Source organism: Lampris incognitus, chromosome 20 (genome assembly GCF_029633865.1).
Source record: "Lampris incognitus isolate fLamInc1 chromosome 20, fLamInc1.hap2, whole genome shotgun sequence".
NCBI classification, from domain to species: Eukaryota; Metazoa; Chordata; class Actinopteri; order Lampriformes; family Lampridae; genus Lampris; species Lampris incognitus.
Window position 1 is genome coordinate 18,793,005 of NC_079230.1, and position 71,034 is coordinate 18,864,038.

The 71,034-nt window shown below is 43.5% G+C and overlaps 4 protein-coding genes and 1 non-coding gene across 6 annotated transcripts; 3 read left to right on the plus strand and 2 right to left on the minus strand.

Annotated features, from left to right (window-relative positions):
• The first annotated feature begins 5,809 nt into the window (after positions 1-5,809).
• Positions 5,810-16,027, plus strand: LOC130130556 (ADAMTS-like protein 1). Its single transcript, XM_056300263.1, has 6 exons — positions 5,810-6,080; positions 7,737-7,857; positions 9,614-9,818; positions 10,945-11,054; positions 11,341-11,561; positions 14,190-16,027. Exons 1-6 carry the CDS (start codon positions 5,879-5,881, stop codon positions 14,297-14,299), a joined length of 969 nt encoding a protein of 322 aa, XP_056156238.1. The 5' UTR covers positions 5,810-5,878; the 3' UTR covers positions 14,300-16,027.
• Positions 16,028-19,909: 3,882 nt separating this feature from the next.
• Positions 19,910-28,900, plus strand: LOC130130708 (NLR family CARD domain-containing protein 3-like). 2 transcript variants are annotated; one of them, XM_056300492.1, is made up of 6 exons: positions 19,910-20,581; positions 21,568-23,290; positions 23,585-23,668; positions 25,004-25,087; positions 27,293-27,370; positions 27,898-28,900. In XM_056300492.1, the coding sequence occupies exons 1-6, from the start codon at positions 20,275-20,277 to the stop codon at positions 28,220-28,222; spliced, it is 2,601 nt and encodes an 866-aa protein (XP_056156467.1). In that variant the 5' UTR covers positions 19,910-20,274; the 3' UTR covers positions 28,223-28,900. The 2 variants fall into 2 exon arrangements, with proteins under 2 accessions (XP_056156467.1, XP_056156468.1); XM_056300493.1 differs by lacking the exon at positions 27,293-27,370.
• A 70-nt stretch (positions 28,901-28,970) lies between these two features.
• Positions 28,971-29,044, minus strand: trnai-aau (transfer RNA isoleucine (anticodon AAU)). The gene has a single exon. It is a non-coding gene; the product is annotated as a tRNA-Ile (tRNA).
• Positions 29,045-29,691: 647 nt separating this feature from the next.
• larp7 (La ribonucleoprotein 7, transcriptional regulator) lies at positions 29,692-41,516 on the plus strand. Its single transcript, XM_056300501.1, has 13 exons — positions 29,692-29,809; positions 31,046-31,275; positions 31,920-32,020; positions 33,504-33,587; positions 34,180-34,344; positions 34,477-34,576; positions 35,956-36,273; positions 37,483-37,645; positions 38,360-38,502; positions 39,028-39,143; positions 39,924-40,083; positions 40,318-40,409; positions 40,866-41,516. Exons 2-13 carry the CDS (start codon positions 31,068-31,070, stop codon positions 40,941-40,943), a joined length of 1,728 nt encoding a protein of 575 aa, XP_056156476.1. The 5' UTR covers positions 29,692-29,809; positions 31,046-31,067; the 3' UTR covers positions 40,944-41,516.
• A 1,616-nt stretch (positions 41,517-43,132) lies between these two features.
• On the minus strand, positions 43,133-44,927 carry LOC130130473 (uncharacterized). Its single transcript, XM_056300183.1, has 5 exons — positions 44,916-44,927; positions 44,272-44,553; positions 44,133-44,163; positions 43,573-43,721; positions 43,133-43,399 (listed from the first exon to the last, which is right to left on the minus strand). Exons 1-5 carry the CDS (start codon positions 44,925-44,927, stop codon positions 43,133-43,135), a joined length of 741 nt encoding a protein of 246 aa, XP_056156158.1.
• Between the last annotated feature and the right edge of the window lie 26,107 nt (positions 44,928-71,034).

The following is a 71,034-nucleotide window of genomic DNA, read 5'->3' on the forward strand; positions in this document are numbered from 1 at the left end:
TTGACTGGGACGGGAGATTTCATGGTGATTTTCTTGCACGCAGCTGTGTGAATCATTCGTCATTTTAACCAATTCTCACAATTTGGTTTCCTCCCACAGGTCAAAGTCATGGATGTCCGATGACCTGGAGATTATAAACAGCCCGTAGATTGGAACTGTGTGTGTGTGTGTGTGTGTGTGTGTGTGTGTGTGTGTGTGTGTGTGTGTGTGTGTGTGTGTGTGTGTGTGTGTGTGTGTGTGTGTGTGTGTGTGTGTGTGTGTGTGCATGTGTGTGTGTGTGCATGTGTGTGTGCGTGAGCCTTGTGATAGACTATGTCTCCCCTTCTTTTCACCTATATCCTGCTGGGACAGGATCCAGTCCCCGACAACCTTTTAATCAGATTAAAAGGAGAATGAATGATTGAATTAATTTATGTCACACCTCAGTGTGTTTCAAGCTTCATGATACTATTATTTGGATGTCATAGAGAATGCATGAGCAAATGGCTCACACTTATTGCATTTGCCATGTGAATGGAGCGCGTTGGAATTTACACATTAATGGAACTGCAGGGGTTTCCTCTCAGGGGGCATTTCAATATTAATCATTGAATTATTGGTGCATCACCTCAACTGCTGACACCCAGATCATACTAATACGTTGGTATACAACCAAGACCTATGTAAATCTGTGGTTATGGAGACGGATGCAAGCAGATTTTAAACAACATATTAAATCCACAGGTGGGAAATGGGAGACTGGAGTTCATGTTCCGCCACCTGCGGTGTTGGTCTTATGACCCGCACAGTTGTTTGCACCCACTGCCCCTTTCGGGATAGCAACCGGACAGAGACTGTGAGGGATGAGGAGTGTCGGACCCCCAAGCCCAGTCCAGTTCAAGCCTGCAACCGCTTTGATTGTCCCCCAATGTGGGACCCAAGTGAATGGGGAAAGGTAAAAGCAACCTGGATTAGCTAAGTGAAATTTAAAATCTCTCCCCCTTTGTGCATAGTTAACCTTCAGAATTGGCAATTTTGCATCGTTTGCACGAGTGACATTAATATGGGGGATGATAGGGATGTCTGGGTAGCATGGCGGTCTGTTCCGTTGCCTACCAACACAGGGATCACTGGTTCGAATCTCCGTGTTACCTCCGGCTTGGTCGACCTTCCCTACAGACAGAATTGGCCGTGTCTGTGGGTGGGAAGCCGGATGTGGGTATCTGTCCTGGTCATTGCACTAACACCTCCTCTGGTCGGTCGGGGCACCTGTTCAGGGGGGAGGGGGAACTGGGGGGAATAGCGTGATCCTCCCATGCTCTACGTCCCCCTGGTGAAACCCCTCACTGTCAGGTGAAAAGAAGTGGCTGGCGACTCCACATGTATCGGAGGAAGCATGTGGTAGTCTGCAGCCCTCCATGGATTGGCAGAGGGGGTGGAGCGGCAACCAGGACGGCTTGGACGAGTGGGGTAATTGGCCAAAATATAATTGGGGGAAAAAGGGGGGGAAATTCCCAAAAAATAAAATAAAATATGGGGGATGATAGATTCCTCATCTGAGGATAATTGAGGGATATCTAAGAATTTAGTTAAATGATCCACCAATCAAATTGCGGCATTTTGCAAATACAGCATCAGTATATTTTTGTTTTTTTAATTGTCAATGTGATCCATCAATGGATGCCAACAACCACTGGGCTTTCTGTCTATGCAGTGCTCCCGTAGCTGTGCCAGTGGGATCCAAAGGAGGGCGGTCCTGTGTAAACAGCGTTTGGCGGATGGCAGCATCCTGGAACTGCCTGAAACCTTTTGCCCATCTATGACCCTCCCAACCCAGCAGCCTTGTGCCAAGGAAGAGTGCCCGCCTCAATGGGTTTCAACCAACTGGTCTCAGGTGACTTCATTTCCAACCACCTATACACTGTTCTACCCACCCCGCTGTGACACTGTGTGATGTACATGTATAATACATGATGTGATGTGCTATAACATGTGAAATTACTCTTTTTGCTAATGTTTGCTGTCCAGTGTTCGGTGACCTGTGGAGAGGGAATCCACAGGCGACAGGTCACCTGCAGCAGGCAAGGGGAGGACGGGCAACATCAACCAATAGACCCCAAAGCTTGTGCCCCAGTGCCCCGGCCCAACACCATCCAGACATGTTCCACCAGACCCTGCAAGAGTAAGAGACTTTATTTTTGGGGAAAAACTGATTTTGCCAATTCACTCTGCCGAGAGAGTTACACGGGTTTAATGTGAAACATGCAAAACATTCTGTGGCCAGCTAATTCTCTAAAAGGGAAAAACTCAGGAGCAAACCAGGAAGTAAAGGCTGTAGTTTTCACCTTCACAGACTGTCCACCAGAAACATCACTGGCGGACACTTTTCCACACAATTTTGGTGGCCTTGTGGAGACACACAGCCTGCCCAGTATTATGGCTGCTAGTGGAGTGCTATCCCTACAATATTTATTGAATTAGTGTTGAAAATCATGATTGAATCATGATTGAAAGTCTGGTCAGTTTAAAGTCGAAAAATGTCTCATGAAAGTAAGCAACAATGGTAGATCTTTTAAAATTATTAAAACTGGGCAGCATAGTGGTCCAGTTGTTAGCCCTGTTGCCTCACAGCAGAAGATCTTGGGTTCGAACCCCAGGCCGTCCCAGGTCCTTTCTGTGTGGAGTTTGCATGTTCTCCCCATGTCTGCGTGGGTTTCCTCCGGGCGCTCCGGTTTCCTCCCACCCATCAAAAGACATGCATGTTAGGGTTAATACTCCTGTCTGTGCCCCTGACCAAGGCAATGGAAAGTAATAACTGGAGTTGGTCCCCGAGTGCTGCATGGCAGCTGCCCACTGCTCCTAGCTACACAGCTAGGATGGGTTAAATGCAGAGGGTGAATTTCGTTGTATGTATGTATGTATGTACGATGACAAATTCTATTCTGTTCTATTCTAAAAGGTGGCCTTTGTTTACTTTCAACATGCTGATATGCTGGGTTCTAACCATTAACCTATAATATTGATTTACACCACAGACACCATCAAACTGGAAGTTGTCAAACCAGACCCGACCATCCTGGCTCAGAGGAAGGTTTACATCCAGTGGAGGAAGGGCAAAAAGCTACAATTTGTGGTAGGAGGCTATGCTTATCTACTTCCCTGGACGTCTGTGATCCTTCGCTGCCCGACCCGCCGCTTCCGAAAAGGCCACATACAGTGGCTGAAAGAGGGGAGGCCTTTGGTCAGCCTGCCGCATCTCTCCATAACTTCCCTCGGCTATGTCAAGATTCAACAGCTCCGCGCGTCTGATGCTGGGGTCTACACATGTGTTGCAGGCCAAGCCCAGGAGAATTTTGTCCTCAAAATCATTGGCAGCAAGCAGAAGCTGTCTGTGCCAGACATAGGAGAGTCTTGGCTCATCGCAGACAGACGGCAGAAGGCCAGCCAACCAGATGTGGCCTCCACTGGGGAGACGTTTCGGGAGCTACGTCTCTCCCTCAACCGTTATGACAACATCGTTCAGAGCTTACTGGACCTCAAAGCCTCAGTCCAAGATGAAAAAGACATTTTGGGCGTGTCACCCTCCAACGAAAAGAACAGATCAACCCCGGGAGAGGAGAAGGCAACCTCTGAACTTTCCAGCCCCCTCATACTGATTGCCGACACCCACAGGCTGGACGAGCTTATCCACAACCTCTCAGTCAGCCTTGAAGGACCACAGTGGGAGCAACTCATCACCCAGTTGCTGAGTGAACTCACTACGGCACAAGGTGAAACAAATGAGTCGACTCTCCACCCTCCGGAAACAGCAGAATCTTCCACTCAAGTGCCCCTCCTTTACAAACCCAATATTAAAGCCCATGCAACCAGGCCGCAAAGTCCGGTGGTCATCCCGCAACCCAGAAAGGTCGATCCGACTTTGTTGTCTTACGTGATGGTCCAAGTGGGAATGCCAGTAGTGCTGCAGAGACAGGTGGCTGGTTTGGAGCTGAGGTGTGAGGCGCTGGGGTATCCAGAGTCGACCCTCACCTGGACTAAAAATGGGAGGGAGGTGCACTATAACGGCAGGTAAGGACTGCCTCTCTCTCACAATTTGTTGGGATGGCATCCATAAAACAAACAGCACCCGGTTGTTTTTTCCTGGATTCCAGATATTCCTATAGATACTTACATATTCTGAAGGCAAACAAATGCAATGAAGCTGCTTTAATACCTTTTTCCCAAAAAAAAAAAAAATACAGGTCTAGGGGCATCCGGGTGGCATGGCGGTCTATTCCGTTGCCTACCAACATGGGGATCTCCGGTTCGAACCCCATGTTACCTCTGGTTTGGTCAGGCGTCCCTACAGACACAACTGGCCGTGTCTGCAGGTGATGTGGGTATGCATGATGTGGGTATGTGTCCTGGTCACTGCACTTGCACCTCCTCTGGTCGGTCAAGGCGCCTGTTCAGGGGGGAGGTGGAGGGGAGGGGAATAGCGTGATCCTCCCACATGCTACGTCCCCCCTGGTGAAACTCCTCACTCATTGTCAGGTGAAAAGAAGCGGCTGGCGACTCCACATGTGTCGGAGGAGGCATGTGGTAGTCTGTAGCCCTCCCCAGATCAGCAGAAGGGATGGAGCAGCGACCGAGATGGCTCGGAAGAGTGGGGTAATTGGCCGGTTACAACTGGGGAGAAAAGGGGGGGGGATAGAAAATACAGGTCTAGAGGTGTTAACACAAGGCCAGACACCACCGGTATAAACTGAAAAGCAGTATATTTCAAGACACGAGTTGACCATTTGTGATTTATTCTGGCCTTTAAATTCTTATATACTGTTTTCTCGATATCTCGGGCCGCTTTTACACATCGGACGGAGCAGCTGCAGATCGACCCTGTACCAAAATCTGTTCTTCTATGGTGGCCATGTTCGTAGACTCGACTGTTTGCACGACCCACCATGTGGAGTTAACTTCGATTCGGCATGAATAGTTTCTACACACGTGGCGTGCAGTTTTCACAAAAATACACAAAGAACAATGATAAGCATATGCAATTTGTGCTTTCTTTTGGTTACTGGCTGTTTATTGCCGATATTAGCAACAACATAAATTTAACAGTGATCCTCCATAAAAGACCCTTTTCCAGTGAGATTGTTTTTGTCACTGAATTATCTAAACGAAAACAGATGATTAATCACTTCAGGTCGTTATGCATAAGAGCGATATATCCCTAGACGCACACTCAACGCCCGCTTTAAATGACCAGCTGGCACTCTCCATGTAAAATCTGTCCCACGGCCGTTCTGTGTGCCATGTAAACCCGGTTCTGGACATCCTTTGTGATTTTTGGTAAGAGCAAACCATCAAGACAAATGCCTTGCAACGCAAACTTTATTAAGGATCAATAAAGGTTGGGGCATCCGGGTAGCGTGGTGGTCTATTCCGTTGCCTACTAACACAGGGATTGCCAGTTCGAATCCCCATGTTACCTCTGGCTTGGTTTGGCGTCCCTACAGACACAATTGGCCGTGTCTGCAGGTGGGAAGCTGGATGTGGGTATGTGTCCTGGTCGCTGCACTAGTGCCTCCTCTGGTCGGTCGGGGCACCTTTTTGGGGGGAGGGGGAACTGGGGGGAATAGCGTGATCCTCCCACGCGCTACGTCCCCCTGGTGGAACTCCTCACTGTCAGGTGAAAAGAAGCAGCTGGTGACTCCACATTCATCAGAGGAGGCATGTGGTAGACTGCAGCCCTCCCCGGATCGGCAGAGGGGGTGGAGCAGCGATCAGGACAACTCGGAAGAGTGGGGTAATTGACCACGTACAGTTGGGGGAGAAAACGGGGGGGGGGGTCAATCAGTAAAGGTTGACTGTGGGGATTGTATAACATCTCCGGTTGTGTAACAGCTGATTTGGTGGCATGGTGAGAGTAGCTGAGCGGTCTGTGAAAGAACCGGCCTGGGTTCAGCGGTTTTCTCATTTTTGTGCTGGCAGAGTAGGCCTGCTGCCAGATGGCTCGCTGAAGATTTTGTCTCCAGGCAAAGCCGATGAGGGCCTGTACACCTGCACCGCAAGAAACCCGCTTGGCTCCAGCTCGCTGACCTCACGGCTGCAGATAACAGGTGAGATACACAAACACAAGAGTTTTTATAGAATAAGTTTCAGAGTTTGTGTTTTAGTATAACTTTGATACGGTCATGCAATGAGCAGTTTCTCAGGTCAGTTTACGTTAAGACGATAGAAAACTATTGGTGCCAAATGTGCATGAGACAGTGTGGGTGTTAACCCGATGTGAATATGTGAGGATAAATTAAGTTCGCTTCAAACAGTGGAGTTTGAATAGTATTGTTCTTAACTGCTGAGGGCCATCAGAGATTCTTGGACATTTTTGGCAATGGAGACACACATACGCACACACAGAAAAACCTTCAAACAACTCAGCGAATGGGAATGTCTGGATGGAGCCGCTGTTTGGGTCATCCCCATGCGGCATTGTCCCTCCCCTTGCCGGAGCGTGATCGGTCACAACCTCTCTGCTTTCCATCAAAGCGCCGCCGCCATGCGGCATTGTCCCTCCCCTTGCCAGAGCGTGATCAGTCACAACCTCTCTGCTTTCCATCAAAGTGCCGCCACCGACGGTTTCCTGAAGCTCCAGCACTTTCCCCTCACCATACGACAACAATTAGAGTTTCCAGGCAATGTTTCAAGGCAGATTAAGTGGGTGTGCCCCATTTGCCTAATCTAAACGGAGAGGATGAGGGGGGGGGGGCTTAAAAGTGTTGGAAACGTGCCAAACTGTCCAGCGTAAGAACATCTTACTGGTTTTAAGGGTAGGGTGTTGAAGCGCTGCGAGAAGAATGCAGTCGAAAGTACGATGGGTATTTTAGGAGGGGAAAAATGCTCCGTAGCATTCGCATATGTCGTCCTGATGTTTTGGAACAATTCGTCCTTGATTAATGGGTATTAACAGGATTTCTCCAAAGATACAAACCAAAGAGCTAAGTCAGTAATGTTATCCTAAGACACATTTCGGAGCTGGTCTACTGACAGTGAATGGATGACAGACTTTGTGTACTCACTTGGTTGTTTACAAGAGGATCTGGAAGGATATGGCTATATTAAACTTTTGTCACTTGGGAATATTCTGATGCTGTAATGTTATTTATTGCCTTTCTCCTTGCAACTGGTTCCAGTCTTGGACTTTGTTGAATCCTCGATTCTATTTCAGTTTTTAAGGTGTCTCTTCATCTGAATACTGACTTGTGCTTTTTCCTCCAAGTAAGAAGAGCAGTAACATCTGTGTAGCTGGCCACACAGTTTATTCAGTGTTTCTCTGGTGTTACTGCTACAACCACTGATGCCACCCTTATTTCCTCCTGACTCCTAATTCCCAGATCACACCACAACGGAGATGAATCTTAAACAGAAAAACACATCTGTCTTCTTCTGGTTGTTTTTAAAAGGAATAGTTTCTTGGTTAACGGTGACATTAGAGCTCATCTAAGAGTCTTATATTTTTGATAGACTGGGTTTTTCAGAAAGTTCTCCATTATGTAAATTCCACGTCATTACTCACTTAGTCTAATATCAATTAAAGCAATCTATGCATTGTTTATTTTTGCTTTGAGGTTGTACGACAGAAGTGGGAAAAAGACTGAAACCTCCTGCCAGAAAAAAAGCAGCTTTAAGATGACTGTTTTCTGACATTTGATTTGCAGTTTACACAAGAAAGATGCACGTTTCTGCAGATATGAAGAGTCTGATTGCTGTGTTTTCAGGCCACAAAGGACAAAGCTGTCTTGAAGGTAACAGTATGGGAGTGGATGGCTCGGTTTGTCCAGAGAGCAGTAACGGCAGCCAGGCTCTTGAGCTCTGCCATGGACAAGACTGCCCCCTCAGGTAGGCTGCTGCTACTGCAGGACACTGCCAGCAGAGAGCCAGAAACGCCCGTCTGACTATTAACACACAACTGTCGCCATCATTAGTTCACCCCCCCCCCATAAAAATAGAAATCACCCCCTTTTCCTTTACTATCCCTTTTATCCTTTTTGTTTTTCATGATCGATAACATGATGTAAAAAATATTGAAAAGACAGACCACTGTGCCATTTAAAGAGGTTGTGCAGCAGCAATCTCAAATGAGACATGTACACATAGACTACTCGTATGCATAGACTGCTTGTCATGTTGTCTTTTAAATTGAAAATAAATTAAAAAAGAAGAAATAAATTCTCTTTAAAAGAGAGAAGCTGAAAAGACTGGCAGCTCCCCCCCCCCAAACAGATGCCGTGACCGACCAGAGAAGGCGCTAGTGCAGCGACCAGGACACATACCCACATCCGGCTTCCCACCCGCACACACGGCCAATTCTGTAGGGACGCCCGACCAAGCTGGAGGTAACACGGGGATTCGAACCAGAGAGCCCCGTGTTGGTAGGCAACGGAATAGCTTAACCGTTTAACAAGGTGGCGTTGCTGCAGGTACAGCTGACATTTGGCTTTTTGTATATAAACCAGTCGATGTGAAGTGTGGCAATATTAGTCAACGAAAATGCAAAATACTGACCGATCCCTCAGTGCAGCTGACCCCTCAACGAAACCCCTCGCTATAGCCGCAGCACATTACAGGCGCATTGTGGGAAACAGTTCGACGGCCTTTAGTTGAGGAAAAGGGATGAGGGGAATATTAGTGGCTGGCTGATGATGATAAAAAGAATGAGGCTATCTCACAGACTGTTTAAAAATGCTTGGATTTCATGTCTTTTCATTAAGCTCGGCACTTTTTTTTTGGTCTCTTATTGGAAATTATTTCAAAACCATACTGTTCCCTATGGAATGACTTAGACCAATGCACCCTAAAATTAGCGCTTTGGAAGAAGCTTCACTGACTTCAAGAAAGTGAGTCACACATTTTCAGAGCATGGTGGTTTCCCTTATGTATAAGACAGAAAGACATGTGACCAACTTTATCTTCAGAGAGAGCAAAGCCATGGTGTCTGCCGCGATATACAGGCCTTTCATAGATGGAGAATACAAGCGCGCGGATACGTCACCATGAGGTGAGGCTGTCTTTGGGGTGTGCGGTAAACAGGCAACGCTGATCATCAATATCCCAGATCTTTATTCGGCGCTCCTATAATGCTGAATATTATAGGAGCTCCGACAGGGAATTTGACTGACCTATTTAAGACCAAACCCTATCGGTCAGAACAAGTTCATTTCAGTAACACCATAACTTAGCAACTCATGTATTGTTATGAGTGGCGCAACGTTTTATGAAGCTCCCCCCTTCTTTGCACCAGACTTACTACTTTCAAATCTCACTAATCTTCCTGTCCTTTCGTTTCAAATCATTTTTGCTGAGTCTCACTTCATGAAAACCACAGCTGTCGTTTCGGTGTGTATACAGATTGTGTCCTTCTGTATGTAGGTATGCTCAAGTTCATGTACTCTTTAAGGGGGAAACGGGCGATTCTGTCCTCCAGCTAGAGCTAGTCTGATGTTTCCACACAGTCAGTACACACACACACCGATGAGAGACATTTTAGATAAATGTTTTTGAATAAAACGAAGTTAAAGCTGCACCTTTTCCGTTCAAGCCAGCTGACTTGGAAATCCTTCTCACACGTCGTTTGTCTGTTATTTCGGTGGGACAGGTGGCGAGTGGCTCCTTGGTCATCCTGCTCGTCCACATGTGGAGGCGGGTTTCAGATCAGGAGTGTCAGCTGTGTGAGGGGACCCGAGGACGGGGCCGGTGAGGTGGACAGCCGACGTTGTTCAGGGGTGGGAAGGAGGCCTCCAGATACCAGACCATGCAACCTTTTGCCCTGTGCCTTGTGGGCCTCAACACCATGGGGGCCGGTGAGTTCACTGAAGACTTCTTCGTGTCATTTTTTTGAAGTGAAGAGAAGCTTGCCGTCTGAGATGTCATGTCAGTGCCTTGATGTCATTGGTCAATTCGAGTTAGTTTCTCATCTGTCCTAGGTGAGAGCACAGTCATTAAGTTCTACCTTTTTAAGCTGTACTAGGGGCAACCAGCCTCGCTCCTTCTCAGTTAAGCAGATAAGGAGCCTTTTTTTTTTATAACCAGGTTAGTCATCATTTATTTTCTCAAAAAAATAACCATCTGAGGTCCTTCTTAAGTCACCGGAACATTTCGGTGTCAATGCTTTAAGTGCCACCGAACATATTTCATCTCTCGAAAGTATTTGATGGTTGTCTGAAACTGTCATGGTCCCAAACACCTCACTGATATTTGCTCCTTTGGTCTTGTCTGAAGCATTCACATATCCATCCCTCCATTATCCAATCCACTTATCCCAATCGGGGTCACAGGATGCTGGAGCCTATCCCAGCAGTCATTGGGCGGCAGGTGTGGAGACACCCTGGACAGGCCACCAGGCCATCACAGGGCCAACACATTCACACCTAGGGACAATTTAGTATGGCCGATTCACCTGACCTACAGAGTTTCAGTGGCCATGTGTATTATTCACAGAGGACTGAGGAATAGTTGCAATCACAGCATTGTAAGATGGTGACAGATGTACTCCCATGGTCATCTATCCTCGATGTGAACAGGGAAGACCATCCCTGAACCGAGTGGGGGGGGGGCTAAGAGTACACCTGTCACCATCTTACAATGCTGTGATTGCAAACATTCCCAAATCCTCTGTGAATGGTACACGTGGCCATTGTAACTCTAGTTAATGGTCACTCCATATTTGCATATGAAACCGGTCGTTGGTTTCGGTCGTTATGCCACTGTATTGTTTATAAGGGTGGGGATACCTGCAGTCAGACTGAAGAGGTCACTTAGATGAGTGATGAAGCGTATGTCAATAAATGTTGTATCCAGATGAACTGAGTCAACTTCCTGTCATTGACAGTAACATTTCTGCAAAGTTGCAAACCCAAGAGGTAAATCAGCAGTCTCATCCCGACAACATACATAATGCCTCTGTTTACCATGAAATCTTTCTCTTAGTGCAATGGTCATTGTGCTGGTCCTGGTTGGGCCACACAGCACCGACATGTTTACTGCCAAGACAGAAATGCCACCAAAGTCCCCCAAAGGATGTGCAGTGGACTTAAAAGGCAAGTACAGACAACAGTCTTATTAAGACTCAGTAAAGCTTACTGATTATAGAATCAGAAGGATTACGATTAATAAAGTATTCTGAAGTAAAAGCTGTAATACGCAGATATCACTGAACATTTAGTGTGGGCAGTGTTTTTAAAAGGCAGTCAGGATATATGTTTAGCATTTGTTTGAATGCCTCATGCATCAGTAACAAAGCTCTGTTATCGGACTATTTCGGACAGTCATTTTGACCCTTTGGGACCATTGTGTCCGTGTGTGTCTGTCCATGTGTATTTACAGACCCAGCTCCCTTAGGAATTGCTCCACAGACGCCTGTGCTCTACAGTGGCGTGTCGGGCCGTGGACACAATGTACCGCCACCTGCGGACGCCACGGTTTCCAGTCCCGCCAGGTCACCTGCACCCACCGTCGAACTGGCAAGCCTTCTCGGGAACACCACTGCACATGGAGGCCTCGCCCCCCTAGCTGGCAAAGATGCAACATCCTGTCCTGTGGGAGAGGTGAGATATCCCTGAACAAGGACAGTTTTTGACTTCGTAGATGAAAATAGGCGAATTGTACACGAACTGTATTTTATATAGCACTTTATCCACTCTACAGAGCGCTTTGCAGTCAATGTCTCCCACCTAATCACACAATACATTTACATGTGCTGGTGTTATTTGGTAACAAAACAAAATATCTTCAGTTTAAAACACGATTTGCATGCACTGCACACCTTATCGTTTGACTGTTGCTGTATGGTTGGATGAAAGTTCACTTTAGTGGCAAAAAAAGTAAGATTTAAGCAAAGCTGAGTTTGTCTGCTACCTTAACTTTGCCTTATGCCTAGCTACAATCCTCCCAGTGGTAGTCGCTGTTTAGTAGTCACATTCTGCACCGCTGGGAAAAAAAGTAGAACTGAGGATGCAGCAAATTTAACATGGATAGATGGTCGGATGGATGGATGAATGGAGGGATGAGTGGACGAGCCCTAAAATGGCATTTAGCAGAGTAATGTTTTCTACATTCCTGTCAGATGTAGAGATTAAATGGGATTTATAGTTTAATCTCTGTAATTTTAGTCTTATGTTCCTTCAATGTAATGCAGTAGCAAGAGTACTTACTGAGATACCACAGATATAATTCCCCCAAACAAGACACAGTTCACATGGCAACAAAGTACTTTTTGCTGCCCTGTCAAGGAGAACGGGTTGTTGAGGCTTAAAGGGTAACAATTTTCAACATTCTCTCTCTCTTGCTCTCTCTTTCTCTATCTATATCTACTATATCTATATCTATCTATCTATCTATCTATCTATCTATCTATCTATCTATCTATCTATCTATCTATCTATCTATATATATAGATATATATATATATATATAGATATATATATATAGTATATGGTGTAGATGAAAGTGCTCAACAAATGAGGAGCAGAATATTAGCCTCATAGGATAAATGCCAAAGTCATTTTTTACGATTTTCGGATAATAAGAAAAAACGCATTTTCATATCCACTGAGTACATTTACACTAGGCCTACAATAAATCAAAGAAATCTTAATTATCTTACCAGATAAGGAAAGAGAGAAAGCCGAGCACCAGGAGCCTTTCTTGTATGCAACTTTTTTCTTTATTTTTTTCAACGTAAAAATGCTCAAGTCACACGAGTGACTTAGGCAGATTGTCATTTTTGAATGTAAAAAGTGTTCTGATTGGCTTAGGACATATGCACTAATCCAGGGTGATGCAGCAGTTTGAGGAGAACACATGTAGGCAGAAATCTCAATTTGGCCAAAAAATGACTTAGGCATTTATCCTATGAGACTAATGATTGTCCTGAATTGCCCTTCTGGGATAAATAAAGTTGTCTGAATCTGTAAGAACAACACTCTATTGGCAGCCAGTCTTGAGCAGTCTTCCTTGTACTTGGCCAATTACCCCACTCTTCCGAGCTGTCCCAGTCGCTGCTCCGCCCCCTCTGCCGATCCAGGGGGGATGAACACTGCATGATGAACCACATGCCTCTGCCGATACATGTGAAGTCGCCAGCCACTTCTTTTCACCTGACAGTGAGGAGTTTCAACAGGGGGATGTAGCATGTGGGAGGATCACGCTATTCCCCCCAGTTCCCCCTCCTCCCTATACAGGTGCCCCGACCGACCAGAGGAAGCGCTAGTGCAGTGACCAGGACACATACCCACATCCGGCTTCCCACTTGCAGACAAGGTCAATTGTGTCTGTAGGGACGCCGACCAAGCCAGAGGTAACATGGGGATTTGAACTGGTGATCCCCTTGTTGGTAGGCAACAGACTAGATTGCTACGCTACCCGGACGCCCCCAACCCCTTCTTTTCACCTGACAGTGAGGAGTTTCATCAGGGTGACATAGCGCGTGGGAGGATCACGCTATTTCCCCAGTTCCCCCTCCCCCCTGAACAGGACCCCCGACCAACCAGAAAAGGCTGCTAGTTCAGCAACCAAGAAACATACCCACATCCAGCTTCCCACCTATTGTGTCTGTAGGGACGCCCGACCAAGCCGGAGATAACACGGGGATTTGAACTGGCAATCCCCATGTTGATAGGCATCGGAATAGATTGCCGTGCCATCTGGACACCCCCGGAGCAGTTTTCTGTGTGTCACTGGTAACGTCACAGAAATAGTGTCTGCCAGTGACATCACTGGCGGACAAACTGTGAAGTTGAAAGCTCACTTCCTGGTTTGCTGATAGGCTGCATTGTGTAAGAGCATGTGAATCACAATGCTACATTTTACAGCTGTGTACAATGTTGTTATTCGCCATTCTCTTATAAAGCTGTATGTAGCACTGATATTCGCATTTCTTATGAAATGCCACCAGTCAGCAAGCCAGGAAGTAAGTCAGCATTCGTGGATTTTCCACCAGTGACATCATTGGTGGACACAATTTCAGTGGCATTTCAAAGACACACATAAGACTGCTCAGGATTATGGCTGCTATTGGAGTTTCACCCCTACAACACACACACATACACACACATACATACATATACATTTCTATATTATTATTATTATTATTATAGAGCGAGATAATGAAAACCATGGTTGTTTCCCTTTTAAAATGACTGTATTGTATAAATGGCTTCCTCTCCGTATCTCAGCAGGTGAGTGTCGAGACAGCACCCGCTACTGCGAGAAGGTGCAACAGCTGGAATTGTGCCCGTTGCCCCAGTTCAAGAATCGCTGTTGTCAGTCCTGCCGAAATACCTGAAAAGGGGATGGTGGTGGAGGTTGGGGGGGGTGTATGTCCAGGACATGACCCCCATGACCCCCAGACACTGAGCAGAGACTTAAAAGTCCCCGATGCCCCTTTCTGAACATCCACAACAGTCTTGGAGAACCCGGCTTGGCTGGAGGGGAAGGGAGGGTGGAGGAATGTGTAGATGCTCTGTCCTAGGAATGTTTGGATGGACGTCACTGTTAATGAAGTCCTCCGTTTTTACTTCTTTTTCCTAACTGATGTTCAGCAGCTTTCCATATTGTGCGAAAACTGACTAAGTTAGAGTTGCAATATGAGTAACAGAAAGGAAGGGCAATTTAGTCGTAGCTCTCATAATGGGTAATGCATAAGAAAAGGGATTGTGCCATTGATTAACTACATGTCCATACAAATGATAAGTGGTGGAGTGTATTGTTTTTTTTTTTTTTTTTTTTTATAACCACTGGATATTTGGAAGTTTTTTTTTTGTTTGTTTTTTTTGTAGCGTTAGTCTCTATAAAGTGTATGTGGATAAGATTTCACCCAAATCCAGTCATTTTCTAAAAGTTTAGTTTGTTTTTAAATCAATATTCTTGTTCAGGTATTTTGAATTTTTAAGCCGGTTCTTGAGGCAAATATGCAAAAGACAAACTGAATCGAACATTTGGCACCTTTTGACCACGGTGACTGGTCAAGTCATTTCAGTTGGTAACCCTTGAAACACGATGGACGTCAGTGGTTTTAATTTTAGCTTCAGCAGACTTAAGAGTAGAACATCATGAATATTCATTATATGGATTGCACTAATATGGTGGGGTATGACTGAAGTGTAACAATTTAAAGAGGAGATTAAAAAAAAAGTGGACACTTACTTTTGCACTCAACTCAACCAAGTCTTTGTTAAGACATGGCTTGGAGAGTTTTTATCTGGTCTTGTTTGTAATGTTGCAGTGTTTATAGTTTTACTTTCATGATGTTTATTCTGTTTTGGTGAAATTTTGGGAAAAATCTGCAAAAATGTCCCTGTAACCACTTTGTGACACCATAGCACACTTGAATGCAATGTAAACATGGTAGCCCCTCCAAATACACAAGTCTAATTCACTTTTCTCATCCTGAAATATGGTTTCTGCACGGCGTAGTTTTAGGTTTCGGGAAATAATCGAGACTTGCATTCGCAGCACTGCTCTTGTATATTTCTGAAGTCTTGCACAACATTGAGTCAATAAGTTGTCTGTTCAGCCAGATCAAAACTTCTTTTTTTTTTTAATTGTATTTATTCACACTAGTTTCTGTGCCAGATAGGCAGAGTTTGCACTTTTGACGCTATGTCTTGGGTTCAGTTACGAGTAGCAGACGTTATCCAGTGCAACACAAATCTGAACATCTAAAATACTATTTGGCCTTGGATGAAGGTGTGGTTATATTTTGTTATTGTTGATAAAGTATCACGTGGTAGTCACACGGTGTATTATTCATGCTCTTAAGTTATGTAGATATTTGTTCTGCTGAAGTTTTATGCTCCGTTTTGTCCTTTAAACTATTTATTATCATGTGTGTTTCCTGTGCAAATGTGATAGTTTTGTAAATAATTACATGGGAGGAAATGTAAGTATTCATTTCCCCCTAGATTATATTATTTTGATGTGCATGCAATTGGGACGCTCTGCTGGTGACTTGATGTATTGCTCTTTCTGCCGATGCCTGGTTAATCACTAGATAATAAAAATTAAATACATTCCTTTTATAACCTGCTTGTGTTGCTGTGACATATCCTGAGTTATGTACGCAAGTCGGCATGTTTTCATGGATCTCTTGCTCGGGGTGATCCGATGAAGAATTTTGCTCAATATTGGAATGCAAATTTTTGTTTTGATGCAATGAAAGCCTTTTAACTGTCAAGTTTGTCCAAATTATTGACAGCATCTAGCCTATATTTTCCAAATAATATCCCCGTCTGTGACTCAGTCAATAAATCAACATCTTTTCATCAGTATCAGCCAGGGGCATCAATGGAGGACACGTATGACCTTTTGTTGAAGCCAAATAAAATCAGAAAATGTTGTCTTTGGTTGAGAATAATGCATGGATTAACACTGATCCAGACCTGTGCAAGGATTTCTTATTAGGCTTCAAACAGATCTCAGACACCTTTGGGCTGGGATAACAGAAAAGATAACACCCTATATCAACACTATGTGGAGTTTTTATGGAATTAGTCCACCTTACCAAAGGCATGTATGATGTCTCAAATGGCGAGCTCTCTGACACCTTCCACAGAAGAACCCGAGTACTGCAAAAGGGATGTCGACTGTCTCCGCTGCTGTTCCTTGTCTCCATCGACTGGACCATGAAAAAGTCTATGGATGGCCAAAGGACGGGGATACAGCGGACCCCTATAACACAGATACAGGATCTGTACTTTGCAAATGCCCTGGCACTGATCTCATAAACACAAACACGAATGCAACTGAGGACCAATAGACTACATGAAAACGCCAAACATCTAGGCCTCATGATAAAACATTGGAAACACCGAGGTCATGAGGGTCAACACCAAATCTCAACAAGCAATAACCCTTGATGAGCAACCCCTGGAAGATGTGACTAAGTTTGTCTACTTGGGAAGCGACATGAAAATTGCTGTGGAGCTGCGCAAAGCAAGATATGCCTTCAGAACACTTCCCGGCTCTCCGAAAACAAAAATATGACTCTTCAACTCGAATGTTGAATCTGTATGGCTGTGAAACCTGGAAAACTACAAAAATAATCATCAGCAAACTACAAGTCTCCCTCAACATAAATATAATGAGGATATGATGGCCCAATAAAATAACAAATATGGACCTGTGGAAACCGTCCAATCAGAGATGGATCGGACATACACTCAAGAAAAGCCCCATCACTCTAACAAGACAGGCTCTAGATTATAACCCACAAGAAAAGAGGAAACCAGGAAAAGAGGAAGCCAAGAAGACAAAAGCAAAACAAAACAACGAAGCGGTCCATGCTTGAACAGTAAGAAGTGAAGGTTGCTGCACAGAAAAGAGTGATGTGGAGATGCATGGTGGACACCCTATGCTCCCAAGCGGGCCAAGGGGATGATGTCAGTAAAGTAAGTCATCAATAGGCTGCTATGATAAGATAGACAAATATTACCTGTAATGGGAATTCATCATTCCACCTTTTCGCTAAATTTGCTGGCATGCTAGTGAATATGGATGTAGTCAAACAGGAATAACAGTGCACCAATTTATATGAGTATATGAATATAATACTAGTATAACAAGACACCTAGGCTATTTATTAATTTGCCACCCACATGATGTCAGATACTGACAAAGCACACTTGTACCACCCATCCCACCCTCCTCCAATGCAGCAAGTCAGGGGCGTCAATTGGGTATGGCAGCCATACCTTGGCTGCCTGGTCAGTGTGAAACAATATATTTCAATTGAACATTCCTCAGTGTGTTAAATGAACTGTCGCCGACTGCCTCTCCCGGGTGATGTTTGGGGCCGTCCACTTGGACCCGACTACGCAGCCATGGCTGCAGACCAGGCAGCTGACACAGAAGTGCAGGCCTACCGGACTGCTGACACCGGGCTGCAGTTGAAGGAGGTGGTGTTCGATGATGCCGGGGCCACGCTTCTCTGTGACATCTCCACGGATCAGCCCCGGCCCATGGTGCCCACGGGCTGACGGCGATGGGTTTTCGACGCCATCCATGGCCTTTCACACCCAGGCATGAAGGCGACAACGACGTTGGTGGGTGCCAAGTTTGTGTGGCATGGCCTCAGGAAGGACGTCAAGGACTGGGGAGGCACCTGCGTGGCGTGTCAGCGCTCCAAGGTTCACCGCCACACCAAGGCACCCCTGGCGCTGTTCCCAGTGCCTGGGAGGCGTTTCAACCATGTCAGTGTGGACCTAGTAGGACCCATCCCCTCCTCCAGTGGTTTCACTCATCTACTTACCATGGGGGACAGGACCACTAGGTGGCCAGAGGCTATTCCGTTGTCAACCATCATGTCTGCTGAGGTGGCCCGGGCATTTATCGGGTCCTGGGTAGCCCGGTTTGGCACGCCAACTGACCTCACTTCTGACCGGGCCCCGCAGTTCACATCCGAGCTCTGGACTGCAGTCGCTGAAAGCCTAGGGGTGAAGCTGCACCGCACCACGGCATACAACCCACAGGGCAACGGTTAATGTGAGCAGTTTCATCGTTCTATGAAGGCCGCTCTTCGGGCCAGCCTCACAGACAGTAGCTTGGTTAACCGGCTCCCATGGGTCATGCTTGACCTACGGACTGCCCCTTAGGAAGACCTCCAGTCCTCGTCGGCCTAGCTTGTTTACGGCCAGATGGCGCGGCACCCTGGTCTGCTGCCCGCCAATGGGCTGTGTTCCAGGACACTGCCGGCGTTTTCACTCCAGTTCCAACTTCGCGGCACAGCCTCCCTCAGTCTTACATCCCCAAGGACCTGCAGTCGGCCGGGTACGTCTTCATCCAGCATGACGCCCACCGTACCCCCCTGCGGCCCCCCTACGATGACCCTTTCCATGTCCTGGCGGCGGTGGCTAAGAACTTTGTTGTGGATGTCGATGGTAAGCAGGAGTGGGTTTCGGTGGACCGCCTTAAGCCGGCTCAACTGGCCCAGCCCCCTCGGCGTGGACGCCCCCCTGCCTCTACACCTGTCAAAAGGAGCCGTTTTGGCTGCATTATTCGTCCCCCGCCACGTTGATTTTTTTTTTTTGTCATGGTGAATTCTGTGGGGGGGGGGCATGTGTAGTGTCCTACTTGCAGGTTAGATATTCACCATGCGGGCCAGAGACGGTCCCTTTAAGACAGTGGGCAGGGGTTAGCAAGGGATATTGTGGGTAGACGCGAGGCTGAGGTTTTTTAGCAGAATGAACTGCTGACTTAGAGCTTGACGGAGGAAATAAACGACCCCACGGCTGTGTGGTCAAAAAGAGAAGTGGTCTCGTCTCCTTTCTTTCATCCTCCACAGTACTGTAGTTACACTCATTACTGCATTATTATGTTTATGATGTTTTAGGTAAAATATTGTAGTGTGTGCAGGTTGGGGGGGGTATAAGTGCACATAGTGGGAGGAGATGTTTTGCTGTTCTGGGGGGGGTACCCTGTACCCTGTTGCCGGGTCAAGGGTTAGTGGGTTGGGTCTTTAGAGAGAGACGACCTGTGAGTTGAGTTTAATGGCGGCCTGTGCGGCGTGGCTGTGGCCAACAACAGCCGTGAATAAAGCAACGTTTTGAAGTGTTTTTCTTTTAATAGCGGCGAACGCTATTAAATATACCAAGACACACATTTGGCTGATGTTTTTTATAACTAAACATTCCCTCAATTATAAATACTGCACTGTAGTTAGATTTAATATTACTGCGTTTTTATATCTATGATGTTTTAGGTAGAATATACTAAGGTCGAGCAGGATAAGCGGTTTGGATAATGGATGGATGGATGGATGGATACTAACATACTCTGCAGACTAAGACAAACATTCGACTAATTGACGCAAGATGTGAACTGTACGTAACTTCCGACTTGTATACAAATTCGACATAAGAACAGACTCAAAAACGGGACTCGTTCATAACCCGGGGACTGGCTGTAATATTATTCCGGGTTATGAAACTGAAACTGTCCCGTGTCGTAACCTGGAATAACAAGACGCACCAATTTCACTGCACCGTGTCACACCAGCGCGTGTCGGGACTTGGACAGCCACGCACTTCCTCGTGGCGTTTCGATCACACATCTACCCAGGCCTTTCCTCAGAACATGGAAACACTAAACGTTAGCAACAAAAAAACCTTTTTTTTTCAAGTGCACGTATAAAAAGTTGCATTGATTTGTATCGATTCATCATTCCCAGCGACGTAGGGTTGGAAGTGTCGCCACGACTGAGGATGGATGTCAACGAAATATAACAAGCTGGTCGTTAAACAGACCGAGTACCAATAGCGGAAAATGGAGGATTATAAATCATACAGCCAGGCGATAAGGATGCTGAGAGTTTCCCTGGTGGACCAGCTGGAAAATGGGATTGACTTTCTCCTGGAACTCCTCTCATCCAGGGAGGTGTTGAACCGGGATGATCGGGAGGTGGTGCTGGGCCTGCCGGGGCCGCGGGCCAAAGTGAGGAAGCTGCTGGACATCGTGGAGTGCAAAGGCGAAGAAGCTGCTCGGACATTTATCTCGATTATCAATCAGCAGCAGCAAAAAACTCACAACCTCATACCCACAGAGGACAGCGCAGACCAACCACAGTCCAAAGGTATCGTATAATTCGACTCAACCTTTTTTTTCTTCCTAGTTAATTGTAAGATCTTGAAAATAAATCCGTGAGCTACAGTCCTTGTCATAGAAATATCATTAAAACGTAATGATGTAATGCAATAAAGGAGCGACAGCGATAGAGTCGCCCTCTAGTGGTAGCATTTTCACCTCAGCGTAAAATGGCTTGAATTCTCACTATCAATGCCACTCAGATGTGAGTTGAGACAATCTATATATATAAAATAGCTCACAGTTGTTAAATGGCAGAACAAGCTTGTTTCGTGCTCAATGCATTCATCAGCTGATGAGTGCATTGAGCATGTGACAGCTGATGATTGCTTATGGCATGAAACAGGCTTGTACTGTCTCATAAAGAATTTATTTGACTCACTGGATTATTTTGCTCCTTAGTAGCACTTTCCCTACTGTTTAGTGTTTCTTTTATATAAAGAAACACTCAACGGTGTTTCTTTATATAAAAAAGAAATATATATATATATATATATATATATATATAGATCGATAGATCGATAGATAGACAGATGAAACCACGTGTGCACACATAACCTTAACGAAACTCTTACATGTTTGTGTCTCATGGTGGGCAGGGCTTGGGGTTGGCCATTGGATATGAATTCTTTCCCTCTCCTAACAAAAATAAAACTTCAAAAAAAAAAATCAACGAACTTTGAATGTTGATCGTTGAACAATCAACTTTATTTTTCCTTTCCAAAATTTCCCCAATTTACTTTGTTGGGGGGGGCGGGGTCTGCTAAAATATAGAAGGTTCCATCCTTTGAACCCATCATTCTGTTAATTTAGGAGTCACATTATTTATCGCCATTTAAAAACAATAATGTAGCCTACTTTCAAATGCTAATCTTAAACTCAAAGTCCCATGCCATTAGCACAGACTAACCTATAAGGTACTGAGTTGTTTAACCTTAGTAACAGCTTATGACGTGATATCATTTTCCTTTTTAGTATGCAGCAAAATAATGCAAAAACACAAAGAGGTCCTCAGTCGCAGGAGCGAGAGCATGCTATACTACAACACTCGGCATGGAGAGAAAATCCCCTTCTCTGAACACTATGTCAATCTGCTGTTAGTCAGTGGACACCAGGGCTTGGAGCGGAAAAGACATGAGGTGCTCACTTTTGGACTAAAGCGACTGTCTATGCAGCAGGAGTCAACAAAGCATGGGCAGATAACACCAGCCAAACTCTTCTCAAGTGTAGCAGGAAGCCGTCCTGTCAAAAAAGTTCTGGTCACAGGGGTGGCCGGCATTGGAAAAACAATGCTGGTGCAGAAGATGCTGCTTGATTTTGGGAATAACAAGGATCATCTTGCCTTTGACTTTATCATCCACCTGACCTTTAGAGACCTGAATCTGATCACCAAACCAATAAACCTCAAGGAATTGGTCTTGCGTAAAAACAGACACCTTGCTAAGGAGCTTGACCAAATTTTGGCCAATGACAACAAACTACTGATCATCTTGGATGGCTTTGATGAGTTCAGACATTACAGGAGCTGTGACATAGATGCGTTTGTGACCGAGCCAGATGAAGACGGTGAGGTGGCGGAGGTTGTTGCAAGCCTGATGCTGGGTGAACTCTTACCCAATGCTTCAGTCTTGCTCACAAGCAGGCCTGCAGCTATTGGCTACATACCTGTAGATTGCATTGACCGCTTTGTGCTCATTGCTGGATTTTCTATGAAAGAAGTCCAAGACTTCTTTCAGCGCTATTTCCAGGACCATGCCTTTGCAAAAAACATGTTTGAAGTAGTTGCAGCAAATGAGCTAATGCTCACACTGTGCTACATACCTGCATTTTGCTACATTATGTGTTGCATCCTGAAAGAAAGCCAAGATCTCGCTGGAGAAAGTCCTAAGACTATGACTGATATATATGTACAGTATTTAGTGGCCTTGCTTCGGTCTCACACCCAAGACAGAGCCAAGTCCTCTCTGAATGACCAAAAAGAGGGGGCCTCCCCACAGATGTCTGACGTAGTGCTGAAGTTGGGACAGCTCGCATTCCTCAAGCTAATGGACCATCAAACATTGTTCTATGGCAGTGACCAAGATGTTGCCTGTTTGGTGGGATACGGTCTGGTCAGCACCTTTTTAGATAAGACAGTGGCACAAGAGCCCGGCTGCACCGAAGACATATACTCCTTTACTCACCTAACTGTTCAGGAGTTCTTTGCTGCAGTTTATTGTGCAATGACTGACCACCCTTTACCTGATGCACTTCAGCACAAAACCAGCCCAGGAGAGGAGACATGCAAAGGGCACTTGGACCTCTTCTACCGGTTCCTCAGTGGGGTCCTCTCCGAACGCAATGCTAACCTTTTGTCAAGGCACATCGGGTTGCGCTGCAGCCGTGAAAAAGTGGAGACTTACCAAAAAAGGATCATCGGCGAGCTTAGGGACCAATGTGGGAGTGGGGCCCAAATACTGAATAATTTACATTGCTTGTTTGAGCAACAGGACCCCTCATTGGCACAGGCTTTTGAACTAGAGGGACTTCGAGTGAATGTTAGCGATGAGGCACTCTCCTCCATGGATTACAATGCCATCAAGTATTTCCTAAATCTCACTGAAGGAAATATATCAGAGTTGGATCTAACTGGGACCAACATTAACTGTGAAGCGCTGAAAGACCTTCAGCCCCACCTACTCAGATGTGAGAGGCTTTGGTGAGTTCTCAGGTAAACGGTGAGGTGGATAGTATCATACATGACATAGTAACTCAGTTAGTAGTCATCCAGGATTATTTTTTATTCCATTCTGGCGTATTTTGACTAGCTAATTCATATTTTACTAGCCCTGATGCAGGGCCCCTATGATGTTCCATGATATTTTATTCCACTGCCCAATTTTTCCCAAAAAAAAAAACATGTTTCTGAAGAAATGGTAGAGGAAACACTTTCTTTTTTTTTCTTTTTTTTAACATAAAAAGGAAATAGTGATGCAGATATTTCACGTTTCAGGCTTGGGGAAAATAATCTCGATATGAACACAGTTCATGTCCTTGCTGATGTGTTGCAGCTGTCGGAGTGTATGACACACCTAGGGTAAGAGGATGGGAACATTTTTTTATATGGTTTGAGGATGTTTTTTTTATTGTGGTTACATTCTTATTATGGACCACAAGTAGAGCTTTTATTTACACTACCGTTCAAAAGTTTGGGATCACCCAAACAATTTTGTGTTTTCCATGAAAAGTCACACTTATTCACCACCATATGTTGTGAAATGAATAGAAAATAGAGTCAAGACATTGACAAGGTTAGAAATAATGATTTGTATTTGAAATAAGATTTTTTTTACATCAAACTTTGCTTTCGTCAAAGAATCCTCCATTTGCAGCAATTACAGCATTGCAGACCTTTGGCATTCTAGCTGTTAATTTGTTGAGGTAATCTGGAGAAATTGCACCCCACGCTTCCAGAAGCAGCTCCCACAAGTTGGATTGGTTGGATGGGCACTTCTTTGAGCAGATTGAGTTTCTGGAGCATCACATTTGTGGGGTCAATTAAACGCTCAAAATGGCCAGAAAAAGAGAACTTTCATCTGAAACTCGACAGTCTATTCTTGTTCTTAGAAATGAAGGCTATTCCATGCGAGAAATTGCTAAGAAATTGAAGATTTCCTACACCGGTGTGTACTACTCCCTTCAGAGGACAGCACAAACAGGCTCTAACCAGAGTAGAAAAAGAAGTGGGAGGCCGCGTTGCACAACTGAGCAAGAAGATAAGTACATTAGAGTCTCTAGTTTGAGAAACAGACGCCTCACAGGTCCCCAACTGGCATCTTCATTAAATAGTACCTGTTAGAGCCTGTTTGTGCTGTCCTCTGAAGGGAGTAGTACACACCGGTGTAGGAAATCTTCAATTTCTTAGCAATTTCTCGCATGGAATAGCCTTCATTTCTAAGAACAAGAATAGACTGTCGAGTTTCAGATGAAAGTTCTCTTTTTCTGGCCATTTTGAGCGTTTAATTGACCCCACAAATGTGATGCTCCAGAAACTCAATCTGCTCAAAGAAGTGCCCATCCAACCAATCCAACTTGTGGGAGCTGCTTCTGGAAGCGTGGGGTGCAATTTCTCCAGATTACCTCAACAAATTAACAGCTAGAATGCCAAAGGTCTGCAATGCTGTAATTGCTGCAAATGGAGGATTCTTTGACGAAAGCAAAGTTTGATGTAAAAAAAATCTTATTTCAAATACAAATCATTATTTCTAACTTTGTCAATGTCTTGACTCTATTTTCTATTCATTTCACAACATATGGTGGTGAATAAGTGTGACTTTTCATGGAAAACACGAAATTGTTTGGGTGATCCCAAACTTTTGAACGGTAGTGTATGAAATCATGCATCACACTTTCTCTTCCTCATTTCTATTAGAATCGGCTGGACAGATGTCAGTGATGAGGAAATGCTTGTTCTCTCATCTGCCATGAGAATGAGTCACATGCTTCAAGAATTGTGGTGAGTTAAATAATGTGGCGAATTTCCCCCGTCATGTGGTGAATTTCCCCCATTTCCCCCGTCATGAAACATAATGTGTCCTCCTTGTGTGTTTGTGATGGCAAGGGATGATGATGGTCATCGGTCCTCCTCACAATAACAGGCGCCCAGGTTAAAGAGTCAAAAAGTTTTGTTTTTTTTTCTAAAAGATACTAGGTGACTGGTTTATGTGGTATTATATTCCTTTTTAATTCAAGATAACCTTTATCAAACCCATTTATCCATCCATTCACCCATCCATTATCCAAACTGCTTATCCTGCTCTCAGGATGCTGGAGCCTATCCCAGCAGTCATTGGGCGGCAGGTGGGGAGACACCCTGGACAGGGCGCCAGACATCACAGGGCCGACACACACACACACACACACACACACACACACACACACACACACACACACACACACACACACACACACACACACACACACACACAGAGAGTCATATCAAACTGTGTTACGACCCCAGCAAAGGTCATCTCCTTGGTTGGTAAATTGCCCTTTGATTTAGTTAAACTGCTTAAAATATTAAATAGCTTATGCATGAATTTTTTTTCACATTCCCTTAGAGGGGCTAAGGGAATGTGAAAAAGAGCCTATTCTGTAGCATATTGAAAGTGAATGGTTGTCCAAGGACTTATGTATGTTGTATTTTACTCCAGGTTGGTAGATTGCTGTTTGGTCAAAGATTTATCTCAGTGTAAGAAAACTAGTGTCTAAAATGAGGACAGGAAGCATTTGTTTATATCTTCAGTAGTCCATCGAAAACGATGATAACTGTGATGCAGTTTAAGCTCGGCAAGCACGCCTGTGGGCCATCAGGCCCGCATTAGAGCGACAATATCATCCACATTTGTCACAGACCAATGTTGATCGAGCTCTCCTCACATCATGTCTTTCTCAGTAGTTAAGACAGTCGTTGTCATGCCCCCGCCAAACAGTCTCTCTGGACCTCATAACCCATTCCTAAGTGGTACAGTATAGTGCAACGGGCTCAGTAGATAAACAGGTTGCCCCGCAGTGACAGCTTACTTGTCAAGTGATGCCATCTATTGACCAACAGAGTGGTTCCTCTGCTTACCATCTGATGTTCGTGCCACTGGTCCAATAGGGCTCATGATCCTATTGGGCTCTTCTGCTGCAAACAACATGGAGCGCCCTGCTGCCAGCGCCTTCTTGGATTTGAATTTGGAGTTACCTTTACCTAGCCTTTGCCTAAAGAGGCAAATCTACAAGGCAGTAGAAACAGATGCAGATAGTACCATCTACTGTCATAATGGTAGCAGCAAAGGTTGACCTGACTTTTTATATATATATATATATGCTGATACAGGAAAAAAGCTTAAAAAAGTACTGCAAGGTATTAAAACTTTATTTTCTGTATCTGTGTTGATATTCCGCTCCTCATTAGTTGAGCAGTTATAACAACACCATTGCCGGTTTCGGAAAAAAACACTATATATATATATATATAATCTCAAGATAGATGTAGGAAAAAAAACTTTTAACGGGATGGAATTGATGTCAACCGGCCACGTCGATTGGCTCCTGAGTGTGCTCCCTAAGCAATCGAGGGATGGCTTCGTGGAGCATCTACAGCCTCAAGGTCACCTCAGTGCAAACAGCCTAAACCCGTACAGCCTTCGAGACCTCTCCAACTGGCTCTGGGTAAAGGCTGAAGCTCAAAGACTGTCTGCAAGAATGGCACAGTGCCATCGGATTGAAAGGCCACAGGCCCCCAAGAGAGATAGGCAAGTTCCCGCACCCAGGCCTTGCAACCAGTCTGCGCAGTATATCATGGCGCCGATGAGCCTAAATCTGACAGCCGTCGGCCTTCAGAGGTGTTTCGGTCAGAAGCCAAGCAGCAGAAGTCAGAGAGGATGTGCTATTTAATAAAAGTTGTTTTTTCCCCCTACATCTATCTTGATATTCCGCTCTTCATTTGTTGAGCACTTTTATCAACACCATTGATGGTTTCTGGGGGGAAAAATGCTATATATATATATATATATGTGTGTGTGTTTGTTTTTGTTTTTTTAACAAGAGTTCACATTTGCAAAGTATCCAGTTGGAAGATTGCAATTCCAAATGATCAGAATTATTCTATCTTTACAAATTATTCCGTCCCATGAAAACTCCCAACAGTGTTTCTATGTGTGCTGTCTCACAGGATGGAGGGCAATAGAGTAAGCTACCGAGGCCTGTTCTCATTGAAGGACTTGATTCCAAGTCCTCTGAGCAAAGTTGTGTAAGTGAAAGTCTTGTGTTGCTGTAAAAACCAAAGCTGGTAATTCCCAATCCATACATCAAGAATTCAGAGGTGCTATGAGCAATATTTTGTCTCTCTTGAAACACAGTTTGAATGGTAAATATCAGCAGGCGTTGCTGGGTGATACTGATTGACACAAACTAAACCGCTCATGGCCAACCCAATCTCCAGATTTCTTCATTCAAATGCACCGGAGCCAGGCCGGTTGAGTTGTTGTTTTTTGGTATTGCCCACTGTAAGATTTGGATCATACCCACTGTTTTCAGCAAACTACACAGTGAATGCAACATCTGATATCTGCTGATGGTGTTAGAACACGGAAAATGTTGGAAAATCTGTCGTTTATCCATTACCCTTCTATTGGAATTTGTTTGTCCTGCTTGCTTTGATTTGTAGTTTTGAGTTGTTATTTGCATCACTGAATAATTCGAGGTCAGGATTCAGGTAGAATTACAGCGCCCTTAAAGTTTTTGTGTTAAACTGACATTGATTTCTTGTTCCTACAGTGCCATCTGGAATGACTTGAATGATGAAGACGTGGAGGCTCTTACAGTTAGTGAAGGAGGAAGCTTTGTGCTGAGGTTCACTGATGACGTAGTATGGGAGGAGTGGGGGAGATGGGTCCTGGCCAGATGTGAGGTCAGCAGCAACGAGAAGCTGGTCACAGTGCTCTGCAAAGTGTGCAACATATCGATCCACTGTTTGGAAATCCTTTGGGCAAAGGGTTTCTACAAGAGACTTAGACAGCTCATCAAGAACAGAATTGCTCAATGCACCGAGGATGACATGCGCAGGAAGCTGGAAAAGTTTGAGAATGTTTTGAGCTCTTGATATAGAGTGGCTCAGCCTCTCTACTACTGCTGATGTTAATATTGCTAATGACTACAACAGAATCACATCTCTGAAACTTGAAGCAAGAGAAAGTGCAGCACAAACGTTGCCTGTAGTGACCAAGGTGGATGTTTAATACCTTGCTCAAGGATAATTGGCTGTTAGGGAACCTGATCTTTGACTTTTTAGTGACATAACAGTTTCATTCACCACTCCAAGGTTCAAGGTTTTATTCGTTACCTACTTCATGTACAAGTACAATGAACAGTGAATGCTTTCTTGGCAAACTCCAAAACGGTTCAAAAAGGAGGTAGATCTGATAAAGTGTGATGTACTTATAATACTTGTAAACTTTATTTTATTTAAGACTGTACTTTTCTTGTATTCTTAATCACACCAACGACGCCAATTAAAATTCCTTGTGCATGTACATCATGCACATGACAATAAGTCTCCCTGAGTCTGATAGAACAACAAGTAAAAAGGAACAAAATAAAATTTAAAGAAGTAAAAAATCCGGAGAATATACAGAAGGTATACTCCGATAAGTATCTGGTCTTGCACCGACTTGTGTTTCCTGCAGGTCTCCTTGAGCTGGAATTCATATATGGAGTGCAATAACTTCTACGTTAACTGGCAATGTGTTAGGACAAAGATGCATTATCAAATTAAAATGATCAAACCACATCTTTGTCAGTTGTGTGCCTTAGCCCACAATCACCAACGTGCAAAGAAAACACAAAACATGTGGCCAGTACGGGGATCGAACCCGCGACCTTGGCGTTATTAGCACCACGCTCTAACCAACTGAGCTAACCGGCCGTGTGTGTGACGCCGGAACAGTCCTTTTTCAAACGTTACCTCACCCTACAGTCATCCATACATTGATTCTATGTCCTATGAACTGGCCATGTAAAATGTGACCGATATAATGCAAATGCCATGTATTTATCATGAAATGCTAATGTACAGCCATACCGCGTGAAAGTACCTATAATGACTCCATCACAGACTGGCTTTATACCTAAAACACCTATATTTTTGGACTTAAAATTAAGCCGTCTGCAAATAGCTAGGCTTTGTATCACGTTTGACTCTAACATGTTAAGAGCGCCTCCTCTCATGGTGAGCGACCATTATCCGAATGAAATAAGTTGCCGTTATTTCTTTCGCCTGCCTCTGGCCCAGCTACCGTTTTGTCTGCTACGTCGTCAATGGCACAGTTTTAATTTTAATGTGAAATCAGAATTATGCAAATGTGTTAAACTTTTAATACATATGTGTGATGGGTTACAATTTTGGAATTTGGTTCATGTCGCAATTTCGTTGACGAACAAAACTTAGCGTAATACTCTCATATGGTGCGCGCCCCTCCGCCGACGCGCATGTGCAAACATAGCCTCGCGAGAGATATTTGACGTACTTCCTGTGCGACACAACGGCACGAAATTGAATCCTCAGCATTTGGAGGAAGCGGCGCTTCTGTTTATTCTCTACAACCAGCAGGGTTTTTTTTGTGTGTATTCGCTATATTTTAGGTTAAGGAACGTGTTCCTTCCTACGAAGAGCGAAGGGGAACTTTAGTTGGTATGTTGTGATTTGACGGGTTTTTTAAAACATACTGCACAGAGATGAATATTCTGCATATATCACAAGGCATGTTTTAGGAAAAGTACCTATCAGTGTTTTTATATTGACTTCTTTATATCTTTAATTCTATCAAACTAAGGCAAAACGCATGTACTCCACATATGCAATACACATACAGCACAGAGATTGATATTCTGTGCATACCCCAAGGCATGTTTAAGGCAAAACTACCTTTCCGTGTTTTTATATTTACTTATTTATACCTTTAACCTTTAAACACAATTTTTCCTGTGAACATATATTTAAATACACATACAACCGCTGTATACTGTTACAAATTATTGCAAATATTGTGTTTGTAACATTGGTCATATATAATATAGTATGTAGTTGCGAGGTGGATGGTAGATGAATATATAGTGTATACTTTTGGTACACAAGATAATATAGTGGGAGTATATAGCATTGTATATGGGCATGATAGGATGTTGAGTTTGGTGTTGCGATATGCTATAGTGTATGGGCAATACTGTAGATAATAATAATAAATCAATCATATATAGCGCTTTTCTAATGCTCAATTCGCTTTACAATAAATGGGGGGAAACAAGACAAGAGATAAACATAGCACAAACATACACAGGTGGATGGGAAGGGGGGGGCACACGACGCCAGCAGTACTCTCCGACTTAAACACATACAAAAGGGCAAGAAAAACAAAAAACAACAGCACTGTAGATGTTGATTTTCTGTAGGGGTTTACTCCTGTAGCCTGTTCCTCCCCTGGGGTATCCACTAGGCAGTGGCACTCTATAACCCATAGCTGGGGACTGGTTCGTGGGCATCAGGGAATATCCATACACCGGTGGGCTTGTGTACCGCACGTCTAGGGGCCAGACCTTTTTTTTCCTTTTGTTTCTTTTTTTTTTTTTTTTTTGTGAGTGATGTCTATAGGTGCTAGAAACTGCTGTGAACCGAAGTCAAATTCCTTGTGTGCATAGGCAGGCACACTTGGCCAATAGAGTTGATTCTGATCCTGATTAACATTACTATCTTCACAGAAGTATCTTCATCTTCATTTTATCTCTTTTCACTACCACCCTCTTGTTGCTTTACAAACAAAACAACACAATAAATGGACATTTTCAGCTTGTCAAAATTTGTTTACAGATTGTCCAAGATGAATATGTGAGATTACATCTTTCCTTTTTGGGTCTGTGTAATTATTTTTAGCAGCTCTGCTGCTACCCACAAGATGATTGACACAGAAAGGAGACCTGGTGCCAAGGATGCTGGAACTGCAGACCACATATTAAAAAACAAGGAGAATGAAAAGAAGAAGCGGTCCCGGGTCAAGCAGTTGCTTAGTGATGTGAAAAAGCAGGTGGAATTCTGGTTTGGTGATGTCAACCTTAACAAGAACCGATTCCTGAGACAACTCATCGATGAGGCACAGGATGGATGTAAGCCATTGTCGATGTCTTGTCTTCGATGCCTGCTTTAATAATCTTAGGTTTGAAGTTAATTCGTCATGTGCAAAAATTATACACAGCGCAACTTGTTCAATGAGAAGCTAAATTGTGGATGCTCTCAACAATCAAAATGTAAAAAAAAAAGAGACTAGGTAATGGTAAAATATATAAAGGAATGTATAGTGTCAAAAATATAAAAGGTAGCAAACTGTCCTAAATGCACATATCATAACTTGTGACAGAGCAAATGTGCACTTTTCCAGTTGTTGCAACTTTGTGGATAGAAAATGGATTCAGAGTATTCTTCTCAATAAAAGATAACTAGTTGTGGTTATAGGATTTTGCCTCTAACATGGGCTGAAATGTGTTCAGTGAAATTGTGAAAAAGGCAGCGCATCATGCACTGAAAAAAATCACAGACGGAGCACTGTTCACTGTGTATGCTTAAAAAAAAATTGCATGAAGACAGCAGTCTGTCAGTGATTTTTTTTTTGGCTGCTTTTTTCATAAATACTCTGGATTTATTTTCAAGAGGACTAAGGCCTGCCTTGGCAAAAACTAATTTTTGTGATGCACATTATTCCTCTTCCATCAGTCATAGGTTTAAATGTGTTTAAATGTGTTATGTTCCTCAGATGTTGATATATCCGTGCTGACCAACTTCAACAGAATGAAAAGCCTGACTACTGATGTGAAACTGATTGCCAGGGCACTGAAGAACTCATCCTTAGTTGAGGTACTGTAGAGCGCACAGTTAAAGCACCCCAAATAATCACTCTGACAAAACACTCTGGCAAATTCACAAAAGGAATGGGGCGGCTTTTGCAGCCACTAAACCTGCACAAATAAGATAAAAAGAAACAGGTGTAATTCTCAAAGCACCCGCAAAGGGTGAAATGCACCCCTAACTGCGCTGCCAAGCAAATAGCGTCTCAGTTCTCTGATGCTATTTGCATGTATTTAAATTAGGTAATATGCATACATTTGGTGCAAAATTGACCCCTTTCTATACAAATTAGCCTTACTGCAAAAAAGTCCAGTTCACAAACACCAGCACTAATAGCCACACACAGTTAGTGAAAATTATTTGCGTCTTCAAAGAGTTGATGGTCAGTGATGCCCAGACTTTCCACTGATCATGGCATCATCATGCCAGGCATGCTCGGGAGCGGATATTTGGAAGGAGAATACCACGTTTTAATTTAACTGAGACCGAAATCATTCGAAGATACAGGTTACCAGGTCAAACAATTCTTGCTGCATTTGATGACATCAAGGATGACTTTGAGCCTGCCTACTGTGCTCTTGGCACAAAGCCACCATTTATACTTTGCCACATGGATAATTGCAATCAGACGCAAATTGCACTCGGCTGCAAAATTTTATGGGCGTGCTTACATTGTCATATCATTAGCACAATATGTTTCAGGAATCGGATCTTGAGACGGGCAAATAGCGGTTGCAAGTGATGTGCAATTTATGGTGCTATCAGCAGCAGCAATTCATTCTTTATTAATTTGCCTGTCAATACAGAGTCTTAGATAAACGAGAGACATCCGCAGATAGAAACTGATAAAAGAGGAGGGGGAGTTAACAGATAATTAGAATAGTTATCCATCCATTATCCCAGCCGCTTATCCCAATCGGGGTCGAAGGGATGCTGGAGCCTCTCCTAGCAGTCATTGGGGCGGCAGGTGGGGAGACACCCTGGACAGGCCGCCAGGCCATCACAGGGCCGACACATACACACCTAGGGACAATCCACAGATAGAAACAGATAAAAAAGGAGGGGGAGTTAACAGATAATTAGAATAGTTATAATTACAATTAAATTAAGTTGTCTTTAAAATAAAACATTCCAAGATATGAGTGGAAAGTATTGTTCTTGCAACTGCATTTATAACTTTTTTTGTTTTTGTTTTTTTCACTCAGACGTAGCTTAACCATGCCATATGATATGCAGCTTCAATTTAACAACAAATATTACTGGGACCACTACAGTAAATTGCAGATGAACATTTAATATCCAGGAATTCACATTCTAGACACTACCACTGACTACCCCTGTAACAAATTGGCCCCAATTTCGAACACTGACCGTACACGGTCCAGCCATACACTAGGTTTTGACCTAGTCTTGTTTAATTGTTACACTGGCACTATACAAGGCTAAACATCTTATAGTAAATGATTTCTTATATGTTTTGTTTGTATTTCAGGTTAATCTAGAGGGAACTAAGATAAGACGTCAACATCCTATTGGAGAGGTACCAAAAGGTGAAGATGGCCGCACCGTCTATGTGGTAAAAACTTTTCTTTTTGTGCCTTCATGTTCAGCCATAATTGTTTAATCTCTCATGGCTTATTTCCTGATAATTATCTATGGTAATGAAAATTAATTAGATGCTTCATATAGCATAAAACAGCTGCACTGAACAACTTATTGTTAAAAACTCAATGTTATGGCCAAATTCTAGGCAATACATCCATCTGGTGACCCGATCACTATTTAAGGTGCTTTTTTTTTTGTTCCTTGTCCACTTATCTTCTAAAGAGAAAGACCACTACACATATTAAAGTAATCTTGAGTGATTGTCTGAGCTCTACAACTTTATGATAGCAAACAATCTTTAACATGTTGGAATATTCTAGAAGGTTTTGCTGAAATCATACCATGCTACTAGAAAGTCACTAGCAGTCTTAAAACTACACATCAAGCATACCTGGCAAGGAAAGCATCATGATGTCATTATGAGATGATGAAGCTGGCATTGTTAGATTTTGATTATTGTGTGGTAGCCTACAACACACCACTCTGTTGTCCAAACTCTTATAGTACATGTTAAATTCATCCAAACGAACTTAACTCAAAAATAAATTCAATTTATTTTTCAGGAACTTTTGCCCAAGGACGTGACACATGGCTGGATAGAGAAAGTGTTTGCAAAATGTGGGAATGTGGTTTACATTAGTATCCCCAGATACAAGAGCACAGGCGACTCCAAGGGTTTTGCTTTTGTCGAGTTCGAGACAAAGGACCAAGCACAGAAAGCCATAGAGGTGAGAATTATCAACTTCGCATTTCTTTAGATACTTATTTAATTGATATTCATGTGCCAAATGATGTCCACCACTCCTTCACAGAAATTATTCCACAGTTTGCTTTCGATATAACTCATCTCACTGTTGCAGATGCTAAATAACCCTCCAGAAGATGCTCCGAGGAAGCCAGGGATTTTCCCCAAGACAAAAAATAGGAAGCTTGTCTTACCAGCCAACAATCCCCCTTCAGGTATGATTAGGTAAAAGGGGTGTAATGTATTACACTCCTGCTATTAGGGCAGCATGGTGGCTTTGTGGTTGGCACTATTACCTCAAGGCAAGAGGGCCCTGGTTTGAGCTCTGCCCTTCTGAATGGATTTAATGTGTTCTGTCTGTGTCTGCATGGGTTTCTCTTGGGGTACTCTGGTCTCTGTAGTCTCAAGGCATCCATAGGAGGTGATTTGGACAAGTATAAGTGATGTGGGCCTGATCTACCCTGGCGTTCTCTGCCCAATGCTGCCCCACAACCATTTTTGGCTGGACCGGACCTGCGGGCCAGCTCTGCAAACGCAAATGTCCCTGAGCAGCCATGTTTAGATTGACTGAGTGATTATGTTTAGGGTGACTGAGTGAACCAGTTAAATGGTTCGGTCACTGGATCAGGTGACGAACGAAAAGTTTCCCTATTGGTCGTTGTGCTTTCAGAATAAATCTGTACAGTGGTACCAGCTCATTCCACACATTTATCACAAACCAACGAACGGAATAGATTGCTGCTTGTGGATACTACTGAAATGCTAAGAATGGAATATTTTGCTGATTTTTCCATATCTGGTTACGCTCTGTAACTGTCCAGCATAGAGCAGAGTAGGAGAGAAAACAGCTCTCTGTGCACCCAGAGGCATTAGGGAGAGCGCACAGTTAAAGCACCCCAAATAACAATCAATCTGACAAAACACTCAATACAGAGTGAGCCTTAGAAAAACGAAAAAATGAGAGACATCCGCAGATAGAAACAGATGGGGGGGGGGTTTAACAGATAATTAGCATAGTTATAATTACAATTAGATTAAATTGTCTTTCAATTTTTTTTTTTTGCTAAACCATGTCATGTGATATGCTACTTCACTTTAACAACAAATATTGCTGGGACCACTACAGAAAATTGCAGAGGAAAATTTAATATCCAGGAATTCACATTATAGACACTACCACTGACTACCCCTGTAACAAATTGGCCACAGTTTTAAACATTGACCATACACGGTCCAGCCATATACTAGGTTTTGACCTGGTCTTGTTTTAAGTAGACAGATAGACTGAATTAATGGATTCATACTATTCAAAATCTCAGGCTTGAAAGACATTTGGTTATGGTGTTATAGATAGAAAGAGGCTAAAAGACCCATGTTTTTTTTCCATTTTACTCAGGTGTTTTATGCTTCTTAATGTGTTTTATGTACTTTGTTTTATCTGTTGGCTGTATTTTGTTTTTGTATCTTTGTGAAACACTTTGGAGCCTTGGTTCAAAAAGATGCTCTACAAAGTAAGCCTTATTTACACTTATTTCTACTAATAAAGCTGTTCTGTGTGATTGCAACCGCATAATCTCTTCAAACATTCTTGTAGGTGAGGAAGAAGAAAAGAAAAAGAGAAAGAAGAGGAAAAAAAGAGAGAGTGCCTCGACTCCTGCAGACAAGGCCAAAGAGCAAGAAATGGAGGCTGAGCCCTCAGAACATCAGAGGAAGAGCTCTGTTGCAGAGAGCTTTGAGGAAGATATTGCCAGTGCCCAGAAAACACTGTCAAAACAGTCTGACAAAAAGAGACGCCGATCCCAGACAGCAGAGGACTGCGAAAGAGAAGTTCAGGGTGAAATTCCATCCAAAATTAGGAGAACCCATGGAAGTGAAGATGAGGAGAAGGATGTAACTGAAAAGCAAATGAAGGGTAGGTGAAGTCATAGCTAGAATTAACCAGTATTGTGAAACAGCTGTGGATGTACAGTTGATTGTCTCCCAACTATCACTTTCTTTGCCCACTCTGTGAATTGTTAATATATATGTTTCTATTCCCTCAACCCGAAATGGCGTGTTAAGCAAAATCCGTTTCTATGGGCAGTTTATTATATATGCTCTATGTGGAACTGCAGCACGGGGCGGCACAGTGGTTAGTGGTGTCACATCACAGCAAGAAGGTTCTGGGTTCGAACCCGGGGGTTGTCCAACCTGGGGGGGGGGGGGTTGATCCCAGGTCGACCTCTGTGTGGAGTTTGCATGTTCTCCCCGTGTCTGCGGTTGGTTTTCTCCGGGTGTTCCGGTTTCCCCCACCATCAATTAGACATGCATGTTAGGGTTAATACTCCTGTCTGTGCCCTTGACCGAGGCATGGCAAGACGAACTGGAGTTGGTCCCCGGGCGCTGCACGGTGGCAGCCTACTGCTCCTAGCTACACAACTAGGATGGGTTAAATGCAGAGTGTAATTTCCTTACGGGGATCATTAAATTATATAATTTATTATTTTAAGTTTTTCTTTAAGTGCTGTGAAATAATTTATGTTTATTAAATTGGCCTTTGCCCCTGTGTCAAGCTGAAATGGAACCAGTATCCCATTGACCGTAAGTGGTGCCATCCATTTGCCCTGTGGACTGCACCATCACTTCTTCCTCCGTATAATATATGCGTATTATACATGTGCGCATTACATATGACAGTTGACTGTGGTGTGTGTGTGTGTGTGTGTGTGTGTGTGTGTGTGTGTGTGTGTGTGTGTGTGTGTGTTTGTTTGCATGTATCAGAGAGAACAGGCATCAGGAAGCACTTAAAAGTGACATTGGTGTCGGGTTGGGGCTGAACAATTGCTGACTCAGTCAGGCTGGGGCCAGGCTAGGGCCGGACTCTGGCATGTGCAGGGCTCTAAATAGGATGTCAGTATTATCAGAAAATTTTGGTTGCTTCATGCCCTATACACTGTCATAGTGATAGCTGTTCTGATTATCCGACTGTCTCTGATCACATCCTCTATCTCTGCTTTTTCCTCCTGTGCAACATGAGAATTGCCAATAATTTTGAGCTCTTGTTTTGAAATAACTGCCCTTGGTCTTTTAGAGCTAAAACCTTAAACACACTTCTACATACGTCATCTCAAATCCGATTTAGAGCCACCTGTTGAATGTGACAAGGAGAGACGCATGGAGGACGAGGACGAGGACGAGGAGAAGAGGGACGACTCACTGCTGAAAGCAAAACGGAAGAGAAAAAAGAAGCACAAAGAGAAACTGAAAATCGGAGAGGAGGTCATCCCACTCAGAGTCATCTCCAAGTAATCTTTTTTGAATCCCTTTCATTTCACCCCTTTTACACAAACTGCATCAACACAAGTGAATACAATAAGCATGAACTAAGGCCGGGTGTCCGGTGGTTACCTCAAGGGAGTGGCATTAGCACTGGTTGTCAGCGCTTGCTTGGATAAGTGTTGACAATTATTTGCTGTTGCTAAGCAAAATTATATCTTATGACCAAATGAATATTCCACATTACTTTCTCTTTATTTATCATATATTCATTATGTTATCATTTATTATGTATTATATTATGATATTCTGCAGATGTAGTGTCAAGTAAATGGTAATGCTTTGATATCAACACCATTGATTTTCATTTGTGTTTTATTTCTCCTCTCTGCTCTGACAAATTAGGCCGAGCTTTTCATACCTTTCTAAGGCTGCCTCTTCTTCATCATTATTGATTCCCTGAAGTAGAAGTGATATTGATGGTTCTGTGCTTCAGTAAATGTTAAATTTACTGAAAAGAGCTCAGGTCCTTGAACTGGGTTGAGAGCACTCAAAAGCGCAACCTTTCTGTAAATGTAACAATACAAAAACAGGTAGCGCTTTCTTTTCTCTTTTTTTTTTACAGGTCTCCAGTGGGCACGTGGCCTAAAGCATCTAAAGTGTCTTGGAAATACTGTAGTAAATTGATGGAAATCTTGAGGAAGTCAAATTAAATAGTAATCTCTCTCCTTTTTTCTATGAAGGAAGGAATGGCTTCTTCTGAAAAAGGAGTACTTGACCTTGCAGAAGCAAAGCATGGCATCCCTGAAGAGGGCCATTGCTAAGATCGAAGGCAAAGCCGTAAAGAGGCCAAAGGAGACAGATGATAATCATCCAATGGAAATTTGTGAGTTTCTTTTTCACAACTTCCAGTGCAGTAGTACTACCCACTAAACTGGGGCAAAGACATTATTTGTTCATAGTCACGAGTAACATAGACATAACTAACATATCGAAAATTGACTTTTGTTTGTTCATTTAAAACGTATTTAACCAAATCAAATGCCCAATTTGGTTTGAATGGTAAAAACAGGGATGCAGTCAAATTTGAATTAAGCAATTCTAAACACAAAAACAAGCATTCAGGTTTTTTTATATGTTGATTTGTCACATTTCGAAAAGATACTATTTTCTCAACTTGCCATTTGGAAATGTATGGCTTTAGAGACTATAACCCTTAAGCCCTCCCTCCCCCCTGCAAATGATAAAACCTGATTATAAAAAAACTTAAAACTAGCAAGCCAATATTTTTGTAGGGCTAATTAAAACGTTCCAGCGATTATTTCTTTTCAGACTGTTGATACTAATGAGAAATAATGTATTGCTTCTTCAGGATTCTGTTTCATGCAAGTTCGTTTTACCTCCTCTCTAGCTGAGAAGAGTGGGACGACAAGTGAAAAAGAGACCAAACTGGGCCCTCAGTTTACAAGCGGTGTTATCATAAAGATTACAGATAACAAGCCACTGCCATCAAGAAAGCTCATCAAAGTACAGTATAACTCAGAGCATTCTCTCACCTGGGTCTGGTCGTAAGATGTCACTGATTTGTAAATGAGTAAAGATAAATTTGACCACGTTTTTCCAATATGTATGCAAGTAGAGTTTGTTATAGGTATGTGAAAATGATCAGCCAACGTCACACATATGTTCCGCTATATCAATGAATGTTGAGTAGTTGTTTGCAACATGGAAGTTTCAGCATAAACCACTGCTAAGCACAAACTGTTGTGAAGGTCATAACTTTGCAGTCTGTTGGATACAAACCAATACCAACTTTGAAGTTGTATCGTCAGTTTCTTCACATTGTTTCCTATGATATTGGTAGCTTGTGCCCTCTAAACAGCTAGTGTGCCAGAGCACCTTCCATACCTTTGCAGAAATGGTCTGAAATATCTCATAATACTATATATATATGCGTATGTGAGTGTCTGCAAAATCATATTGCTTATACTTGCCTCTGCATTTGAAATTGTTCCATTTTTGCATTTGAAATTGTTCCAGTGATCACAAATGGATGAAGTTATTAAGTGTGATTGCATGTCTTTACACAGGACTGATAACTTGTTTGTTGTAACATTTGAATGGATTCCAGATTTAGCTTAAGGCCAGTAGCTCTGCAGGGTCTGTTCCTCTCAAATTTAGTCATTCATATCTGAGCCATTAAGTTCTTTTAAAACAAAATAAATTTAAAAAAAAAACAGTGCAATACTGATTAGTTTAAAGTCTGTGTAGAAAAAATATTTAATGTCTGTGCTTTTATTTGAGCAGGATGCCTTGGAAAAAATATCCCAAGTGGCGTACATTGACATCTTGGACGGGGATGCTGAAGGTCACATCCGCTTTAAGACTCCAGAAGACACTAAAGCCCTTATTGATAAGAGTGCAGAGATCCAGAAACAACATAGCTGGAAACTTGAGATTCTCTCTGGTATGAATTTTGTTTATTTTTTTTATCCCTCCTTTCAATATAGTGATGTCTTTGAAAACTCTACATATATATGAGTATGTATGAGTGAGGGACAGTTGTGATATGAATGAGTTTGGAGACACAATCAATTATGATTTTTTTTAATGTTTTCGTGATTTATCCTGATATTTTCAAAGACTAAACATATTTTGCTTTGTGCAAACGAATAACTTCATTCAATAAAATCTCCTACAGGTGACCATGAACAAAGGTACTGGCAAAAGATATTGGTAGACCGCCAAGTGAAGCTAAATCGTCCAAGGGAGAAGAAACGAGGCACAGAGAAGGTAGGGGTTTCCTCTCAAATGTCCACTTTCACATTGACTGAGAGCATTTACATGCTCACCGATATCTTCCCCTTCCCAATACGTGGGATGTTGAGGGTTTTTATTTTTGTGTCTATGTGCAAACCACATCCTGATTACAACCCATGTGAGCTATTCTCAAACTCGTGTAAGATGAATGTAGTATCTGTTTGTTTTACCCAGTGTAAGAGCTTATACCCAATCCAAATTACTTTTCATTTTCATTATTATATTCATGATATTTACACTGCAACTTCTGTGCAGTATAAAAATACATGTGAACAGTGATATCTGCTCTGGGTTATGACCCAATCTTTCTCGAAACAAGACCTTTTTCAGAACAGTGTGCACATAAAACTGCATGCTTGACATATGATTGCTGTCACCCATCTGTTTGTTTTCTCTTGCATCTAATTCAACTTCTCTCCTGAACTTTAGCTCATATCTAAAGCGGAAAAAATCATCCTTACGCGGGCCAAGGAGGCTAATAAACACATCCACTTTCAAGAGGACTGAAAACCACCTTTTCCTGTCAAAACTTTCCTGTTCTTTGAGAACTGTTGAGCTTCTCTATACATCATAAACTTGTTGCAGTCTGACTAAAGAAGCTATCAGTTGACATTTCATGTGTAACTTTAGGGATAAATAAGATGGGGAAAAAAAGGAGTTGAGACCAAATGACGAAGCAGAATTCCCTCCCTTTGGTTTACAGTGAATGTTCCTTGTAATGACAATTAAAAATGCTGTTAAGCATTCAATAATTTTAACAGTATGAAGCTGGTAGCCTTTTAAAACCTGTATATGCTGTAAATACGATCGTTTCAAAGTTTCCAGGCTCTCTTTAAGTTTCAGCTTGTCGTGGCATTCGTTTTTGAATATTTCAGTTTTTCTCTTTAAAGAAATAAGTGATATTGGACGGTTCCCATGTTCTCTGTATTATATTACCAACACAAATAGTGCTCGAATGTAAACGGTATGTGACTTCTAATTTTTCACAAAATTTCTCAGGCCTGTGGAAGATCCGATTGATCTAAATGTTGCTGCCGAATAAATCAGTTTTGGGAGCATTTTAGTGTGCAGACCTTACTCCTTTTGTTCTAGTTTTGCAATTTTTGTTTTTCACCTTAATAATGTTTTCTGGATGTGCACATACTTGGTTCCTCCTCTGTAATTTTTCACAAATGCCAAACATTTTGTAGAATAGGCACATGTCTAGCATTTCAGATCAAGAAAACGGAGGTAGTAGAAGTGTAAAGAGAGTGCTGTGTGTTTCTCCCATGAAAAGGGGAATGGCCTTCCTTCAAAGTGTTTTGTGAGTGAATCAACTTTCATCTGATTTCTAAGTATCTACAATGAACATTGAATAAGTTTAAAGGGAAGTCTCACCAGTGTCAAAGTCATAAGCTGGATTCTTTTACTTTAGAAGGTCATGCATCAAATCAAAGAAGGTTGAATCAGTTCATCTGCATACAACGTTTATTGCCAGATATGTTTCATCACTCAACTAAGTGACATCTTCAGTCTAAACTGACTGTTGGTATCCCCATCCATATAAACAATACAGTTGCATACAGTTACAATACAGCCATCTACAGGCCAGTGGCCACTCTTTCAAGGATGAGGATGTGCACATCCTTGATAGGGAAGAACGCTGGTTTGAATGGGGAGTCAAAGAGACCATCTATGTTAAGAGAGAACGACCATCCCTGAACCGAGGGGGGTGGGGCTAAGAGTACATCTGTCACCATTTTACAATGCTGTGATTGCAACTATTTCCAAATCCTCTGTGAATAGTACACGTGGCCATTGAAACTGTAGTTAATGGTCACGCCAATATTTGCATATGAAACTGATCATTGGTTTCGGTCGTTATACAACTGTATTGTACTATATTGTTTATAAGGGTGGGAATACCTGCAATCAGTTTAGACTGAAGATGTCACTCAGCTGAGTGATGAGATGTATCTGTCAATAAACGTTGTATCCAGATGAACTGATTCAACCTTTGATTTTCTTACCTGGCTTATTGAGCATGCGTCAAGATGTCATACAGCAAATCCACTTTGTGCAATGAATTATGCAAATTTGAATCTTTTCAGCCCTATGTCCTTTATTAATTCCCGTGGGGAAATTCAGTCCAGTTCTTTTCCCATTGCCTTGGGCACAGACAGGAATATAAAGCCTAACATGCATGTTTCTTTTGCTGGTGGGAGAAACCGGAGCACCCGGAGAAACCCCACCGCAGACATGGGGAGAACGTGCGAACTCCACACAGAGGAAGACCTGGAATGACCCCCAGATTGGACAACCCAGGGTTCGAACCCAGGACCTTCTCGCTGTGAGGTGACAGCACTAACCATTGGGCCACCGTGCCACCCCAAGGCAATCTGTCCTCTGTAAAATGAACCAAGACACTGTGCTTGATGACAGTGTAACGTCCTCACAGGTGATTTGTCAGTGATCTGGCCTTTATGGCACTCTCTTGGTTCTGCTGGAAACCTTGCACTTGTTTTTCATGTGGCATTCAGATGGCTCCTCACTAGTCCCACAGCCTGGCTGAGTCACGTTTGCATCTACAGAGATGGTCTGGTAAAGACTGTTTCCTTTAGCTCCCGTGGAGTGGTCACATTTCAGAGCATGTGCATTCCTGAGATGGACATTGAGGTACCTCCATGGCTGTGAAGCTGGAACGATAGACCGAGGTCTCAACCCAGCATACACCTGGGGTTCAAAGGCTTGTGCATAGGTTTGCAGCTGACTACTCGTTGGGCAGTCTTGGACATGTATGCCAATCTTGAAGTGGTGGTTTTCTCAAAAGTCCCCTTGGGTCTCTCAAGCATTTGTTTTTGGACCAAATGGGGGCAACGCACTGTGTCCCAAGCCTTGTAGTCCACTTTTGTAGTGGCTCTCGCCTGTAGGGGCTCCTTGCTTTTTACCAAGGCTTGGACAGGTGGCCGGGCCAACTTGGGGCACTGGTAATCATGTGCCACATAGTCAGCATGCGTCTCAGAGGAATTCCATATAGTCCTTTTGGTGGGATGTAATCTTCAGCCTTGCGACAGTATTTTGGTCCTAGGGGCCAGATTTTGTATTTGTCATGGGACTCACTGGTTGCGTCGAAGGCTGCTGGAGTTTTTCCCCAGACAAGACTTTGAGGCAGGGTTCTTAGACCCTTATAGTCCTGATGGCTTGGTTTCCTGGGCTGCACTGGATACGGGATATATTGCAACCTGTAGGTAGTTGTCCCATCAAAAGGAATGTGTTCCTGTGTCTGTGGGACCAGTTTGAAGTTTTCTCATTTCAATGGGATTCTTGCAACAGTAGGTCTCCTTATAGGTAGTAGTCATTGCAAATTCTCCCTCATTAAGCTTCAGTTTGTCAGGTGGCCTACATAATTGGCTCTTAATAGGATTCTTGCAATAGTAGGTCTCCTTATAGGTAGTAGTCATTGCACATTCTCCCTCATTAAACTTCAGTTTGTCAGGCGGCCTACATAATTGCCTCTTAATGGGATTCTTGCAATAGTAGGTCTCCTTATAGGTAGTAGTCGTTGCAAATGCTCCCTCATTAAGCTTCAGTTTGTCAGGCGGCCTACATAATTGCCTCTTAATGGGATTCTTGCAATAGTAGGTCTCCTTATAGGTAGTAGTTGCTGCAAATTCTCCCTTATCAAGCTTCAGTTTGTCAGGCGGCCTACATAATTGCCTCTTGTCTGCAATCCATGCTGGGAAATCCCCTTCAAAAGAATTAAAAGCATATTAGATTCTTGGGTGTAATGCATTACCTCTGCCACAGCAAGTACAGTTCCAGAAAATAACTTATGGCTGCTTTAAATGTCAGTTGCATTTTTTATTTTTGAAAAAGATGTGCACATTGCACAGTTTGTAAAACAATGCTTACCTTTGTACACTGACTTGGATACCATTCTTGGTTTTGTTGTTGGAGAATGGTAGTCATTGTTTGTTACACTATGCTTGTCTCCATTGTGTATGGGACGGGGTTGATAATAAGTGCTGGTGCATCTCCTGTGACCTTCAGGTGGCACGTGTTGCTTTGGTACCTTTGGTGTCACATTGTTTAATTTGTGAAGGGGGAAAAAACATTTCAACGGGTTTGCAAGATTTATCTGTCGCTTACAATTTTATCTTTAGTGTAATTTTATATATTTTTTAAATTCAATTTTTGAGTGCAGTCGCAGGAAAGGAAGCAGTTCATAGCAATGGCAACACCATTGTAACAAACAAATACATAAACAAATCTGAATAACAGCCTCTAATTGGGAAGCTTCTTTTTCTAACATTTTAAGCGCTGTATCAGGTCGCAATAAAGTAATCCTTTTCATGGTAGCCAATAAAAAAATAAAACATGGAAAGGCATTGTTATCAAGTGTTTGTTTTTGCTGAAGGTAGTATTTGTAATATTTTGTGTGTTTTCAGAAACACTGGCAAGCCTGTATGATGAATGAATCATTTACAGTCTAATGGGTGCCTTGTGTTTCATTGTTGACATCGCTCACCTGTGATAGGTCACGTGAGTTGTGTTTCCCTCCGATAGCTGGCTGTACTGTCAGGTCGTGTGTGGTGGTTGAGGAACATTCCTTGGTTCTTGGTGAGCATGTAGGACTTTCCCTGCACATGTTGCTTCTTAACGTGGGCTCCCACCGGGCAGGGATGCTTCCTGTGGATCAGAGAGAAACTGCCTTGTAGTTCCTTGAGAGTTCAGTGTATGAAAAACAGCCAAACAGTAAAATTTAAAGACATATAGCCAAATTGCTTTTTGAAATTAGGGGGGGGGGGGGTTCCTACATCTTCCAATCGTGCACTGGAGACACCGAGCAATGCAGACATGTATTTCAGCATTTTTATGCTCTAATAATTATGAGTGACAAATATCAGAGCATAGACATGCTCTGATATGGGGTGTCCGGGTAGTGTGGCGGTCTGTTTCGTTGCCTATCAACACGGGGATCACTGGTTTGAATCCCCGTGTTACCTCCAGCTTAGTAGGGTGTCCGTACAGACACAATTGGCCGTGTCTGCAGGTGGGAAGCCAGATGTGGGTATGTGTCCTGGTCGCTGCAATAAGGCCTCCTCTGGTCGTTCAGGGCACCTGTTCGGGGGGGAGGGGGAACTGGGGGGAATAGTGTGATCCTCCCATGTGCTACATGCCCCTGGCAAAACTCCTAACTGTCAGGTGAAAAGAAGCGGCTGGCGACTCCACATGTATCGGAGGAGGCATGTGGTAGTCTGCAGCCCTCCCCGGATTGGCAGAGGGGGTGGCGCAGCGACCAGGATGTCTCGGAAGAGTTGGGTAATTGGCCGGATACAATTGGGGAGAAAAAAGGGGGAAAAATACTGCGAAAAAAAAAAGAAATACTCTGATACTTGGGAAATGCACGAGCAGCGCACACTCATTTTTTGCTTATTCTGGTGAAAAAAGTTGCGACGGCTGGGCATGGCTCTAACTGTCCAGCATTTGAATGACTTGACAAGAGTAACGTGGGATTAAACTGTGATGCTGGATATTGGCCTCAGATGATGTGCTTTTTCGACAAGTCAGGGGATTTCAGGCCGTCCGCTGTGGAGCTATTAATAAATTTGTTACATAAAGTACAGTGGCCTCTACTGACAAGTGTGCAGACAACAGAGTGGTTCTGTACAGTTCTGTTATGTCACACAAATTGGATGGCCTTTAACCGTTGCAACCATTCACGGAGCGTACAAGGTCGTCAAACTCAATTTTTCCTTGAGCACAAAAACTGCAAGTGCGCAAATATGCAGGTTACGTTTTAGGTTGTGCATATTTTAAAGTGACTTGGTCATCTGCAATCACAACACACTCCGTTTGCCGTTTTGCAGTATGTCCAATGCCACAGGGCAGGACAAGAAGGAGGAGTAGGAGGAGGTTATCTATGTACCGGTATGAATGAGTAACTTGCCCACAGGTGGGCATTTTGCTCTTGGTATTCCGTGTATACTGCTAGACTCCGCTGTTGAGTGGCACCTTCAACAATCCGCTCAATATGAATCAACCAGGAAAGGGTCGAGTCAATTTAATGGTACGTGGGAAGCCGCTGCATTGAATCAGAATCGGTGAATCAGAATAGGAATACTTTATTCATTCCTGAGGGGAAAGTGGGTAATGTAAGGGTGCTCTAGATTCTAGAGTGGGGGACGGGGGGGGGGTCTAGAGCAGAAATCTTCCACAGGGTCCTCAGAGTTATTGCAGGGGGTCCACGAAATTGTTTGATCCCAAACTTTTTTCTTCCAAAAATATGTCCAGAAATACACATTAGCATAAATACAACCTATAATAAGCAAAGACAAATCTTCCTATTCATTAAAAAGATTACAACATTGAAGATACCCATGAATCTTCGTGCAATAATGTGATCACCTTGAAACTAAAGCACCAGCTAGCTGTCCTATGCTAAACCACTCTATGTGCAGTGCCAATAAAACACTGGAAATAATTGCATGCCATATTAGCCAAATAGGTATGTATTACTAGCCTAAGTATGCGGCCATTCTTACATTAATGTGATCTACAATGGATCGCTTTGTAACTTCTCGACCAAGAAACTCTGACAGAGCCTGCACTTCATCACAAACCACTGGTGAAAGTTCAGAGGATGAGGCTAATGCACCTGCTAACAGCCATGCTACAACTGCTCCTAAGCGCAAACGAGAGAGAAGACTAGAAAATATTCAGAGAATTATCTCAAGTTTAGATGGCTGCAAATTTCAATGATGATGTCTGGGTTACTAAACTTGGCATATCTTGCAGATGTTTTTCTCTGAGCTGAACAGACTCAACAGTTCTTTGCAAGGCCGCAATACACATGCCCATCCAGCTGTATGACAGAATGGAAGGCTTTCTGAAGAAAATCAAAAGATGGAGGGAGCGAGTCAGGGAGGGCACTTTTTCCTTATTTCCATCAGTGGATGAGTTGGGAGATTCTGCAGTGCTCCTCACGTAACACGCACAATTGTTGCACACTTGGAGGCACTCGAGGGTCAATTTGGGAAATACTTTTCTAAGGCTGACTCCTGATGCTGGGACAAGATATGGATAAGTATAATTTCCATTCAAAGATAATGCAGCAGATGGCTCAAACTTGACAGTGACAGAGGAGGATCAGCTCATCGAACTATCCACTGACAGTACATACAGAAACATGTATGAGACAAGACCACTCATCCAGTTCTGGATCTCTTGCCAGAAAGACTTCCCACAATTGTCAGCAAAAGCAATGAGAAGCCTTTTACCTTTTGCAATGACATATCTTTGCGAGAGTGGATTTTTCTCCCTTACCTACCTGAAAAGCAAGTACTGGTCAAGACCACAGCCTGAGGGAGGCTGATATGGCCCTCTGCCTGACAACCTCCATCTGCCCTAGAATAGACAAGCTGTGTGCCACTCACCAGGGTGAGACCTCTCACTAAGGTAGGAGCTGTGCCATTCACACATAAAGGTAAGCTTAATGCATCATTGTCCCTCCCCCATTAAAATTGTGAAATTGTAAATGTAAAAAATGTCAATATAGAATTAAAACATGTTCTATAAAGCACCCCACTGTTATAGATAATGTATATAGTTCTGTTTACATATGTGTATGGGAGTATAGGTATATGTCTGTGCACACACACACACACACACACATATATATATATACACATATAAAATCCAGTGAGTCAAGTAAATTCTTTATGAGGCAGTACATGGTTCTTTCCCATGTAGCTTTGTTGACAGCTGATGATGCTTATGACATGAAACAGGCTTGTACTGTCTCATAAAGAATTTACTTGACTCACTGGATTATTTTGTTCCTTATTTGTTGAGCACTTTCCCTACCGTTGAGTTTCTTTTAACAAAGTCATATACATACATTTTTATTTTTTATCTTCCACTTATTTTGATGGCTTAGCATTGTATACACGAAGTACTTTTATACATGGCGCTATAGACCGTCCTACACATTATTGTTGGCACGGTTTAGCAACACAATTGTAAACTACTAATAACACACATTAGTCCCGAGTTAACGGGTCTGACCCTTTAGCCGAGCGGTTAGTGCTGTCGCCTTGTGGTTCAGTACACCTCGTGTCAAATCCCGCACCGGGCAAGAAAATAACTGGTTATACAATTTTATACGATATGTAATAGGGGGTCTCTCCGCTGTGTCTCTATCAAGCCAAGGGGTACTTGGCCTGAAAAACGTTGAAGACCTCTGTTCTAGAGTCTAGAATAGACCCCTTATCGCGTGACGTAAAAGCTGCGTTGTAAGCAAGACGCGCGCGCAGAACGCGTGGCAAAACATGAACGAAAAACAATGCGTGTACCGATGAAACTCAACAGATGAAAGCGTATAAAACTTAAAATTAAACGGAGTAAAGTTAGAAATTTGAGAAAATGGAAGTCTCAGAATATGCTAAAGGTCTATGCGGAAGACGGAAAGCATTACGAGTCGAAACTTGCGCTAAGCACTGAAGAAAAACTTCCCGACCCGTTTATGCTTGCTGAAGCTCCGTGGACAAGTGACGTCACGAAGTGGCCAAACATCGGCTGGAGGGACGTGACTGAATACCTCATAGACACCAAGTATATTTACGAAAGAATCAATGAAGGCACACAAGTCTTTAGAAGCTTACGGTTATCATCACCGCTTCCGGTATGGGAAGATGGCGGCGCGAATTCATATTCGCAGCGGCCTCACACCCGGTACCGGTGTGGGAAGATGGCTAAGTTTTTGTCTTCGTTTGTTGGCGGGGAGAGTTTGGTCAGCTGCGCTGTGGGCCGAGGGACCGCGGCCTTGCCCGGAGCTGCACCCGAGGAGGCAACACCCAGGGCGGTCTGACAGGACGCGGGGCAGGCTAAGCTAACTGCTAGCCCACGCGGACCGGCAGTTCCGATAACACCGAGGGCGGTCTGGCGGCGGCCTCGCCTGGCGTTTTTGTTATTTTAGTTTGGATATGTGTTAGTTTGAGTATGCGTGTTCCTAACTGACAAAGTGTTCCTGATTCCTGATTACCTTGTTGGTGGACATGTCCAAGACTGCTTTTACCATCCGTTATCGAAGGAAAACAAGTTTTGCCTCATCAAATTAAAGGTAAGCCCTCGTAGTTTAATTGTTCGTAGGGTTGAATTGTTTGCATTCAAGGAAAATGTGACGGTTATGAGATCGAGGCTGGGGTCAAATTATGACCTCAAACATCACGGCTCAAGAAAGCTGATGGAATCGTCAAATTTAAGGAAGGCTAGGCATTAACAACTCAAACTTTGGTTTGGCAGTTGCTCTACTAGGACAGTATCACATTTAGAGCTTTTACTTACGTATGGTCAATCTCAATACTTCGTTGTGTAAGAAACGGATACATACCAGATACGAATGTTCTCCGCAAATCTCCGCTTTTGATATTTGCTCTTCTGGCCACATCTTCCAGTCCTCCAGACGGATCGCAGGAATCCACGCCTGTCTTTCGTTTTTCGATCGGAGTTTTCCCTTTCGGCGAGGGCTGGGCGATATGGACCAAACATTATATCTCGGTATTTTTAGGCTGAATGGCGATACACGATGTATATCTCGGTATTTTCTACTTAAGTAAACTTCAAGTAAAGTTCAAGTTAAAGTGACGTCCAATTATATTGTAACGTGCATGGATAAGTAGACACGTTGGTCTTTGACTTACGGGTCTGACTGTATAGTCGAGCGGTTAGCGATGTCTCCTGCGGTGCGGGCGATACAGGTTCGCTTCCCGGCAGCGGCAATATCTGTGACTGCGTTGTCCCCCGAATTCGCTACAGTATGTATTACTCAAAATTATACTAAAGTATAATTTTGTTTAGTATATCTCTGATAAGTAGTTCAAAAGTAAACAAAGTATGCTCACTGATATTTAGTTTAAAATAAATATACTAATAGCATACTTGAATAAACTACTTTTTTGTAAGGGATATCACTTTTATTCAAACAGATCAAAATAAAACGCAAAGACGGGGTTTCCGTCCCTGTTTTAAAATATACAGCTGCACAATATATCAACATGTAAATGAAAAAATCTAAAATAAATAGCCCATATTAGATTAAAAAACAGGCCTATCTCTGAGAATGCAAACCGCATTCAAAGTTTGATAACTTTGTGGGGGGGAAAGATGCAGACCTGCCGCTCCCTGAATTCTCCTAAAATTGCATATATTTGCATTAAAATGAGCTTTAGGTTAATTGCACACAAAAGTTAGGATAAGATCTACCTAAAAAGACCATGACAGATTGATTAAAAATGGCCGCTCGTAATTTGCGCGCGATCGTGCGCCTCAAGTCACTATTGAAGATTGTTGGTCGCATTATTTCCTTCGCCAAGTTCATTGCTCTGTCCTGGGGGGGGGGGGTAGCGTTCTACAGTGCAGCGTAATAGTCTAAACTGAATTTTAGATTATTGCCAACATGTCTGGTTACAGACGCCTTTACAGACGCACCATGACCACCACCGACGCGTTGCAGTGGCCATTTTAAATTGTTTGAAAAATAGTATTAAAAGTTGTTAAAATGTTAATTTTGGTGTCAGCTAGTTTCTTAACAGACATACTAATATATGTAAGGCATTAATATCTAATAATAAAAACACTATTGTCTCGTCCTATATCTTGAAAAATATATCGATATAACGTAAAAAGTCGACGTACCACCCAGCCCTACTTTCGGCATGCGATAAAAATGCAGATGCTTGTTTTTAGCATCTTTGCGATTTGTACAATCGACAGTGCAACAACTGTGAGGCGTTTCGTTTTAAATCAATTTCTCAGTGACGATCTGTTCGAAATGGTGGTAATGTTTACAAACACAAGACTCGTAGTCCCTTTTTGCCTCACAGTCTGCGCACGCACATTTGGCGCATGTAAACAAGGGAATACGTATTTAATTGAATGCTTTTATTATGTCGTTATGACAGGGACATGTTTTAAACAGGGGTCATGCACAGTTAAAAAAAATGCACCAGAGTTGACTACAAGCTTGTGTGATTACACCCGTTGGTCAGGTGGTACAGTCACAAAAACCACAGGACGCAGCACAACAACACGAACAATACAACACAAAAAGTATTGAAAAATAATAAAAATTGGAGTGACCCACCACATCTCTATCTCCTTGTATTGGACCTTACTTTGCCTTACAGCGTGGATACCTGATGTAAAGCAAATTAATATCGAAGATAGAGACTATGCCTCCCCTAGAATTTTAAATATGGGTTAATGCATTTTCATTGTTCGTCTCATCATTTTAGGAGCCTTAGTGAATATTTTGGAATAGCCCACTTGCCCTTCCTTGCTTGCCTGCAATTTAGGAGATACCAGTCAGGTCAAGTCAAGTTTATTTGCGTAGCCCAAAATCGTAAATTTGTCCCAGAGGGCTTTACACTCACAACTCAGTACAATGTACAACGCCCCCAATCCCTAGACTTCCAGTCAAAGATCAAAGCAGCCTACCATTTCACAACAATGATGGCAGCTTTGACATTTTTTGGACTTCACTTGGTACATGTATAAAATGATTCATTGAAGGCATGTATGATATGTCTACCATAGGTTTTTGGCTTTGCTATAGAGTTTGCTTGTTTTTTGTTTTTTTGCTTTTTGGGGGGGGGGGGGTCTGCTGGCTTCCATGGTCAGCAAAATACATGACAGAAAATGGGGGGAAAGAGAAATTCTATGAAAAATTGGCTGTTTGAAGACAAATGGACTGATAAAATGAAAAGTAAATGATGATGATCCTCATATTATTGAACTAAGGGCAACTTCTGGTCTGCACCAGTCCACGGGGAGAGGTCCTGGTGGTAGTCTGCACATGTCTACAGACCCAGTGATTTTTCATTGCTTGGATAATGGGATATTGGGATACACATAGTGTTATTTGGAAGAAAGAAAGTTCTTATTACACAATGACCAGAATTGTGTAGTGCAGAGTAAAACTCAAGTCAGTAAAGGGGTTAGCCTTCAACATATTCCGGGGACTTTTCAATTTTGGCTTAGTCCGGTGTCAATAATTTGAGGGCATGTCTGATTTCGTCCACAAGATGGCATGCCGAGCTGTGTGAAGGTGAAAGGTTTGAGGAGAGAATGGGGTTTGTTATCGATATTTGATTAGTAACAAATTGTAATTTGGCGGTGGTCTTTATAAGCATGGGCTATGCTGTTAAAGTTCAGAATTGTGGTTGACCTGAAAATCTAATGTTGAAGGAATTTGGGTTTGCATGTATGCATTCAGGGGGCTGAAGCTTTGTAAAAAAAACCCAAAACATCTGGCCAGCAAAAATTAATGCGCTCATTGGGTCTAAAATCTAATACTTATGTAATTTATGGACTGTTCACTTTCCTAAACACCCCATAAATTATTTAGTTCATGTTAATACCAGCTTAAGATCAGTTATTTTTCTTCAGTGCTTTGCAAAATACATAAAAATGAACAATTGAGAGGAGGTATCCAAAAGAAGCAGCATTTATTTCATTGGTATTTTTTTAAGAATACAAATGATTTAAATTATAAAATAAATTAAACAGATAAAGAACATTTTTTTGAATAAGAAGTAAGGGGAAATACTGCCCATGAGTGGTCTCTTTCTTCAGTATATGAAACATTATAGGCTTGTTATATAAATTCAAGTGTGACTCTTTTGAGGTTACCTTGAGGTTAATCAGAAATGGGTTACCTGCTGTATGTTGGCTTGGTCTGGAGCCACATCATTTATTCTATGGTCTGACTGTGGGGGGTCACATAGACTGGATTTCTTAGATGCATATTTGCCATTTTTGTGTTTTTGTGGATTTAGAGAAAGCATATGACAGGGTGCCGAGAGAGGAGGTGTGGTATTGTAGGAGGAAGTCAGGAGTTGCAGAGCAGTATGTAGGAGTGGTGCAGGATATGTATGAGGGAAGTGTGACAGTGGTGATGTGTGTGGTTGGAATGACAGATGGGTTAAAGGTGGATGTGAGATTACATCAAGGAATGGCTCTGAGCCCTTTCTTGTTTGCAATAGTGGTGGACACGTTGACAGACAAGATCAGGCAGGAGTCTCCGTGGACTATGATGTTCATGGATGACATTGTGATCTGTAGTGAGAGTAGGGAGCAGGTTGAGGAGAGCCTGGTGAGATGGAGGTATGCACTGGAGAGAAGAGGAATGAAAGTCAGTAGGAGCAAGATGGAATACATGTGTGGAGGACAGTGGAATGGTGAGGATGCAAGGAGTAGAGTTGATGAAGGTGTATGAGTTTAAATCCTTGGGGTCAACTGTTCAAAGTAACCGAGTGCAGAAGAGCGGTGAAGAAAAGAGTGCAGGAGGGTGGAGTGGGTGGAGAAGAGTGTCAGGAGTGATTTGTGACAGAAGGGTACCAGCAAGAGTTAAAGGGAAGGTTTACAAGATGGTGGTGAGACTAGCTATGTTGTATGGTTTGGAGACAGTGGCACTGATGAGAAGACAGGAGGTGGAGCTGGAGGTGGCAGAGTTGAAGATGCTAAGATTTTCACTGGGAGTGAGGAAGAAGGACAGGATTAGGGATGAATATATTAGAGGGGCAGCTCAAGTTGGATGGGTAGGAGACAAAGCAAGAGAGGCAAGATTGAGATGGTTTGGACATGTGTGGAGGAGAGAATGTGGGTTATGTTGGGAGAAGGATGCTGAATATGGAGCTGCCAGGGAAGAGGAAAAGAGGAAGGCCAAAGAGGAGGTTTACGGATGTGGTGAGGGAAGACATGCAGGTGGCTGGTGTGACAGATGAAGATGCAGAGGACAGGAAGACCCTAGTGGTGACCCATAATGGCAGCAGCCAAACGTAGTAGTAGATTTGCCATTTTGTGGTCCAAAAGATATGTTGGATCATTACACAAAGTCACTTTACCTCAACTTGTACCTTTTTCAGTGACACATCCCAGTTATATCACCACCAGTAGTAGGCTTTTTAACATTCAAATTGCATGACAAGAAAAAAAAAACAGCTTGGCCTTTTCTCCCCAGTCATTTCAGACAGTGTGACTTACAAGGAGGAGGAGGCGCAGTGATATGGCAGCATAGCATGGGCTTGGATTAGAAATCTATCAAGTTGCAGCATGCGGTGATGGCTGTCTGTGCACGCACATTTGTCCACTTATCCAATGAAACAGCATTAAACTTCTTGGAACCGACAATGGTGTCTGCAGGTGGGTTTCATTTTTTTTTTTCTCATGAGGAGGATGAGTTTTGAGACTTGGTATAAACCATATAAATTTCCTTTAAGAATGTGGGGGGAAAAAAGAGAATGATAGAGAACACAGTGAACTCCCTGGAAAACACTGTAGGAAAAATAAAAGTGCAGACGGGATGGGATGACTCAAAGCTAGGTTGATAACATAGACCAATGTGAGCTTGTTCTCATTTCGCCCAATTATGTACTACGCTCCTCTCCAGCACGTAAATTAAAACCAAAATAACTCCTCACGGATTAAAATGACAGAAAGTCTGGCATGAAAAACAGAATACAGGATATTAACAACCTGCGGATGTTTATGGGTTGCAGATTTTTTAGAAGTCATTAGACATTGAGAATTTCTTACTGCATACGGAAATAACTACTTCACTGAACCCATTATGAGGTGATTCAAATACTCCTGGACATAATGAAGCATGTACAAAGAGCAATGTGGTTCCTTTGTTGCTCATTAGATTAAACCCCTAATGCGCTCTCAAATTAGGGCAGACAGTGTTGCCCTTTCTGCGTCTTTAATCTCCTACCCAAGACATGAAGAGCATGCAGAGAGAACAGACCTGGTTTGTTTTCTATTAACACAGATGACGGTCAAGATGCTTCAAGATTAGCCTGTGCGTTACGCTTCACATGTAACGCCCATTATGGCCTTTTGTATCATAATTTGATTTTTAAAATTATGTTGCCGTTTTCCCCTCCCTCGCTTTTTTTAATTTACTGATGATCAAAATATGAGTCTTTTGCAAATGTAGGGACCATATTGCTGATGGTTATCACAAATGCCAAGAGAAAATGGGAGCATGACTCTGCACATACAAGGATATTTATAACTTGAGTGACTAAGATTGAAGTATTGTTTGATTGTCTTTGCTCACACTGATATAAACCAACTACAAGTAGGTTTTTTGTTTGTTTGTTTGTTTGTTTGTTTGGAGTTTGCGTTGGTCTTGAGAGTTCATCTCATGTATTTTCCGTAATGGAGCCAAATAGACAGAGGTAATCTATCCAGCCAGTCAAGTCTGTATCCACACCAGGAGATGTGAAATGGTTGATAAAGTGCATGAAATTGTTTAAAAATGGAAAACAGTCTTAATGATGATAATAATGATAATAAAGATCATAATCATTATATAGCGCTTTTTTCTAGACGCCCACAGTGCTTCACATTGAAGGGGGAAACTCTCCTCAACCACCACCAATGAGTAGCACTCACCTGGGTGATGCACGACAACCATTTTGCGCCAGAACGCTCACCACACGTCAGCTTGAGGTGGAGAGAGAGGAATCATTAAGCCAATTACATGGGGGGGATGATTAGGTGGCCAGATGGAGAGAGCCAGGTTGGGAATTTTGCCAGGACACCGGGGAACCCCCTGCTCTTTGCGATAAGTGCCATGGGCTCTTTAATGACCAGTGAGTCACTTAATGGCAACAGTCAAACACTCACAACGATTCCTTTATGTTCATGACAGTGTCATATCAGTCTTATGCACACCCCTTCAAACAAAGTGCGACAAGTCTTTGGCATAGTCTTTGATATATCAGCTATAAACATGAACCTTGTTCTTCTGGACTGCACCTGCTATTAGTCTGCTGGTGTCCTCGCCGTCCTTGGATTTTCGCGACAACTGTCCCTCCATGCAAAATTGCCACCAAGACCGGTGAATCCCAGGGTCCTCTTGAGAAGCTGATGCTTCAAATGTATCCCTATTATTTGCACAGAAGCAGTTGTTGCTGATGTCTTCAGGTGAATCATATGACAATAAATTGGATGCATTTTTAAAGGTGACAATGATTTATGTTCGATTCAATTCCTGCAGTGTTTTTTCATGCTGATCCTGATATGAAGACTATTAGTATTAGTAGTAGTATTGTTGTTGTTGTCTACTAAACGTACAGACATTTAGTACTGTATTGCGCTCTAAAAGAAGTCGAAGCATACTATGCGCCAGCACAGAGCGCACTACCGGGTTTTATACGGTGACGTCACAGCAATTAAAGAGGCAGTACACCTATAGTGCGCATCAGGTGCGCTGTGGGTCTGGATGGTTTCGTGCTTTTCTCCAAAACCATCTGGCGACCCCGGGAAACCATATCGCGACCCCCATGTTGCGAACCAATGCTCAAGCTTACTGTGGCGATATCGCAAATCTAAGCCGTTCTAGTTAAAGTTTGTTTTTATGAAACCATACACATTAAAAGCATGTGTGCACACTCACACCTACCCCTCCCCAGCGTGTTCATGTATCAACTCCCTCCATGCCTTTTTACATAATGTGTAAAGACCCACTTTAATAGCAGCTGTATAGAAGCCGTCTGTAAAGCTGTAAAATGCTCCTAAAATTAAACAAAGCCTCTCGTTTACCTAGTAGTCTACACATCTGTGGCGGTTCAGCAGCTGACCAGAAGGCCGCGCCAAAGGCTTAGTAGTAAACTAAGATGACTGGTCCTGTCATTCATGCTGTGTGTGTGTGTGTGTGTGTGTGTGTGTGTGTGTGTGTGCGCGCGCGCGTGTGTGTGAGCGCGCGCTTGCGTACGTGTATTTGGATGTTTTCGTTGGGATGTATTAAAACAAGCGTTTACTAAGCCAACGTGAAACAAAGTGGATTTAGTAAATGCGAAATCATCCCAATAGTTGTAATAGAATAATGAACAAGTCTATACGTGCATTAGTCTACAAGCATTTTCAGTTGGGATGCGCTACATTTGAAGAGTCCCCAAATGACACTGGACAGACGGCGGGGTCGCTGGACGCTACAGGCGCATTCTTGGCTGAGCGCTGCAGGGCTTTGTGGCTGTCTCTTCTCTGCTTGGGGTCTACTGAGCACAAACGATCAATGAGCCGTGCTCTTCACTGTAACATTCACATATCACAGCGATGTCTACTCCAACTCCGAGCAACAAATATGTATTGCTAAAACGGAGGAGTGCTACGTGCCGTGCGCTTTTACGCGGCACCAATAGGAAACGCTGCAGTGCATTCAGCTCTACAAAGCATCATTGTTCAATGTTTTATTGAATAAAAAAGACAAAAAATACATTAACTATTGTTATCAACTTTTTCTTTCATAATTTCCTCTTTCAAGCATCTAATTTCCATCAAAAAAGGCAACTGACAGCGCGCCTTTACGCGGCGTCCGGTGTTAGAATGGGGATCTCGGACCTCCACAGTACATTTCAGTACTTATGTGAGGACTCTCTGCTAATTATGCAACAGAAACTGTGCGGGCGCAAAGTACGTGTCAATAAATTATGTTAATCAGTCAGGACCCGTTTTGGAGGCGTGTTGCTGCCGTAATAACGAGGGGGAGCATGCCTGCACCGACGAAAGGCATTTGCCCCACGAGTTGAATGGTCTCTCTGCCACATGTAGGTTACTCGCTGTTTCCCCCACTTTCCTTTTTTTGTGTGTGGTTTGACTTCCATCAGAGGTTAACACGCGCCGGTTTAGGTTGATGCAACAAGTTTTGGAGGACACACCACAAGCCGTGATTAAAGGTTGGCTTGCGTTGGCTCCGCGCTGCGCCGCGCCGCGCCGAACCGAAGCCCATTCAGTCGCCGCTGTCACCACAAGTGCCCGGACGTGCACGCGGCTTCGCAGGCGCGCGGACCGATCAAGAGTGAGCCGCAGATCCGTGACTCCGTCCCAGATACATGCAGATCACTTGGAGCGGAGCATTGCATTAAGGTTGCTGTCATGGGTTTTGCGGAGGCGAGAGGAGCATCCAAGTGCGTGGAGAAAATGGAGACGGACGCGGTGCCTCGGAAGCGACGGTATTGCCGCACAACGCTGCTGAACATCATCTCGTCTTTATGCTCGGTGGCGTCCGTCGCTTTTTGCATCTTTCTGAGTATCGACGCCGCGGATCTCAAGAACCGGGTTGTGGGTTTGGAAAGTGCAAATGGCGAGCTCACCTTTATTCGCCCCCCTGGATTCTCAGTGGACGATTTCAATTCATTGATTCAAGAGAGAGTGGATAAGCTTCTGTCACAGGTAAGACCCATCTTTATATCTTTCTCTCTCTCCCTCTCTTAACACATGATCTCCTTGGAAAAAGAAACATGTCAGTACCAGGTTCCCTGCAGCCCATGATGTGGTCATTATCTCAATTTGAAAAAAGAAAATATATATATATACAGCAATTCCTCTTAGTGAATTGTAATGTGCATCATAATTGAAAATAACCCTCTTTTGAAATTTCAGCACTCCTATGAACATTTTGCCAAGACTCGGATTGCCAGACAAACATCACCTGAATGCAACTGTCCACCAGGTAAACACACGTGACTTTTAGTTTACAGTGAAATCTGGGCATGTTGTGCAACTATTGTCTGATGTGCGAGACCTGCTGAAGTCAGTGTCTGGCTTTGTTTACAGTACAGGACAGGTTTACAGGTGAAATGATGGCATAGCCTACCTGCATACCTGTCTGTCATGTTGGAATAGTTAAGGGAGCGGTAATCCAATAAAATGGCATCCACCTTGTCAGAAATAGAATAACGACCATGTCTAACATTCTTACAGGTTATTTGACCAGTGGTGCATTTGTGCACTTGTCCCCTCATAAGACACTTGAAATTCACATTTTCAACCAGCAGATGGAATCATTTATTCCCTCATTCTGGGTCAAAATCCTGTTAATTTGGGATAAAGTCTTTGCATGCATCTCTTACCAGTTTCTGCAGTATATCACACAGAATGGAGATTAATTTCAGTACATTGGCTTTTTTTCCTCCTGTGACCTCTGGGTAGTAGGGTTCATTTTATGGAGAAATCTCTATAATCGCTAGAAAAATAGAGTTTGATCCCACCCCTGAACAAGTGATTTTCTTGCAACTCTTACAATAAACGGGGTGAGGCAGTCAAAGAAATGACAGGGATATCTCTTGGGGATTTTCTGAGGATGTGGGCACATTTTCTGGTTCAAATAGTTTAGCACTGCTGTAAAATGAAGCTTGGGTGGTCGTGGAAATCTCTGACAAACTATTAAGTCGGCCCATAGTCAGGCTCTTTATCAGTGGAGTTGCCGAGAGCTGCGCATTTTAACAATAGCGTAAATTGGACCCATGTGTCTTAGGTTTTAAGTTTGATGGTTCAGTATTTACTATTTACATCGATCAGACTGTTGTAGAACAGAGGAGTCGTATGTGTGAATTCTGAAATGAGCAATATGTCTTTGGGATCCTGTCAATCATATCTCTCCAGGCTTGTTTGCAATTTCAGATTGCTGACAGCTTTGCACACTATAAGCCAGTTGTAAATGTGAAACACAAATGTAAACTTCTCAAGCATTGTCAAAAGACTTGTAAGTGCACCCTATATCCTAAGCGTACTTCTCTGTCCTTTGGCTGCTCCCGTTAGGGGTCGCCACAGTGGATCATCCATTTCCATCTCTTCCTGTCCCCTGCATCTTCCTCTGTCACACCAGCCACCTGCATGTCCTCCCTCACCACATCCACAGACCTCTTCTTTGGCCTTCCTCTTTCCCTCTTGCCTGGCAGCTCCATCTTCAGTATCCAAAGCATACCGATTTGGGAAAATATGGAGTTCAAGTGCATGGTGTGGGTTTTGACAAGTCACATGTACACAGAAGCAGAAACTCAAGATGCACTTATGAGCCTGAGGATTCACTCTATGCTCATCTCCGACCGATTGCTGTCGAGTTTACTACTCTGGTGAAGCAAACATTGCGCTACAGGCCTGAGTGAAGTGACAGGTTTTCTCAACTTTGTTAGAATAAATGTTCTCCCCTCGACTTACTGCAGACGAAATGTTCAGCCGAGCCGTATTTATGGACCAGATAACAAACTGGACTCCATGCTGCCCCGCATCGTTTACCATGTTTCCCATTCAGCCGCGAGCATCTGAACACTCCGCTGATGAACACAGGTGACTGCTGCTCATCGAAATCCATCGTGACATTGAGTTGCGTTCTTGGGCCAAGTGGTTTGAGGGACACCTCCAATCCAGGAGGCTCAGCTCTGTAAAGGGAAGCATCTGTCCCGCTGACGCGTCTTTGAGCAAGACAACGGATCCTACACTTGGAAGAACGCGCATGGAGTTTCACTGGCTGAATTGAAGTGATAATCCTTCTCTTAAATTATCTAAAATCTTTCTCTCTTTTTTTCTTTTTTCACCGGTTGTCAACCATTTGCGTATGATTCATACGTTAAGGGGTGGGGGGTACTCTTCAACGTCTGGTGAAATGAGCCAGAAGTACTGGAAGTATTAGGCGTAATGAGCCTTTTACAATCATGGCGCCTTCTGTTCTGAATCCCTATCATATGTGTGCCATTTAGTTTTACTGACTGCGTTTCTGTGGGAGGCTGAAATGTATAACAATGAAACCATTGCGCATCAAATGAAGTACAACGTTGCTGAACCAAGGCAGCACTAAGCTTGATCTTGGAAACTGGCAAAAAAGGCAAGCTCTCAAATTTGATGAAATCCTTCATGCTTAGTACTTTAGTACCCCCTTTTGCTTTTGGATGACGACTACGTGCATGTGGAACATGAGCGTCATTGCCATGTTATGAACTCATCAGTGGAGTATCTTTGTTTAGAGTATTACACATGCAGCCTCCGTCATAGTCCGTCGTTCATGCTGGCCTAGAGTGGCCTCTTTCACGCCAAACATCTTTTTACTCTGTTATGATCGTCTGAATGGGTTCACTCATATAGTTATTCCTGACGCTGTGTTAGAGACAGCCTTTGGCTCTGATACGTGTTTGTTTTTTTTCAGGAGTAGACTATGGTGTCTTTTCCCCAGTCTTTGCTTCGTCACTGTCAAATAATGATGCAGCGGTTGCATAGATGGAGAACTGATTCAGATAACTTCAGGAAAGTTTGTATGTCGCTTACTCAGTCAAGGGGAAGAGTGAGTGCCCTGTGCAGCTGAGATATGGTTCATTAGCTTCTATAGGATGTTCTGTGGTTTGACCCTGTTTCCGACCCTGTATTGTGTTTTCAGCTGATGAGGATCTTGCTTCGATAGAGGTAATGGCGGATGATTTTTTTTTTTGTGGCTTTTTCCCCCATTTTCTCCCCAATTGTACTTGGCCAATTACCCCACTCTTCCGAGCTGTCCCGGTCACTGCTCCACCCCCTCTGTCGATCTGGGGAGGGCTGCAGACTACCACATGTCTCCTCCGATACACGCAGAGTCGCCAGCCGCTTCTTTTCACCGGACAGTGAAGAGTTTCACCAGGGTAACATAGTGCATGGGAAGATCACACTATTACCCCCAGTCCCCCACCCCCCCAAACAGGCGCTCCAACCAACCAGAGGAGGCGCTAGTGCAGCGACCAGGACACATACCCACATCCGGCTTCCCACCCGTAGACACGGCCAATTGTGTCTGTAGGGACGCCTGAACAAGCCGGAGGTCACACGGGGATTCGAACCAGCGATCCCCGTGTTGGTAGACAACGGAATAAACCGCAACGCCACCTGGACGCCTCCAGAATAAAATGGTTTCTAACCTTTTTACTTTTCTCTAAGTCACTGCTGCATATTCTAACAAGGTTTCTTTGTTATTCGTGACCATTTAGCGCTCTCACATATTAGCATCCCTGGGACCAAGTCACATTCAGTCTGCAGGCCCAGCTGTGAAGCGGGTCTCCTTCAAAGTGCATTGTTTCAGTATTTTGCAGTCTGTTTGCTATTTTCCCATTTTTGTTTGTGCACCTTCTCCTCCCCTGGGATCTGCATCCTGAGTAGGGCCTGTTGTTTAATGGGACCTTAATAAAATGTGCAGTCAGCAAGCAGTGGCACTTTGCTCTTTCCCTGTTTGCCCACTCAACCCCCCACCCCCACCATCTCCTCTCTGCATCCTCCCGCCTCACCCTGCAGCACCAAGCAGCGCTTGACGTTAACGCTTCTGGTAACGTGACTGCAAAACCATGAAAAGAACAACAACAATACGACGCTGATATGCATTGTGGAACTATTTTTTCCCCCTCTGCTCAGAGTTCGAGGGGTCAGCGGGAGTCCATATTGGGTGACCGCCTACCGTTTGCATTTCACAAAACAGATTTTGATGAACCGGTAATGCAGTTTTCTGCTTCCTGTCATTTCCTGCCACAGTAGCAAGATACAACACGACAAAGACGCACAACCATCTTGTCGAATGGTTCAAGGGACAAACTCGTCTTCTGTCTTGCTTACACTATGCGTACATGGTGACAGTCATGACAATGCCATGACAGATTGAATGCCCATTGAAACTGGGTTTTAATGACTTACTGAAATTATGATGCTGTCACCTCCTCATGCTTTCTTGACTATGGCGTTACTGTGATGTATGTTTACATCTTTCCTTCCTGCAGTATGTACAGTATTTGTACTTTGAGACGGTTGCCTTGCTGAAACATGTCAGCCCACAATCAATAATGGAAAACTCAGCCAAACCTTTTGCATCTAATTGATTTTTTTTTTGAGTGCTAATATTTCCACTTATTGTGTGTCCGTGCATGCGTGCGTGTGTGTGTGTGCGTTTGTGTCTAAACAAAGTCATGACAATATCTTATTATCTTATAGATAGCCACAGTTTCATGGGCAGTCCAAACAGGTGATTAATTATTGACAGGTTTTGAACTGGGCCCTCTGTGTGGTTTGGTGCTCGGAGTGCATCAGGGGCCATGTAATTACCGAGTGTGAGGGAAAGCCAAGCAGACGCCCAGCTAGCGACTATTGCCAGCTGCTTTTGGTTAGCCTGCAAGCCAGGACAGGCTGCTGTGGTGAACGTGTAAGGCCCGAGACTTATGATGGAGTCTGGTAGACCAGTGGGGGGGCATCCTGGTCTGGAATCAATGGTTGCATCTCCTGCTTAGGTGGTGTGTGTGAAAGTGAAATGGGGAGAAAGCTTGAACAATTGTATGCTTGCTGTTCTGTTGCTAAAGAGGTCATTAGAAGTCTCAAGTAACGTATGACACTAATAGATATAACATGCATACGGTCTTGAAACCATCATTCTTACTGTGGCATTTCATGCATGAAGGAAAAAAAACACACTCATTCCCTACTGACTCTCCATCAATCTCAATTATTTAATATGACAGAAATGATCAGGGTGAGTTATTTGATGTGGCATGATTTGCCTCAATTCTCATTTCTCAGGCCGAGTCTGTTATCAAGGCCTAACCAGAAATAGCGTGGAGTAGCTGCCTGTACCTTTGACACAGCAACTTTCTGAGAGGAATGCCAGCTAAGTGCACTGGTAATGACTAAGATTTTGAAAGGGTGGCACACTTTATTTCCCCCCATTTACAACACACTGACCTGAGGGGAGATTCTTAACAGGGAGGTAGAAAAAGAGTGATGTCACTTTTTTTTTCTCAATGTGAGCAGTGTTACCAAGAGCACGCTGTGCTGAAGATTGAAGTACCTCAGGCAGCTATAAAAAATGATGAAAGGGAGAATGAGTACGGCGCTATGGCAATGTATAGGAAAGAAGGGGAACAGAAATGCTCGTGCCTATCGGTCCGGTGCAGACATGCTTCCTCGAACAGTTCCTGGCAGCGATTCTGGAACGTCAGATCTGTCCGGGGCAAAAGGAGAGAGATTGGAGATTTGATCCCGGCTATTTCTAAGGTTGCCGTCTGGAGATGATGGAAGGGGTTTCCACCACCACCACCACACAGAGGCACGCACCTCTTTCTGTTTGACATGCTGTTGCTCCGTCAAAATGATCCATTGTATGCTTTGTGGCTTTGTAGATATTTGCGTTTATTTTTTAAGGTTTCTATGTGGTTTTTGCATCACTTATGCATAACTTTGGATGAGGTACTGAAAGGTGGGGCAGATTGGTTGGGATATAGCTTTATATCATGTATATTAGCAAGTTATAAATATTAAGTTTAACCCAAGTTCTTTGTTTCCAGCATAATTAAGGATGCACAATATTTAAATGTTTACCGATCTCTGATAACTCTTAATTTCCGTGGTCATTTCAGCCAACGCCACCCCCTGTATTTTTTGTTTCATTGTAATGCTACCATGTGTCTTAGTTCCCACCTGTGGAGTATATACTATTATACTGTAGTTGTGAGGCTTGGTGCAGATGCTTACATAAAAAAACCCACTGCTTTATTCGTACCTGTCCTGGTTTATTTATTTATTTACTAACTTACTTATTTATTTATTGAACCCCCCCTTACCCCCCCCCCAAATTGTATCCAGCCAATTACCCCACTCCCATCCTGGTCGCTGCTCCACCCCCTCTGCTGAGCCGGGGAGTGCTGCAGACTGCCACATGCCTCTTCCGATACATGTGGAGTCACCAGCCACTTCTTTTCACCTGACAGTGAGGAGTTTCACCAGGGGGGCGTAGCACATGGGAGGATCATGCTATTCCCCCCCAGTTCCCCGTACCCTCCGAACAGGTGTCCCGGCTGACCAGAGGGTGCACTAGTGCAACGACCCCAACACATACCCACATCCGACTTCCCACCTACAGACATGGCCAGTTGTGTCTGTAGGAATGCCCGACCAAGCCGGAGTTAACACAGGGATTTGAACTGGCGATTCCCATGTTGGTAGGCAACCAAATAGACTGCTACACCACCCAGATATCCTACGTGTCCTGATTTATTACAAAGAACTAGATTGTTTCCAAGTGTCTGCAAGCACTGAGGGAGCTGAGCACAAATCACTTCAGCGTGAATGGTGAAAACTTGCAATATTCATTTTGGCCCAACATTTTCAAGCACCTTCGGTCTCACATTTGTTTTGCAACAGCTCGATCCTTGAAAGCATACCTGTAAAATGCTGACTATCTCACTGTCGCCTCAAGTCAAAACAAATTTTTGTTGTTAATATATCAAAAGGGGCCTGCATTCCTTCGTAGGCTATTGCACAGCCGAGCTTTCCATCCCTGCCTGTCTTTGCATTGGCACATCATTAACGGGTCATCATATTGGTGCAACAGGCACAATTTCAACATCCATCCCGGTAACACATTTTTCAGCAATTATTGGCTGGTACTGCTAAGCCAATGTGGACATATCGTGCACGACTGAAAAGGATAGTTTTCCCGTTGAGGGTGCTGCATCCTCGCTGTGTTAATCTCGGCTCTGTGTGTCCTGTCACTCGTGATTGTTGTGTGACGAAAGGCCCGTGCGATGGCAGGAAAGAGACTTGGTGTCGCGCGGTGTCTCTGCTGATTTCATCACTTTTTTTTCTGCAGATGTGTCAATATTCTCTCCATGTGCCAGAGAGAGAGATTATCATTTTGTTTAAAATATTGAGGGAAATAATGTAGGCATCGGTTTAGTGGTGCTGGCGATGCAGAGGTATCCATCAAATGGAGACATTAACTCTTAGAAAAGACCCCCCCCCCTTCTCCTCCTCCTCCTCCTCCTCCATCACCAGTCCTTGTCCTCAGTGCAGTGGCATTCCGCCGGGGCCTCTCTGTCGGAGGTGGGTTGCAAATCTTTGACAAAAGACGCCTCACACACTCTGTAACCACATCCGCAGGGCGCTCTCTGACACGGGGCACCGAGTTGCAGTCACCACCAGTACCAAAGTCTCTCTGTTGTAACGGCCCAAACTCACCCCCTGCACCATCCCACATACTCATCCCTGACCCACCATGGTTCAAAGAGAGTTTAACATAAAGAGGGGGCTGATTCAAATGTGGCACCCCTCTGAAACAGATGGTCCGCTATTCCGTTATAAGCAAGAGAAGAAGAATAAAGGAGAGTTTCAGGCCACTGGCTTCTGAAAAACTTTGACAGCGCACTTAGACAGACCACAGTTTTATGAGTGTTGAAATGATCAGATTTTTACATGAGCTTAATATTAACTCGTGGAACATTGTAATTTCAACATTCCCATTAATCTTAATTTTTTTCATATTGTATCCACTTATCCCCCTTGTTTATTCTATTGTAAACTTTGTTTTCCAACTGTAGGTCAGTTTAAGGGAAATTTGGTTTACGTTCAAGATTCCCTGCTCGTTGGGCATCGCTGCCTCGATTTATACAATATGACAGGGATGAAAACGCAAGCTGCTGAGAGATTAATTACAGTACTTGCTTTTAGACACAGAAAAATTCCCAAGCCCCCACCCCACCCATCACTGTCTCCAGGAAACAATACTCATTTCCCGGACAGAGGGGCGAATTTCCACCGTCTGTCATCTATCTCAAAATCTGCAGCCGGCACGGCGATGGCAGCGTGCGCAAGTATCGCGGAGATCTTTGGGGCGTTGCAGACAAGCGAGGAGAACCGCCGCTCCTGAGGCCGCTTCCCACATGTTCAGGCCCTCCTCTCAAGCCGACCCCCCCACCACCGCCCCATCGTTTCTCCACAGCCTGTGGCTTTGCGCCCCGGATCCTTTAGCTCCAGCAGACACGGAGGGTGGGGGTGGTGGGTGATGGTGGTGGTGGTGGTGGGGGCACAGATGCCGCTGATCTGTGCTCCGTCAGCCTAATAAGAACAGGCACTACAAATAAAAATGGGCTGGTGAGTTAAAAAAACATCGGGACGCGCCGATGCAGGAAGCTATAATTCTGCCAACGTGCGCCTGACATGCAAACTGTGTTTAATACGGTCTTGCCACCACCCATAGGCGTCCCCATGAGGATGCCTTTTGATTTCAGAAATAATGAACCTACGAAATGTACCCAGTGTGCAATTGATATGTACATGAGTCTCCTTGTTTTTATGTTTTCCATCGTTATGATGCCCTCTTCATGTTGGCAGCGTCTTCCTAACTAAAGCTGTTATAAATCTGTTTTCTTTTTCTCCATAAAAAAGTAACTTCTTTGCCTTTGCTTCTCCAAAACAATTTATTTGCATTTCCCCTATCGTGGATCCGCCATCCCTATTTCAAAGTTGTGCAGTTTTTTTACTTACACCGCACAGAAGTCGTGCCGAATTGTTTTGAATTAAGCAGACTGCTGTTCTCTTTCAAGAAACAAACTTTGACAAACCGACGACTCAGCGGAAGCACGGCTTTGTCAGGAGTCCTCTCGGCGAGCAGTTATTTACGGCGGCTGTGGAGCAATTAGGGATGACACTTCGGAGTGTCCCCCTTTTCCCATTTCAAACCTGTCCTGTCTCAGCAAAAACAAGCAACCGATCCCTCAGAGACACCGGAGATCAGCGCAACGCTTCAAATTGAAAAACTGAAGGCAACAAAATGAGGTTGTCCCAGAGTGATGGACGCTCCCAGAATCCTTTGGAGTACCGCCAAGAGGTCGGCGTCAAAGGGAAAAAAATGGCTTGGATGAAACCATTGGCCCTTCCTGTCCATGGGGCTGCACACCATTTACAGTTGGAGTGGGTTTGTCAGTGGAGGAGCGGGGCGCTCTTCTCACTTTCCCTTCATCCTTTGCCTCTTCAACCCCATACGTTTGTTTGGGGGGGGGGTTCAGGAATGTCTTGCAGTGTGTTTGGGATCTACTTTTTGCCCCCCCCCCCCACACACACACACACACACACTGCTCACCAGGGGACTAGGACTTTGCCAGCCAGCTCTTCCTCCTCTTTGAAGCTGCGCTAAATGTGACATGAAATATGAGTCATCCACTATATCCTAAAAGGGTAATAAACACAGTTGTCACACACATGAGAGCACATGTCAACACACACACAAAGAAGCACACTCACCTGAAACACAAGTGGAACAAACAGACATGCAGTTATTTGTGAAACAGCTGCAGATTCTTAGTTCACTGATTTGAACTTGACCAGATAATGGCGGCCGACTTACCTGAAGTTGTGTAGTTATTTTGTGTTTTTCATGTTGCGAAATGGCAGAATGCAGTGAGGCCATTCACATTTGCGTTCCTCGAAAGCAATCCAAGCGATGAATGTGGATCCATTTGTACTTCAGTTGTACTCAGACACAGTCCGCTTTGGAACCACATGGACGAAACATCCTCCGCCTAAATGAAACCAACTTCACTTTTAGAGAAAGGCAATTAAAGAAGGTAAAAGCACAATTGTTTAGCACTGTACCAAATTGATCACCATGGCAACAGTAATGGATATTGTGGGAAATTAAATGCACAATTTAAAGGTTTAAACTGTCTCTCCCTCGGGTGGAGGAACACCTGAGTGAGACGCATGTTAGGTTTCTCTGTTCAGAGGTATGCCAGACAGTGAAAGCTTGGCAGAAAAGAGCATTTATTGTGCTTTTCATCGTGCTTTTTGCCATTTTTGTCCACATTCTAGTCTGCTGTATGCTAGCTTTTCCACTGACAGTGTGTAAGTCCAAACAAAGCAAGAGAGAAATTCTGGTTCGTATGTATTTGGGGAGGGAGACTGTGACTAATGGGGCCAGGTTTGAACTGACAGCGTCTCTTGCAATACATGTTTTTATGTATTTTAAGAAGTAATAATTGAAGATTTAAAAGAACTTTATCATAGACCTCAACGAGCTGCACGCTGCTCGCGAAAGCGCCAGTTTGAGTATCACTGGTCTTGTTTATTATTTACTGGTTAATATATTCTAAATGATTGATAAAATATCTATTAGCATTGCCTTTTCCCAATCTACGATGTCCAGTAATTCCAAATTACACAGTGGATCAAGTTGCCTGGAACATGAAGAGAATATCCCACATTTCTCTCACCCTGTACTGACAAATGATGAATGGGATATTCAAAATACCCATGGATATTTTTGGCTATGCATCTATTGTGTCATTGTCAGTAAAGATGACCTTATGGTCCAAGAGTTAGTTGCATTATGGTCTGTCAAAACGTGTATGTTGCGTACAGCCCCCCCCCCCCCCCCGTATCTGATGAGGAAGAGGATAGAAACAGCTGTGTAAGCCACAGCTAAGGCCTGGAAAAGCCAGCGGTGAGAAGGCCAACCCTTTGCACTTTAATGGGACGGTCATTTGATATGGGCTGAGCAGGCTAGACGGCTGGTTAATTTGAAATTTTTGACAGCTCAATAGACGGCACCGATGCCCCATATGGCATCTGAAAATAGGTTTGTCTAATTTCCAGTCTTAGTTGGATAATGACACCGTCTGAGATTCTGTGGCGTACACCACGCGGGTACTTGTTGCCATTCTTGTAAGGAGCATTTGAACTCCTTTCATGTGAAATAACTCTTCTGGCGAGGTGAAAATGTTTTGGCCTGTCTTCACTTTGAAAAGTTAGCCTTGACATTTTGGGGTTAGCATTAGCTTCAGGTGAAGGTCAGAGTCGTGATTAAGGTTAGGCATGTGAGTTTTAAAAAAATTAAACCAGGGCATCCGGGTAGCGTAGCGGTCTATTCCATTACCTGCCAACACGGGGATTGCCAGTTCGAATCCCCGTGTTAACTCCGGCTTGGTCGGGTGTCCCTATAGACACAATTGGCTGTGTCTGCGGGTGGGAAGCCGGATGTGGGTATGTGTCCTGGTTGCTGCACTAGCGCCTCCTCTGGTCAACTAGGGTGACTGTTCAGGGGGGAGGGGGAACTGGGGGAATAGCGTGATCCTCCCATGCACTATATCCCCCTGGTGAAACTCCTCACTGTCAGGTGAAAAGAAGCGGCTGGTGACTCCACATGTATCGCAGGAGACATGTGTAGTCTGCAGCCCTCCCCTGATTAGCAGAGGGGGTGGAGCACCGACCGGGATGGCTCGGAAGAGTGGGGTAATTGGCCAAGTACAATTGGGGAGAAAAAGGAGGAATACAAGAAAAAAAATTGAAACTAGTTTACATGCAGACAATCAGTGACTAAGAATATGAATATTTATTTAAATATCTGCATTTTGTTTTTGGAGGGATTTACATAATGGTGGTGCATCCTCTGCTCCACTTAAACGAAGCACACAGAAGAAAGATCAAGGGTTATCCCGGTGAATACTGAAAATCATCTGGATTGATGTCGTTTGTACTCTGAGCTCCACGCCTTGTTTGCATGCATTCATGCAGCGGTGTTCGCCATGTTTTTATGAAAGAGGCTTGCAGCCTGACAGATTTTATGGGATTATAAATCTGAAAACCTCATGCATCTTTTTATCATTTTTGCAGTCATAAAAGTATAATATTAATTTATGCTTAATGTAACCTCCAAATGATGCACAAATGCAAAAAAAGGCTGTAAGCAGTGGCTTTTTAAATGTTACATTTTAAGACTTGCGTGTAACCCGGTTATTTTTAATGATGTATTTTCTTTTTTAATGACCCAAATCGATTACTCTATCACACAGATTGCCTATTTTTAAATGCAGTTTAATCTTAGTTGTTTACCCGACTGTTTACTCCACATTTTTGTACTTTTTTGTCCAAAGTGGAGAAGTGATAGTGTGTTTTATGCCTCCACTGGCTTGGCGGCCTGTCCAGGGTGTCTCCCCACCTGCTGCCCAATGACTGCTGGGATAGGCTTCAGCCTCCCCGCGACCCTGAGAGCAGGATAAGCAGT

What these genes read in the sequence shown, in the direction of transcription:
- larp7 (XM_056300501.1), top strand. Translation starts at nt 31,068, where the DNA reads ATGATTGACACAGAAAGGAGACCTGGTGCCAAGGATGCTGGAACTGCA. An exon ending in CCACTCAGAGTCATCTCCAA is followed by an intron (nt 37,646 to 38,359) that starts GTAATCTTTTTT and finishes TTTTCTATGAAG; the next exon opens with GAAGGAATGGCTTCTTCTGA. An exon ending in AGAAACGAGGCACAGAGAAG is followed by an intron (nt 40,410 to 40,865) that starts GTAGGGGTTTCC and finishes CCTGAACTTTAG; the next exon opens with CTCATATCTAAAGCGGAAAA.
- LOC130130708 (XM_056300492.1), top strand. Translation starts at nt 20,275, where the DNA reads ATGGAGGATTATAAATCATACAGCCAGGCGATAAGGATGCTGAGAGTT. An exon ending in AGACCAACCACAGTCCAAAG is followed by an intron (nt 20,582 to 21,567) that starts GTATCGTATAAT and finishes TTTCCTTTTTAG; the next exon opens with TATGCAGCAAAATAATGCAA. An exon ending in CACATGCTTCAAGAATTGTG is followed by an intron (nt 25,088 to 27,292) that starts GTGAGTTAAATA and finishes GCTGTCTCACAG; the next exon opens with GATGGAGGGCAATAGAGTAA.
- LOC130130556 (XM_056300263.1), top strand. Translation starts at nt 5,879, where the DNA reads ATGGTGAGAGTAGCTGAGCGGTCTGTGAAAGAACCGGCCTGGGTTCAG. An exon ending in ATGTGCAGTGGACTTAAAAG is followed by an intron (nt 11,055 to 11,340) that starts GCAAGTACAGAC and finishes GTGTATTTACAG; the next exon opens with ACCCAGCTCCCTTAGGAATT. An exon ending in CATCCTGTCCTGTGGGAGAG is followed by an intron (nt 11,562 to 14,189) that starts GTGAGATATCCC and finishes TCCGTATCTCAG; the next exon opens with CAGGTGAGTGTCGAGACAGC.
- LOC130130473 (XM_056300183.1), bottom strand. An exon ending in GCATGGATTGCAGACAAGAG is followed by an intron (nt 43,722 to 44,132) that starts GCAATTATGTAG and finishes CATTGAAATGAG; the next exon opens with AAAACTTCAAACTGGTCCCA. An exon ending in GAACCCTGCCTCAAAGTCTT is followed by an intron (nt 43,400 to 43,572) that starts GTCTGGGGAAAA and finishes CATGATTACCAG; the next exon opens with TGCCCCAAGTTGGCCCGGCC.